This window comes from Leucopleurus acutus (assembly GCF_964270905.1).
Source record: "Leucopleurus acutus genome assembly, chromosome: 9".
NCBI lineage: Eukaryota > Metazoa > Chordata > Mammalia > Artiodactyla > Delphinidae > Leucopleurus > Leucopleurus acutus.
Window position 1 is genome coordinate 101,924,788 of NC_139144.1, and position 72,089 is coordinate 101,996,876.

The 72,089-nt window shown below is 42.8% G+C and overlaps 2 protein-coding genes and 1 long non-coding RNA gene across 3 annotated transcripts in view; 1 reads left to right on the forward strand and 2 right to left on the reverse strand.

Annotated features, from left to right (window-relative positions):
* Window positions 1-994: 994 nt before the first annotated feature.
* Window positions 995-18,568, reverse strand: ZNF786 (zinc finger protein 786). The gene is made up of 4 exons (XM_082846149.1): window positions 18,480-18,568; window positions 9,314-9,440; window positions 4,992-5,144; window positions 995-3,581 (listed from the first exon to the last, which is right to left on the reverse strand). Exons 1-4 carry the CDS (start codon window positions 18,495-18,497, stop codon window positions 1,759-1,761), a joined length of 2,121 nt encoding a protein of 706 aa, XP_082702275.1. The 5' UTR covers window positions 18,498-18,568; the 3' UTR covers window positions 995-1,758.
* A 9,896-nt stretch (window positions 18,569-28,464) lies between these two features.
* Window positions 28,465-33,523, reverse strand: LOC309966067. Its single transcript, XR_014326426.1, has 3 exons — window positions 33,418-33,523; window positions 30,112-30,222; window positions 28,465-28,842 (listed from the first exon to the last, which is right to left on the reverse strand). It is a non-coding gene; the product is annotated as an uncharacterized lncRNA (long non-coding RNA).
* Window positions 33,524-52,738: 19,215 nt separating this feature from the next.
* The window catches only part of ZNF398 (zinc finger protein 398), a gene marked incomplete at its 3' end in the record, with an annotated part of 21,523 nt that continues 2,172 nt past the window's right edge, over window positions 52,739-72,089 (forward strand). Inside the window, exons 1-5 of the mRNA XM_082846866.1 lie at window positions 52,739-52,821; window positions 56,001-56,396; window positions 62,758-62,884; window positions 63,433-63,546; window positions 71,605-71,718. Of these exons, the coding sequence (XP_082702992.1) occupies window positions 52,798-52,821; window positions 56,001-56,396; window positions 62,758-62,884; window positions 63,433-63,546; window positions 71,605-71,718 (775 nt within the window). The 5' untranslated portion in view covers window positions 52,739-52,797. The remainder of the gene's footprint in view (window positions 52,822-56,000; window positions 56,397-62,757; window positions 62,885-63,432; window positions 63,547-71,604; window positions 71,719-72,089) is intronic.

The window sequence follows — 72,089 nt, forward strand, 5'->3', positions numbered from 1 at the left end:
AGTCACCTCTGTTAGTGTCCTATCACATGAGAGAAAGGGTGCTCTAAAACCAATTAAAGATTTATTCTGACTTAAAGTTCTGTTTTGTCACCTAAAACTGAGGGCGTTCATCCCCTGATATTCTGTCTTAGACTAAGGACTACCTGGTTGGAGCCAGGACTATTCTTCAGTAATATTTTCCAGAATGAGTCCTGTAGAACTCTACTGATGTCCACAAGATCATAGTGGGGGGTTTTTTTTGGGAAAAAAAAAGACAGAAAGGAATCCCAAGGTCAAATATATTCAGAATATGCTATACATTATGTCTTCCTCTTGAGAGTCATAGACTCTGTGTGTGTGTAGGGGGGAACTGTTTAACTTATTTACTTGGAGCTAGTGTTCCAGAGAAAATCATCTTGAACTATTGCTTTATAGTAATGTCTATTACAGTTTACTGACATCTCATTTTCTATCATCCCTAGAATTTCAGGTCAGCCATTCTTTTAAATGAAACATAAACCCTCTGAAAGTCAGGAATTCTCTGGATGGAGTACAACTCTGTCCCTGGGGTATAAACATTGTGTGCTCACACAGCCTTCACCTAGTGTAACAAATGGGGTATTTTCCTCGACTTCTATCTGTATTATGTTTACTTTGAACGTTTCCTTGAAAACTCTCTACATGAAACTGTTGTTGCCTGTCAGGCTCCCTAATAAAGCTGTTTAGCTTTGTTATTTTGTCTTAACTCAGACTTTAGTCATCTGCCTAGAAAGTCACTCTTGGGAATCTCACTCACTCTCTCAGCTGCAAACAGCACCTGTGTTCTGGAACTCCCAAATCTACCTCCTGTCCCAATCTCTTATCTAAACTCTAGCTACCCCCTCTCCGTGGGGTGGGATAAATCAGAAGTTTGGGATACTATATATAAAATAGATAATCAACAAGGACCTACTGTATAGCACAAGGAACTATACTCAGTATTTTATAATAACCTGTATGGGAAAAGAATCTGAAAATAAAATAGGTATATATGTATGTATAACTGAATCACTTTGCTGTACACCTGAAACTAATGCATTGTAAATCAACTATACTTCAATTTAAAAAAACAAAACTCTAGTCCCATACAACTTAGCACCTTTGGTTTTATTTTCTTCAACCCACATTAATCAAATTTTGCTTGAATTATCAGCTTTTCCTTAAGGGTAACAATGCATAATCACTATGAAACCTGCTGTGAAACTTCAGCATTCACATAGACAAACCATGAGTCGGAGAACTCATTTTGTTGCTATTAGCTTCAAATAAGTCAAAACCAAATCCTATCATATCAGGCCTACAATAAAAGTCGCTGGGTTAAACCCCCTGCTTATCATCATACTATGAAAAAAAGAAGAGTTGACATTTAACAGTCACCCCATCCTTTTAGCTTTGAGAACAGTACTGGAGGGATTTCTCCTGCTGTCTAAATTCAAGATGGGATTTCAGAGTTAGCTTATTAGCACATTGGGGAAAATGACCCATTAAGATGGTGGGAAGAACAAACCTATCTACTGTTTCTATCCACTGTTTTCTATCAATGGATAGAAAACACAGCTGGTGATGTTTTAAATGAGAATCTTTGTGGTTTCTCACATGCCTAACCTGTATTACATTCTTGCTCAAAAAAGGGCCCCTGTTCCTTCCATCTGTCTTACCAGATTTTGGGTTTGGCTGCGCTGGCTGTGGACTCCCTGGCAATACCGACTCTGCTGACCGCTTTGGGCGCCCTCCTCGGCCTCAACTCCAGTCGGCCTCAATCATCGCAAACAGTTGGCTGAGCCTCTGCTTAACGTCAGGCTCACTGGGGGCACGACAGGACTTCGTGTGCACTCTGATGTGTTCGGCGAGTTTCGACTTATAAATGAAGCCCTTGCCGCAGTCTGCACAGGCGAACGGCCTGTCGGGACTGTGGATGCGCTGGTGCCGAAGCATGTGGCCCCTTTCCCGGAAGTTTTTATTGCACTCGGGGCAGCGGAAAGGCCTCTCACCGGTGTGCAGGCCCTGGTGGCTGAGCAGCTGCGCCTTCAAGCGGAAGCTCTTGTCGCACTGGGGACACTGAAAGGGCTTCTCGCCTGTGTGCGTCCTGATGTGCTCCACGAGCTTGGACTGCTTGGCGAAGCCTTTGCCACACTCGCAGGAGAAGGGCATCCGGCCGCCGTGCAGCAGCCGGTGCGCCTTCATGTCGGCCTTCACGCGGTAGCTCTTGCCGCAGTCGGGGCACGGGAAGGGCCTCTCGCCCGTGTGCAGGCGCTGGTGGCTCCGCAGCTGCCCCTTGAGACGGAAACGGCGGGGGCAGTCGGGGCAGCCGAAGGGCCGCTCGCCGCTGTGCACGCGGAAGTGCTCGGCCAGCTTGGACGGCCGCGTGAAGCCCTTGCCGCACTCCGCGCACTGGAAGGGCCGCTCGCGGCTGTGCGTGCGCTCGTGCGCCTTCAGGATGCCCTTCAGGCGGAAGCTCTTGCCGCACTCAGGGCAGCCGAAGGGCCGCTCTCCGCTGTGAACCCGCAGGTGCTCGCGCAGCTTGCACGGGTGGGCGAAGTCGCGGCCGCACTCGCCGCAGGAGAGCGGCCTCTCGCCGCCGTGCCTCCTCAGCCGGAAGCCCAGGCCGCACTCCGGGCACGCGAAAGGCTGCTCGTCTGACTGCAGCCGCCGGTGGAGCCGCAGCCACCCGTGCTGGCGGGAGGCCCGGCCGCACTCGGCGCACCGGAAGGGCCGCTCTGCGCTGTGCACGTGGGTGTGGTCTGGAAGCCCGCACTGCGGGGAGGAGCGCCGGCCGCACGGGCCGCAGGAGGCCGGCCTCTCCGCGCCGGGGCCTGGCTCGAGAGCCTCCGGGCGCTCCTCGCCAGCCGGGCTCAGGCCCGGCTTTTCTCCCGAGCGCGGGAGCTCAGCCTGCTCGGAGGCGGCCCCGGCACCCTCTCTCCGGGAGCCTGGCCTCTCCGCGCCGGGAGGGCCCCGGGGGCCTCGCTCGTCGCAGCCAGGGCACTGGGAAGGCCTCGGCCCCGCGCGCAGGTGGTGGGCGTACACTTCACACTCGCTGCCCAGCAGCTGGCTCTCATCAGGGTGGATTGACAGGGGTCTAAGCAAACACGACTTCCGGCGGAAGCCCCGCCCACATTCTGGACAGCGGAAGTGCCTCTGTCCCCGAGGGATGCTCAGCGGCTGTTGTGCCTCGGTTTGTTTGCGGAATTGATTCCAGGCCCTGTGTGGCAGGTCCTTCGAGTGGCTCCCCTGGTGCTGCTCTGAGAGGTTTTTCCAAAAGCCTTCCCCACAGACAGGGCAGGGGTGCTGGAGGCCCTCCCCAGAGGTTTCCTGGAAGCCTGGGGGACCGAGGGTCCTGGGACTTACGACTGTGTCTCTTTGGGTGGGTTCCCTGGAGCTGTGGACTACTGGAACTAGAGCCCGAGTATCATGTCTTTGTGGATTCAGGAGGGCGACGACTTGGTCAGGCCTGAAGGAAACATCTTCACTTTTTCCTAACAAGGGTTCAGAGGAACGCTGGCTCTGAAGAGGATCTACTTGGAAATGGCAGTGGGCTTCTCCTGGTTTCACAGCTTGCTGGCTTCCTGAAATTGAAAAGAAAACTTCAGTCAGCATCCCATCCTGTGACATGACCAAGGCTTATGTGGCCGTAGCAGTGACCTGAGGTGGCCTGGAAGCCCGGCTTCCACTGAACTAAACCGGCAGCTCCTTTCAGTGGGGTCAGTTTCATGACCAGGAGTTTGGTGCGAGTCTGCTGAAACTAAACTGAACAGACCTATCTTAGAATAATATTGAAAAGAGAACATGTAAGTCACAAATGTAGGGCCTAAGCTTTGGAATCAGACTGGGTTCGAATCCCATTTGTCCACTGTGCAAGCTTTGTCAAACTCATCTCTGGCTTCAGTTCCTTCTCCTGTAGAAATGGAAACAATACATAAGATTGTTGTGAGAACTGTATGAGTTAACGTGGGTAAAGGGCTTAGCGTGGGCCTGGCACACTGCATGTTCCCTGTAAATGTTCACCATTATTATGACCTCAGGGCCACCAGACTTGTCCCATTTGGATGCGCAGACATTCCTGGAGTCAAAAAATAATGACAGGGACTTCCCTGGCAGTCCAGTGGTTAAGACTTCACCTTCCAGTGCAGGGGGTGCAGGTTCAATCCCTGGTCAGGGAGCTAAGATCTCACATGCCTCCTCGCCAAAAAACCAAAACATAAAACAGAAGCAGTATTGTAACAAATTCAATAAAGACTTAAAAAAAGATAAAATAATGACGGCAGTGTTACTGACAGGCCCTGGCTAACACTATGATTCCATATACTCCAGGAGCTGTCCTAAGACCAGATGTTCCTCCCTCCTCGTCTCTATTCCTACCAACCTTGTAAAAAGGCTTCTTGGAAGAATTGCTAACAGACAGTAAAAAGTGAAATAATTTGTGAAGAAAAACTCTTTTACTCTCCTGAAAGCAGCAGCTAAAAATTAAATAAACTACTGACAACATTTCTTGGAATGATGCTCCCATTTGACTTTCTCTTTCCATACTTTAATACTGACCCTTAAGAATCCAAAAATCTCAGACTCTCCCATCATGACAAGAAACAAAAGAGGAGTCTCTATTCCTCCCCCCACTACTAAGAATACCTCATATTTGCTGAACTCTTACTGTGCTGCCAGGTATCATTGTGACAGTTTACATACATTAACCCATTTAATCCTATAATGTAGGTACTTTTATTATCTTCACTTTATAGGTCAGGAAACTGAAATACTATGAGGTTGAATAACTTGCCCAAGGTCACCTGGAAAAGGCAAGATCCAGACTCAGGATCCAGAACCCACAATCCTAACAACTATGCTTTACTGCCTTTCTCTAGAATATACCAGGTGTTAAGCCTCAGTCCAGTCAAACAGGAAGTCAAGGTCAGAGAATTGGAGCTAAGAAACCTGAATGGGATGTCTTAAGGACAGGGCCCTGATTCCTTAATACTCACCCACAAACAGCTGTCCCTCAATAACTGGATCCAAATGCAAATCAGCAGAGGTGCAAATTATGTTTCCTGATTTCTGTGATTCTCCCCAGATCCTGAAGAGTTCTCTCCCCTGTTCAAGCCAGGATATTAGTTCTGGTTTGGGAAGTCCATCATCTGTACAGAAAAGTCAAACAGGGTAGTTCGGTTTCCTTGAGCACTAAATTTAAAGCACAATGAGCTGTTTTCAAATTCTCAAATTTACTCCTGGGAAAATGTATGAGAAGAGATTTTTAAAAATAGATTATAGGTTTACACAAAGAAAAGCAGAACTGCCCACACATTATAACAGTGGGTTCCTAATCTACCTGGACCTGTTAGATGACTCTGTGTTTGATTTTGTCTTGGTCCCAATATATCTAGCAATGCTGCATTTTGTCACAGGTTTCTTAAAACTCACCAGTATTGTGCTTTGAGAATTGTGGGACAACCCCTGAGACAACCGGAGATATCTTGGGAATAGGGGGTATATGAAAATAAGAACTGGAGCTTCAGCTAAAATATTCTGAGAAGTACTTCCAGTGACAGTGCTAATCGCAACCTAAAATACAGTTGAGTTCTGCTAGAATAGAAGGGGGTTGCAATGAATGAAATGAACGAATTAAAATATTACAAGATACCCATTTCCCTGTAAAAACTGTTTACGCTGTGTACTTTCAAGTAAAACTTTCTTTCAGTAATATATATATTTAAAAGAACCAAAAGTATGCTTCATGGATTGCTAAAGGGAGATTAGTAGATGGTCCAAATCAGAGAAAGAGGATAAGCTGGGCAATGCTGAGGGATTTTAGGGATAAAATGTCAGAGTGACATATACATTAGCCCTCTGAAATCTGACTTCAACCCCAAAAGAATTCCAAGGCTGCTCTCATGAAAAAAGGAATCACTGTATTTTATTTAAATCCATACACCTAAAACAAATATCATATAATATCGCTTATATGTGGAATCTAGAAAAAAGGTACAGATGAACTTACTTGCAAAGCAGAAATAGAGACACAGATGTAGAGAACAAACATGTGGATACCAAGGGGGGAAGGGGAGGTGAGATGAACTGGGAGATTTGGATTGACATATATACACTACTATATATAAAATAGATAACTAATGAGAACCTACTGTATAACACAGGGAACTCTACTCAGTGCTCTGTGGTGACCTAAATGGGAAGGAAATCTAAAAAAGAGGGGATATATGTATACGTATAACTGATTCACTTTGCTGTACAGAAGAAACTAACACAACATTGCAAAGCAACTATACTCCAATAAAAATTAATTAAAAAAATAAATCCATACACGTATTCTCAGTCTTCATCTGGGTTGAACTCTCAGCATCTTTTAAAATAAAACAATTTTTCAAAAAAAATTAAGAAAGCAAGTCCATTTACAAGAACATCAAAAAGAGTAAAATACTTAGGAAAAAATTTAATAAAAGAAACATAAGACTTACAGAATACAAATCATAAAATGTTGTTCAAAGTAATTTTAAAAGTCCTAAAAAAAAAAAGTACTAAATAAATGAAATGATATCCCATGTTCATGAATTGGAAGACTTAGTACTGTTAAGATGACCATATTCTCCAAGCCCCATCTGCCTTTTTTTTTTTTTTGGCAGAAATTGACAAACTGATCCTAAAGCAATGGTAATTAAAACAGTGTGGTACTGGCATAAGACTAGACATATATAGATCCATGAAACAGACTTGAGGATCCAGAAATAAACGCTGACATTTACTGTTAATTGGTTTTCCAAAAGGGTGCCAAGATAATTCAATGGGGGAAAGAATAGTCGTTTCAACAAATGGTGTAGGGACAACTGGATATCCATATGCAAAAGAGGCTGGATCCCTATATCACACAGTGTGAAAAAATTAACTCAAAATGGATCAAAGAAGGAAAATAAAGGATCAAAGACCTAAATATATGCACTAAAGCTATAAAACTCTTAGAAGAAAACATAGGAGTGGATCTTTGTGACACTGAATTAGGCAATGGCTTCTTAGATATGACACCAAAAGCTCAAGCAACAAAAGAAAAAATAAATGGGAATTCATCAAAACTTAAAACTTTTGTCCTTCAAAGGACTCCATCAAAAAGGGAACAGGGGGCTTCGCTGGTGGCGCAGTGGTTGAGAGTCCGCCTGCAGATGCAGGGGACATGGGTTCGTGCCCTGGTCCAGGAGGATCCCACATGCCGCGGAGCGGCTGGGCCCGTGAGCCGTGGCCGCTGAGCCTGTGCGTTCGGAGCCTGTGCTCCGCAACGGGAGAGGCCACAGCAGTGAGAGGCCCGTGTACCACAACAACAACAACAACAAAAAAGGGAACAGGTAACCCAAGAAACAGAGAAAATATCTGCAAATCATATATCTGATAAGGGTTCAGTATTCAGAACAAATAGAGAACACTTATAACCCAACAATAAAAAGACAAATAGCCCACTATAAAAATGGGCAAAGTATTTGAATAGACATTTCTTCAAAGAAGATACACAAATGAAAAGATGCTCAACATGATTAACCATTAAGGAAATGCAAACCAAACCCACATTGATACACCACTTCACATCCATTTGATCTTTTGTTGTTTCTTCATTGCTGCGCGTGGGCTTTCTCTAGTTGTGTCGAGCAGGGGCTACTCTTCACTGTGGTGTGTGGGCTTCTCATTGCAGTGGCTTCTCTTGTTGTGGAGCACGGGCTCTAGGAGCATGGGCTTCAGTAGTTGTGGCACGTGGGCTCAGTAGTTGTGGCTCGTGGGCTCTAGAGTGCAGGCTCAGTAGTTGTGAAGCACGGGCTTAGTTGCTCCACGACATATGGGATCTTCCCAGACCAGGGATCAAACCCATGGCCCCTGCACTGGCAGGCGGAATCTTAACCACTGCGCCACCATAGAAGTCCACATCCATTTGATCTTGATGCTTGGAACATTCTTTTTGGGTGGCACAGGGTTCATGTCACAAGATTATTTTTCTTTCCTCTATTGATTCAATTACTTTAATTGGTTCTTCACTAACAATGAAAATAATGTAATATCTTGTATTAATGTTTCAGAAACACTGTATAGAAACTGGAAATCTTAATTATGTCAGACGCTGGCAAGAGAAGTGGAGGGAATATAGGAGAACTAATTACCTTCGTAGACTGAAAGATAAAGAGATATAATGTAAAGTTCATGAAACATGATCTAGAAGTTTATTATTTAAATTATAAAGGTGGCCAACAGAGGCATTAAAAAACTATCAGGGGCTTACCTGGCAGTCCAGTGGTTAAGACTCCACACTGCCAATGCAGGAGGCATGGGTTTGATCCCTGGTTGGGGAACTGGGATCTCACAAGTCACGCAGTGTGGCCAAAAGATAAAACAACAAATATATGTGTGTGTGTGTGTGTATGTGTGTGTGTGTGTGTATGGAACAAATTGGAAAGAAATATTTGTAACATAGATAATAAAATTTTTTTTTAAAGTTAAAAAAATTTTTAAAAAACTATCAAAATTTCGGAAGAAGGGGGAAAAAGGAGATAGAAGAGGGATAGTATAAGTAAGTGAAACCCTCATTTTTCACAGTAAGGAGTTAAACTCAATAACCAAGAAATACAGGTGTAAGCACAATAGACTGTAGTAAACTGCAGTAAAAACTAAAACAGAAATGATTAACATGGTTGCCTTTGGGGAATTAACTGAGTGAGGGGTGAGGCAAGAGACTTATCATTCATTTGATGCTTCTCCAAACAGATTGACTTTTTAAAAAACATATTTAATAGTAAAATACAAAGACTAAGTAAGCAAAAAGACTAAAAAGAACACCATTACCGTAACCATGCAGAAACAACTGCGGGTAAACACCTATGTATAGCCTTCCAAAATCTCATTGCAGGGAAAAATAACATTAGCTTTTTTGAGGTATATGGACACCACTGTAAAAGTTGACAGGTAGGAACATCCTAGGTTAAAGATATACAGGGTACTTTATGGATATAGGCAAGGTATGTATCCATGTTGAAAAATCATGGCAACCTGTAAGTATATAGTGATTAAAAGCCCTGACATATATTTAGTCATCTCTGACCACCTTACGTTACATGCTGTCACAAATATTCTCATGTAGCAACATCTACCCTTGAGTAAGGATTAGCAATGCTTACAGATATTAACAAAAGACTCTGCATAAAAATGCCTTTCTGAGTTAATTTCTGAGAAATCTGGCTACCTGACAAACAGGAGTATAGAGTGACTGAAACCCCTAACAGGACCCAGTTCCATGCCTCAGCCACAGTTAAACACTTCTTACCTAGAGAAACAAGAATCTCATAATTGGTTCTCATTACTTGCTTGTAAAGCTCCTTCTGCCATGGCTCTAGATCCCGCCATTCTTGCTCGGAGAAATAAACGGCCACATCCTCAAAAGTCAGAGGTAACTGAAATTATAGGCATAATACACATGCAGTCATAATGGCTTCAAAACTCCAGTTCCTTTTCATCAATTTAAGAGTCTCGCAGTGGACAGTGTTTTTGTCCGTTAGGCAGCTTCTTCCTTGGGAACTGCTCCTTCCCTGACTCCCATCATGTGGTTCTGTTGGTGACCATGACCACCCCCTTCCACTTGTTTCTCTATGCCTGTTCCAACTACACATGCCTATGTATAGCATGGACCTTTCTTTTTCTTCTTCTTCTTTTTTTAAACAAAAATGGGAACAAATCACTGTGTAACTTCTTTCACTTAACTTGTCATCTTTCCAGGTCAATTTACATAGGCAAAATCGGTTTTTTGTTAATTGCGTTATATTCCATGGGTACACATACTCCACTGATGACACATATATTGTTTCCATTTCCTTTATAAATTACCAACAATGCTCTGATATGCTTCCTTATATATTAGTGGTTTTACTTCTGCAGGAGAAGGCTAAATAAAAAGGAGGCCTACTAAATCAAAGGATAGAAACATCTTCAGTTTACGAGATACCACTAGATTGCCTTCCAAAAAGAATCCAGCACTTTTACCCTTGCTAATAAGAGACATTTCTTTACACCTTTGCCAGCACAGGATGTTCTGAAACCTTATTTGTTTGTTTGTTTATTGGCCAACATGATAGGTAAAATATTCTATTTCATTGTTTTATTTATTTATTTTTAGGCTTCTCTGTGAGCCATGCGGGATCTTAGTTCCCCCACCAGGGATTGAACCTGTGCCCCCTGCATTGGGAACGCGGAGTCTTAATCACTGGACCACCAGGGAAGTCCCCTGTACTTCATTATTTTAATTTGCATTCATTTGTGAGGCTTAGCAACATTTTCATATTTGGCAGGGAGGGGGGGTTCCACTTATCTTTGTGCATGCCTGTTCACATCCTTTGCTCGACGTTTTAGTGGGCTCCTATAATTTGAATTAACTTTCTTACATTAGGGTTAATAATCCTTTGACTAGTTAACAAAGATTTTCTTCTAGTTTATCATTTGTATTTTGACTTTCTCTTCTGCCAAAGAGAACATTTTGACCCTTTTATTTAGTTAAAACCTGAGTCTTTTCCATATTGTTTCCAGCTTTTACTTTCATTTTTTGTATTTGTCACAATCAAAAAATTATACAAATATTCTACTGAATTTTTTTCACAATTAGATTTGCAGCTTAATTCTACAGATGATATTGGTATCTTTATTTATGTACATATGGACAGCCAATCACAGAACACTAATAAATGCACCACTCTTTCTCCTTAGATTGAAATCCTGACCTTCACCTTTGCATATATTAGATTTTCACATGTATGTGAATCTATATATTGTTATACTAACTATACATATCTGATTACAGTACCTATGCAATGTTATAAGTGCCCCCCCACACTGATTCTTTGTCAAGCTACTGCTGTTACTTTCTGGAACATTTATTCTTCCTTACAAATTCTAAAATAATTTTGTCCAGTTTAAAAAAAAAGTACATTGGGATGCAATTTTAATTAAATTTATATGTGTATTTAGGAAAGATTGAGCTCATCTAGGAACATGTTCTACCACTCATTTGATCTTGCTTCCTATCCTTTAATAAACTTAATGATTTTCTTCATAAATGTTCTGAATCTTTTTTATGAACTTTATTTCTGGTATTGTGTAGTTTTCCCAACAATTATAAATGGGACCACCTCTGCCACTTCAAATCATTACTACTAGTATTTTTATTTTTATTTATTTGTTTATTTTTTTTTTTGCGGTACGCGGGCCTCTCACTGTTGTGGCCTCTCCCGTTGCAGAGCACAGGCTCCGGACGCGCAGGCTCAGCGGCCATGGCTCACGGGCCCAGCCGCTCCGCGGCATGTGGGATCTTCCCGGACCGGGGCACGAACCCGCGTCCCCTGCAATGGCAGGCGGACTCCCAACCACTGCGCCACCAGGAAAGCCCTACTAGTATTTTTAAAAAACTGATTTTTGTAAACTTATTTTATATCCAATTAATGTACCATATTTGTTTATCAATTCTAATAGTATTAAGGTTTTGGTGGAAACAATCATAGTTCTCAGATAATTTCCCCATCTCTTTTCAAAGTATGTGCACTGCTTTTATCTCATACTGTTGTACTTACTAGAACCTCTTTTGTGGCTTCAGGGTTTAGTACCTTGATTTGGAAGACTTTCCCTATTCTAAACTTATAAAAGATATTCTGGTATATTATAACAATAAGGCACATAATTCTTTTTCCAAAGAGATACTAAATTGTCACAAAACTTACTGACGATTCTTTTACCATTGTGTTGGGATCGCTTTTTCATAAACTAGTTTTCCATTTATACTTGGTTATATTTTTGTTCCACTGGTGGTTTTGTCTATTCTTGCTCCAATACTGGACTGTTTAATTCTTATAGTTTTATCAAATGATTTGCTATTTAAGAGGATACGGCCATCTACCACCACCTTGATCATTTTTTTAAAGGAAACTGTCTTGACCTTCCTTGTCTATTTTCTCTTCTAAATAAACAGGAGAAATACTTTGTCAAATTTATATAGATTCTATTGGGATTCTGATAGGAATATACTAAGTATATGAATTAATTTTGAGAGAAGTGGGTCTCTAAATTATGGGATCTTCCCATCCAGAAACATATATTTATCTAGATTTTTTTTATTTTCTTTAGTAAAATTTATTGTTTTCTTCATATAGATCTTATATAATTCTTGACAGATTCATTCCTAGGGATTTTAGAGTTCTGGTTGCTACTATGAGAACTGAACTGAATAGGAATATACAAAGCACACACATGCATACCCTTCAAGCACCAGCTGCCTCAGATTACCCTGTGGTGAGCCCTACCTATTCACACCTGGTGTTACAACTTTCCATCTAATTTCAGATAATGTCCCTTCCACTACTTCACAATAACTCAAAAGCTCCATCCCTTCTTACACCCACTTCCACAGGCAAATTTCAGATTGTTTTTAAGGTAATTATTTCTTAATCATTTAACATGCATAAAACTGTGCTGTTTTTATTGTTTCTATCTTTTAACTTGTCACTGACAAACTTTTTGAGTGTTGTGTACCTAACCCCATTTCTCCCATAAGCTCTGTGGTTTTTACTGCATGATTTTGCATTGCACTGTGATTTTTAGAAATGCATATGATGTATGATGGCAGAATTCATTACTTTTAAAATGTTTTCCAAAAATGCTCAAAAAGCCTTCACTGTTTATTTCTTTAATCTTCAGAAATGTGAAAGATCCAAAAAATTACAGAGTACATTATAGCAAGCATCTGAGTATTTACCACTGATTTAACAAATTTAACATTTTCTCTTCAGATTTCCTTCTCAAGAAATTGAATTTGACAGATAAAACTCAAAGCTCGGTCCCCACTTCAATCTTATTCTTACACTCAGTCCTATTCACCTCCCTTCTGAGACACAACCATGTTGATGCATGTGGTAAGTTTTCAGCTCATGTTTTTAATTTTTTTAATATACATATGTATCTATAAATAATATATAGTATTGCTTTGTCTTTTATACACAAATGCTTTATTATACTGCAACTTGCATTTTTCATGCAACATTTTGAGATCTGTCCATCTTGATATACATAGAACTGATTTATTTTAATTTTGTATAGTGTTCCATTGTCTGAATGTCACAATTTTTAATTCATGCTTTTATCCATTGACCATTTGCTTTTAGTTCTATGAACTGCCTGTTCATATCCTTTGCCTGTATTTTTACTGGGTTATTTGTCCTTTCATTTCTAAGATTTCTTTATATAATTTGTGTATTAACTGTTGACTACATTAGTTTACAAATACTTTCTCCTAGTGTATCTCTTAGCTTTTATTTTTACTTAAGCTGTCTTATATTTATATTGTATATAAATTTTCAATTGTAATGCAATATATCAATCTTTTCTTAGTTCATTTTGCCCTTTGTGGTTTAAGAAATTTTCTTCTACACTAAGATTATGAAGATATCCTACATTTCCTTCCAAAAGACTGAAGTTTTACTTTTCATGTTTAGATTTTTAATTTATCTGGAACGTAATTTTTTATGGTATACAGCAATGATCCACCTTAATGTTTTTTTCCAAATGGAAAAGTCAGTTGTCCCAACACCACTTCTGAAGTTCTCCGAATTAGATTCCTAGGGCTGCTGTCACAAAGTACCACAAACTTGGCGGCTTAAAACATTAAATATTTATTCTCTCATAGTTCTGGTAGTTAGAAATCTGAAATCAAAGTGTCAGCAGAGCTATGCTCTCTCTGAAGCCTTTAGGGGAGAATCTGTTCCATGCCTTTCCCTTTGCTTCTGGTGGTGGTTGTTGATACTTGGCATTTCTCAGCTTGCAGCTGCATAGTTGCATCTCTGCCTCCACTGTCACAGGGCCTTCTCCCTTTGTGTGTCTGGGTCTCTGTGACTCTGCTCCTCTTCTTATAAAGACACCACTCATGATGGATTAAGAATCTGTCCTACTCCAGTATGATCTCATCATAACGAATTTCATCTGCAGCAACCCTACTCCTATTTAGGTCACAATCTGAGGTTCGGGGAAGTACATGTATTGGGGGAGACACTATTCAACTCAGTACTCTGCTCTGGGGTCCTCTTTGGGTTTCTTCTGCTCCATGTGTCTACCCCTGCACAAAACAGTACTGTATTAATTCTATGGATTTACTGTAAATTTTATTATCTGCTAGGGCAAGTCCCCCTATTATTCTTCTTTTTGGCATCATATTTTGACCTTTATTTTTCCAAACGAAATTTAGAATCCGCTTATATAATTTACAAAAATCTTACTGCCATTTTGATGAAGTTGCAGTAAATTTATATATTAACTTGGAAGGAAAGTATCATCTTTATTATATTTAGTCTTCCCATTTATGGGCATGATTTACCTCCTGTTTACAGGCATATCTCATCTTACTGTGCTTTGTGCTTTGTAAAAAATGCAGGTACTGCATTTGTTACAAACGGAAGGTCTGTGGCAACCCTGTGTCGAACGAGCCTATTGGTGCCATTTTTCCAACAGCATTTGCTCACTTCATGTCTGTGTGTCACTCTTTAGTAATTCTCACAATATTTCAAACTTTTTCATTATTATTGTATTTGTTATGGTGATTTGTGATCAGTGATCTTTCATGTTACCTTTTTTTTTTTTTTGACTGTGTTGGGTCTTCATTGCTGTGCACGGGCTTTCTCTAGTTGTGGCGAGCGGGGGCTACTCTTCGTTGCGGTGCACAGGCTTCTCATTGCCGTGGCTTCTCTTGTTGCGGAGCACGGGCTCTAGGTGTGCGGGCTTCAGTAGCTGCGGCACGTGGGCTCAGTGCTTGTGGCTCGCGGGCTCTAGAGCGCAGGATCAGTAGTTGTGGCGCACAGGCTTAGCTGCTCCACGGCATGTGGTATCTTCCCAGACCAGGGTTCAAATCCATGTCCCCTGCATTGCCATGCGGATTCTTAACCACTGCACTACCAGGGAAGCCCTGATGTTACCATTTTAATTGTGTTTGGGTGCCATGAGCCGTGCCCATATAAGATGGCAAACTTAATCAATCCATGTATGTATTCTGGGACTTCCCTGGTGGCGCAGTGGTTAAGAGTCCACCTGCCAATGCAGGGGACATGGGTTCAAGCCCTGGTCCGGGAAGATCCCACATGCTGTGGAGCAACTAAGCCCGTATGCCACAACTACTGAGCCTGTGCTCTAGAGCCTGTGAGCCACAACTACTGAGCCCGCGTGCTGCAACTATTGAAGCCCACGCACCTAGAGCCCGTGCTCCGCAACAAGAGAAGCCACCTAATGAGAAGCCCGCACACTGCAACCAAGAGTAGCCCCTGCTCACTGCAACTAGAGAAAGCCCACTCGCTGCAACTAGAGAAAGCCCGTGCGCAGCAACAAAGACCCAACACAGCCAAAAATAAATACATTTATCCAAAAAAAAGTTATTAAAAAAAATGTGTGTGTTCTGACTGCCCCACGGACTGGCCCATCTCTCTCCCTCTCCTCGGGCCTCTTTATTCCCTGAGATAGAACAATACTGAAATTAGGCCGCTTAATAACCCTACATTATTAAGTGTTCAAGTGAAAGGAAGAGTCACACATCTCTCACTTTAAATCAAAAGCTAGAAATGATTAAGCTTAGTGAGGAAGGCACATGGAAAGCTGAGACAGGCTGAAAAGCGAGGCGTCTTGTGTCAGTTAGCCAAGTTGTGAATGCAAAGGAAAAGTTCTTGAAGGAAATTAAAGTGCTACTCGGTGAACACACAAATGGTAAGAAAGCAAAACAGCCTTACTGCTGATACAAAGCAAGTTTTAGTGGTCTAGAGAGAAGATTAAACCAGCCACAACATCGCCTTAAGCCAAAGCCTAATGCAGAGCAAGGTCCTAACTCTTTTCAATGCTATGAAGCCTGAGACGTGTGAGGAAGCTGCAGAAGAAAAGTGTGAAGCCAGCAGAGCACAGTTTATGAGGCCAAAGGAAAGAAGCCGTCTCCTAAACATAAATGTGCAAGGTGCATCAGCAAGTGATGGTGTAGAAGCTGCAGCAAGTTCTCCAGACCTAGCTAAGATAATTAATGAAGGTGGCTATACTGAACAACAGATTTTCAATATAGACAAAACAGCCTAATATTGGAGAAAGATATCTTCTAGGACTTTCATAGCTAGAGAGGAAAATCAATGCCTGGCTTCAAAGTTTCAAAGGACAAGCTGAGTCTCTGTTGGGAGCTAAATGCAGCTGGTGACTATAAGTTGAAACCCCTGTTCATTTACCATTCCAAAAATCATAGGGCCCTTAACAATTATGCTAAATCAACTCTGCCTGTGCTCTAGAAATGGAACATCAAAGCCTGGGTGACAGCACAGCTGTTTACAACATGATTTACCAAATATTTTAAGCCCACTATTGAGACCTACTGCTCAGGAAAAAAGATTCCTTTCAAAATATTACTGCTCATTGACAATGCACTTGGTCACCCAAGAGCTCTGAAGGAGATATATAAGATTAATGTTATTTTCATGCCTGCTAACACAATATCCATTTTGCAGCCTATGGATCAAGGAGTAATTTCGACTTTTAAGTCTTATTATTTAAGAAATACCTTTCATAAGACTATAGTTGCTATACATAGTGATTCCTCTGATGGATCTGGGCAAAGTAAATTGCAAATCTTTTGGAAAGGATTTATCCTTCTAGATGCCACGAAGCACATTCATGATTCATGGGAAGAAGCTGAAATATCAATGTTAACAGGAGTTTGGAAGTTGATTCCAACCTTCATGGATGACTTTGAGGGGTTCAAGACTTCAGTGGAGGAAGTAACTGCAGATGTGGTGGAAACAGCAAGAGAACTAGAATTCGAAGTGGAGCCTTGAGGGTGTGACTGAAGTGCTGTAACCCCATGATAAAACTTTAACAGATGAGGAGTCGCTTCTTATGGATGAGCAAAGACAGTGGTTTATCCAGATGGAATCTACTCCTGCTGATGCCATTTAGATTGTTGAAATGACAACAAAGGATTTAGAATATTACATAAACTTGGTTGATAAAGCAGTGGCAGGGCTCAAGAGGACTGACTCCAAATTTGAAAGAAGTGCTACTGTGGGTAAAATGCTATTAAACAGCATTGCATGCTACAGAGAAATGACTCCTGAAGAGTCAACTGATGCAGCAAACTGCACTGTTGTCTTATTTTAAGAAATTGCCACATGCCAACCTTCAGTAACCACCACGCTGATCAGTCAGCAACCATCAACAAGGAGCCAAGACCCTCCACCAAGCAGAAAGATTACAACTTGCTCCAGGCTCAGACAATGATTAGCAATTTTAGCCAGAGTATTTTTAATTAAGGTTTGTACATTGTTTTTTAAGACTTAATGCTACTGCACACTTAACACACTACAGTACAGTATAAACATAACTTTTATATGCACTGAGAAACCAAAAAAATCGTGACTTCCTTTACTGTGATACTTGCTTTATTGCAGCAGTCTGAAACCAAACCCAAAATATCCCCAAGGTATGCCTGTTATTAATAATTTTTGCTATAAAGGTGTTACAGGGGCTTCCCTGGTGGCGCAGTGGTTGAGAGTCCGCCTGACGATGCAGGGGACACGGCTTCGTGCCCCGGTCCGGGAAGATCCCACATGCCGCGGAGCGACTGGGCCCGTGAGCTATGGCCGCTGAGCCTGCGCGTCTGGAGCCTGTGCTCCGCAACGGGAGAGGCCACAACAGTGAGAGGCCCGCGTACCGCAAAAAAAAAAAAAAAAAAAAAAGGTGTTACATATCTTTTATATATTTAGTCCTAGGAATTATGGTTTTTGTTGAGATTGTTAACGGTATCTTAAAAGTAATGATCTCATGAATTCATTTAGTAATCTGAAAAAATGCTCAATATGTAAGCTTATAGAGAAAAACATAAAACCTCAATTTCAACAAAACACTAAATAATCAAATAATGTGTACCCTACTTAGGTTTTTATATCTTCTTCCTTCCAACGTGTCCTCCTTCCTTCTTACACTCAACACAAACTTCAACACGATAGCGTTAAATTCTGCCATTTAAGTCCCTGCCAACCATCATTTCAACCATTCAGAATCTTAAATCTTTTCAAACACTTGTTCTAAATTCAGTAACTATAATGTAAAACTGGCTGAACTAGTTAACACGCATTGCCGGCCCCAGACCAACTTCGATCCTATCTCTCATCCGCCCGTCTCACGCACAGGCGCCCCCGGCCCAGACTCCGCCAGTTCCACGATCGGCTTTGTTTAGGGCTTTGGACACGGACGAGCCCAAGGGGCGGCGTTCACTGGCTTAGTCCAGGGTCCAGACCCCACAGCAGGCGCTAAGCGCGACCCTCAGACCCCGCCCCACCCGTCCGCCTCCGCCCCGGGAGGACCCCAGGATGCCGGCCCGCCGAGCCGGAACCCGAGGACCCGCCCAGATCCCCGAGCCGGGCGTCCGCGCGGGGAGCCCCTCTTACCGGAGCCGGCTCGGCCATGGGCCCTCGCGGTCCCACCTGGCCCCGGACCGGGTTACAGCCAAGCCAGGAGTCCCGGCTGCCCGCGGCACCTTCCCTGCGGCAGCGGCGACTGCGGCCTCCCACCCCGCCGCTCCTCGCCGACCTGCAGGCCCAGCGCAGGCGCGGTGCACGCTGGGACTCGCGGCCGCTCTGCCCCACAGCGGCCCCCTACGGCCTGGAGGAGCGAGCGCTGTCTGCAGTGGCAGCCCGCGCCGTGCAGACCGGTGTCAGTCGCAAGCCGCAGCCGTCCGGGGGTGACCGATCCTCGCACTCTCTTGGGGGACCCAGAGGAGGGAGACGGAGATGCAGACGGAAAGAGGGGGAAATGCAGCGTCAACTGCAAATGGATGGATAGTATACTCACTATTAGCTGAGATAGAAACAATGAGAGGGAGTACAGGGGTTTGATTCCTCCCCAAAGCCAACCCCAGTCAAGGATTAGGTTCAAGGGGTCATCTGTGAGGTGATCTCAGGAACCAAGTCAGGGAGGTGAGAAATCAAGGGGCATTAAGCATTAACGAGCAGGTCCCCTCGTCGGCAACTGGGAGTCCATTCTGCTGGGGACTCAGAGGGTGCAGATCATCCCTCAGAATGGTCCTGCCAAGGGTGAGGAGGCTGGGTATTCATCCTCAGGAAGTCAGGCAGAGTCATGACATCGCTGGCCCCATGGACTTACATTAGGAACATGACTCATAGTCTATAAAATTCAAGAAATGGTCTATAACCTAAATATGAAATGGATCTTTTTTTTTTTTTTTTTTTGCGGTACGCGTGCCTCTCACTGCTGTGGCCTCTCCCGTTGCGGAGCACAGGCTCTGGACGCGCAGGCTCAGCGGCCATGGCTCACGGGCCCAGCCGCTCCGCGGCACGTCGGATCCTCCCGGACCGGGGCACAGAACCGTGTCCCCTGCATCGGCAGGCGGACTCTTAACCACTGCGCCACCAGGTAAGCCCTGAAATGGATCTTAAATTTACTCTGCCTTTCACTCTTAAGCAGCCAGTATGGTTGAACTGCTTAGATATATGTAATTGCTATCCCTAACTTAAAGGTTTTCTTAAGGAACAATACTGTATATATACAATTTAGCAACAATAAAGCAAATTTTAAATGAAGTGAAAGTTGTCCATAATTCTGGTATTCTAATGTAAATGCTCGATTTTGCTTCATATAGACTTCCAGTCTCTGTCCACAGACATGTTCTTTTTATATGGTTCTGAGACACACATAATTTTTTGTCTTTTTATCTTTCACTTACCATACCAAGGTTTTCCATATTTCTCATAATCTCATAATTATACTTTTAAATGGCTGCAATTTAAGGTAGTGTATTAATCTGCTAGGGCTGCCATACCAAAGTACCATGGACTGTTTAACCGCGGGTTAAACAACAGAAATTAATTTTCTCACAGTTCTGGAGGCCAGAATTCCAAGATCAAGGTGTCAGCAGTGTTTGTTTCCTCTGAGGACTCTCTCCTCGGCTTGCAGATGGCTGCGCTTCTCCCTGTGTCCTCCCATGGTTGTCCCTCAGTCTGGGTGTTCTCGGTCCCAATCTCCTCTTATAAGGACACCTGTCACATTGGATTAGGGCTGACCCATAACACCTTAATTACCTTTTTAAAGGCCCTATCTCTAAACATAGTCACATTCTGAGGTACTGGGGGGTCAGGACTTCAACAAATGAATTTGGGGGGGCTTCCCTGGTGGTCCAGTGGCTAAGACTGCACTCCCAATGCAGGGGGCCTCAGGCTTGATTCCTGGTCAAGGAACTAGATCCCACGTGCCACAACCACAAAGATTCCTCATACCACAACTAAAAGATCCCACATGCTGAAGCAAAGATCTCGCGTGCTGCAACTAAGACCTGGTGCAGTCAAATAAATAAATTTTTTTAAAGAATTTTTGGAAACACAATTAAGCCCATAACAGGTAGGGTAGTGTGAAGTATTTAGTGGCAGTTTAAAAATTTTGTGGCCATAAATAATATTGCTTGAATATTTTTATACACACAGTCTTAAGATACAAAAAGTACAAAGTGCAAAGGATAGACCAATACATTAAATTAGATTAAAATTTAAAACTTTGCTGAAAGGGAAAACCCTGCAACCTAGCATACTCTACCCAGCAAGATTATCCTTTAGAATTGAAAGAAAGTCAAAGAACTTCTCAGACAAGCAAAAACTGAGTTCATCAGCACTAAACCTACCCTAAAAGAAATGTTAAAGGGTCCTCTTTAAGTGGAAAAGAAGAGTCTATAACAAGAAGCAATAATCTAGAGGAAAGGAAAAATCCCACCAGTAAAGACAAATATATAGTATAGGCTGAGGATCAACCACTTAAGCTAGTATGAAGATTAAAAGACAAAAAATTGTAAAATTGACTATAACTACAATAATCAGTAAAGGGATAAACATGAAGTAGTAGAAGATGACATCAAAAACACAAGATGTGGGGGAGGCGAGGAAAAGTGGAGATCTTTTAGAATGTGTTTGAACTTAAATGACTACCTGGTTAAAACAAAAAGATGTTATTATAGGTAAACATATATGACTCCTGTGTAACCACAAATCGAAAACCTACAATAGTTACACAAAAAAGGAGAGAGAATGGGACACAAGCATACCACTAAAGAAAATCATCAAACCACAAGGGAAGAAACTAAACAGAGAACGGAAGAACAGAGAACTACAAAAGCAACTGTAAAACAAGTAACAAATGGCAATAAGTACATACTTATCAATAATTACTTTAAATGTCAATGGACTAAATGCGCCAATCAAAAGACATCGGGTAGCTGATTGGACAAAAATAACAAGACCCATCTATATGCTGCTTACAAGAGACTAACCTCAAAGCTAAAGAAACACGCAGACTGAAAGTGAGGAGATGGAAAAAGATATTTCAAGCAAATGGAAATGACAAGAAAGCAGGGGTAGCAATACCAATATCAGAAAAAATATACTTTCAAACCAAGTCTGTAACAAAAGACAAAGAAGGGTATTACATGATGATAAAGGGATCAATACAAGAAGAGGATATGACACTTGTTAACATATATGCACCCAATACAGGAGCACCTAAATATATAAAGCAAATATTAACAGACATAGAGGGAGAAATTGACAGTAATACAATAATAGTAAGGGATTTTAACACCCCACTTGCATCAATGGACAGAAGATCTGGAGATGCTCAACATTGCTAATTATGAGAGACAGGCAAATCAAAACCACAATGAGATATCACCTCACACCTGTCAGAATGGCTATCATCCAAAAGTCTACAAATAGCAAATGTTGGTGAGGATGTGGAAAAAAGGAAAACCTTTTACGCTGTTGGTAGGAATGGAAATCGGTGCAGCCACTGTGGAAAACAGTATGTAGATTCCTCAAAAAAAACTAAAAATAGAACTACCATATAATCCAGCAGTTCCACTATTGGGTATATATCAGAAGAAAATGAAAACACTAATTGGAGAAGATACATGAACCCCAATGTTCACAGCAGCACTATTTACAACAGCCAAGATACGGAAGCAGTGTTAAGTGTCCATCAACAGAAAAATGGATAAAGAAGAAGTGACACACACCCACACCCCCCCCACACACACACTGTAATGTTACTCAGCCATAAAAAAGAATGAAAATCTGCCATTTGCAGCAGTGTGGATGGACCTAGCGGGTATTATGCTTAGTGAAATAAGTCAGGCAGAGAAAGACGAATACTCTCTATATTATCACTCATATGTGGAATCTAAAAAGTAAAATAAATGAATGATATAACAAAACAGAAAAGGACTCACAGATATAGGGAACAAACTAGTGGTTACCAGTGTGAAGAGAGGAGAGGGGAGGGGCACGATAAGGGAAAGGGATTAAGAGGTACAAACTACTACGTATAAAATAAATAAGCAACAAGCATATATTGTACAGGACAGGGAAATATAGCCATTAACTTGTAATAACTTTAAATGGAGTATAACCTATAAAAATATTGAATCACTACGCTGTACACCTGAAACTAATATTGTAAATGAACTGTACTTCAATTTAAAAACAAGATTTAAAACTTCAGATCAAAAGACATGATAGAGTAACCAAAACTAGGTCACAGATTGGGAAAAAATATTTACAACACGGAATAGCATCTAAATAAACATAAATAACTGCTAAAAATCATAGACTGCCCTAGAGGAAAATGTGCAAAATTATGAATTCACAGAAAGAAAAAAAAAAACCGAATAGGTGCTAAACACACGACAATGTTCCATCTCATTGTTAGTCAGGCAAATGCAATATCTGTTTATGAAAATGCATATACCCTATTATCCAGCAATTCTTATCTCAGAGCTATTTTTGCATATCAAAGAGCCATATCCTAGAATCTCTAAAGCAGCACCGTTTTAAAAGTAAAAACAGGAAAATAATTTAAATGTCCAATCACCCAGAGGATGGATATCTTGTGGGACTCAGTTCGTGTAGGTGTGAGATGTGTGCAGTTAACTATTCCTGTCCAGCTGTTTTGCAGTGGCCTCTCCTGGGATCCTCAAAGCCACAATCAAGTACTGTCAGCGGTTCAGTGCTTCTCCACCACGGTGTTGTTGGGTATATCACAGATCCACGCATTAAGCCAGAGAATGTCTTGGTTTGGATGGAGAAAATGTAAAACCAAGATCAAATCCATGCCCACCAGGGGGCATGGCAGGGGAAGCAGGGAAGGTTTCAGTTGAATGTGGGGAGTGCTATTAGAGAGAGGTATTTAGAGGATGCTATGAAGAGATGAGCACGTGCCCAAAATGTTCCTGGTGTTGAGAGTGAATGGTGGATATGAAGGAGTTCAGAAGAAGAGACAGGAAAGGCATTCCAGAGGAAGCAGTCATGAGGATATGATGCATTGGGGAAAGATTAAAGTCATCTGGTATGAGTGAAATTCATACTGAATAGGTAACAAGATTAGGCTGAAAAGGCAGGTCCAGTTCAGCTCAGAGGTTCTTTTATGTCATGTTAATGAGTTTGCATTTATTTTTAAATTTTTATTTATTTTTTGGCTGCACTGCGAGGCACGCAGGATCCAAGTTCCCTGAACAGGGATGGAACCCATGTCCCGCCCCTGCAGTGGAAGCGCAGAGTCCCAACCACCGGAAGTCCCTAATTTATTTTTAATTTTTAAAAAATTTTATTGAAATACAGTTGATTTACAATGTTGTGTTAGTTTCACATGTACAGCAAAGTGATTCAGATATATATATCTGAATATAAATATATAATATTCTTTTCCATTATAGATTATTATAACATACTTAGCGTACTTCCCTGTGCTATACAGTAGGTCCTTGTTGGCTATCTATTTTATATTTTAATCCCAAACTCCTAATTTATCCTCCCGCTTTGGTAAGCATAAGTTTGTTTTCTATGTCCGTGAGTCTATTTCTGTTTTTTAAATTTGTTTTCTATGTCTGTGAGTCTATTTCTGTTTTTTAAATAAGTTCATTTGTATCATTTTTTAGATTCCACATGTAAGCAATAACATATGTTGTCATTCTCTGTCTGACTTACTTCATATGATAATCTCTAGGTCCATCAATGTTGCTGCAAATGGCATTACTTCATTCTTTTTTATGGCTGAGTAATAGTCCATTGTGTATATATACCACATCTTCTTTATCCATTCATCTGTCGATGTACACTTAGGTGGCTTCCATGTCTTGGCTATTGTAAGTAGTGCTGCTATAAAACTGGAGTGCATGTATCTTTTCAAATGAGATCTTTCTGGATATATGCCCAGGAGTGGGATCGCTGGATCACATAACTCTTTTTAGTTCTTTAAGGAACTTCCATACCGTTCTCCGTAGTGGCTACACCAATTTACATTCCCACCAACAGTGTAGGTGGGTTTCTTTTTCTCCACACCCTCTCCAGCATTTATTCGCAGACTTTTTAATCATGGCCATTCTGACTGGTGTGAGGTGGTACCTCATTGTAGTTTTGATGTGCATTTCTCTAATGATTAGCAATGCTGAGCATCTTTTCATGTGCCATCCTCATGTCTTCTTTGGAGAAATGAGTTTTCACTTATAACAAAATTGGAAACTTCTTAAAAATATCTTTTGAAAATAACATTAGAGTTGCATTTTAGAAAAACCAATTTGTCACAAGAGTGATAATGTATTACTGGAAAAAGCCAGAGGCAGGGAAATCTGTTAGGAAAAACACTTGAAAAAAAAGTTTTTCAGGCTTCCCTAGTGGCGCAGTGGTTGAGAGTCCGCCTGCCGATGCAGGGGACACGGGTTCGTGCCCCGGTCCGGGAAGATCCCACATGCCACGGAGCGGCTGGGCCCGTGAGCCATGGCCGCTGAGCCTGCGCGTCCGGAGCCTGTGCTCCACAACGGGAGAGGCCACAACAGTGAGAGGCCCGCGTACCGCAAGAAAAAAAAAGTTTTTCAAAAGTGAGCTTATATGGTGTCAGCAGAGATAGAGAAGGGCTTTTATTTGGGAGAAATTTAGTAGACTGGGTGTAGGAAAATCTAGGATCATTATCAAGTTTACAGCTCTGGAGATTAGTTATAATTTTGAGGTGAGAAAAACGGGAGTGTAAAGAAAAGAGGTATAGAGTGAGGGCTGGTACTGATCAGGAGTCTTATTCTGGGCAATCTGTGTTTGAGATGTCTGTGGAAGAGAGAAACAATCAGGAGGAATCTGGAAATATGAACATGGATTTATAGATTTAAAAGTCATCATCACCTCACAGAGAACAGAGAAAATTGCTGCACAAGGTGTGGCTCAGGAGAGCCAGACAGGCGAATGGACAGGAACAGCTGGCTGTTGGATTTGGTGGGGGGCATGCTTCTTCCCCATTCTTGGCATTTCTCTCCATTTAGAGGAGGCTCCACCAGCACATCATTCCTAGTCTCTGCCTCCTCATTCACTTTGTTCAGGTCTAGGGCTATACCATCAGGTTCTCCAAAATTAATTCATTACGGTTAAATGAGGTCACAGGGTTGGGGTACTAATCCAATAGGACTGGTGTCCGTATTAAAGGAAGAACTACCAGAGATACCCCACCCCTACCCAGAAAAAAGCCACGTGAGGACACAGGGGGAAAGTGACATCTGCAAGCCAGGAAAACAGGCCCTCACCAGACACCAACCTTGCTGGCACCTTGATCTTGGACTTCCAGCCTCTAGAACTGTAAGAAAATAAATTTCTGTGGTTCAAGCCACCCAGTCTGTGGCATTTTCCTATGGCAGCCCCAGCAGACTAAAACACCCATAATGTAAGGAACTTCTGTCACAAGAAACTTTATTACAAAAAAGGGGAAAAAGGCTAAAGGAGGAGCTCTAACCTGACTCTCACATCAGGATGACCAGCACCTTCCACAAAAAGCTTGCTTTCCTCCAGTCTCTAGACGCTGTGCCTGGATTATCTGGAACCTTCGTCAAGGAGCCCTCACGGCCGCCTGCTCCGTGCTGGCCAGTGTGGCTGAAGCATGTTGGCTGAATTTTTCGTCCTGCCTCAGCCAGCGCCAACAGAGCCAATGGCCCCACCGCAGAGCTGTCACTGCTTTCTGAGTGGAGTGACCTCGAGACTGAAGGGCTGCTCCCCGGCATGCATGGCAATGTGGGTGTTAAGCGCCCCCAGGTAGGTGAAGCCCCTTCCACACTCAGCACAAGAAAAAGGCCTCTCCCCGCGGTGACGGTGCAGATGGGTCTCCAGACTTCCCTTCTGGAGGAAGCTCTTGCCGCACTCGGGACACCCGAAGGGCTTCTCGCCGCTGTGGACGCGTACGTGCTCCGCGAGCCTGTACCGCTGAGCGAAGCTTCGGCCACACGTCGCACAGGAGAAGGGCTTCTGGCCGCTGTGCTGGAGCAGGTGGCTCTTCAGGTTCCCTCTGAGCCGGAAGCCCCTGTCGCACTCGGGGCACCGGAAGGGCTTCTCCCCGCTGTGGACCGTCGCGTGCTCGGCGAGCTGGGACGGCTGACCGTAGGCCTTGCCGCACTCGCCGCACGGGAAGGGCCACTCGCCCGCGTGCTGCCGCCGGTGCATATTCAGGGAGGCCTTCCAGGAGAAGCTCCGGCTGCACTCGGGGCACCGGAAGGGCTCGGCCCCGCCGTGGAGTCGCCGATGCTCGGCGAGGTGCGCGCGGCGGTGGAAGCCCCGGCCGCACTGGGCGCAGGAGAAGGGCTTCTCCTCAGTGTGGACCTGGAGGTGCCGCGTGAGCCCCGAGCGCCGCGGGAAGGTCCTCCCGCACCGCTCGCAGGGGAACGCCGTCTGCCTGGCGTGGACGCGGCAGTGGCGCGCGAGCTTTGAGGGCCGGGTGAACCCCCGGCCGCACTGCCCGCAAGAGAAGGGCTTCTCCTGGCTGTGCAGACGCTGGTGCGCCTTCATGGCGTTCCTCCAGCAGAAGCTCCGGCCGCACTCTGGGCACCGGAAGGGCTTCCTCCCGTTGTGCCGACAGAGATGGGCCCGCAGGCTGCTCTCGAGGCGGAAGCTTCTCTGGCACTCCGGACACCGGAAGGGCTTCTCCCCCGTGTGAACTCGGACGTGTTCGGTGAGCTTGCTCCGGTGGGCGAACTTCCGGTCACAGTCGTCACAGGAGAATGGCTTCTCCCCGCGGTGTGCCCAGCGGTGGGCCCTTGCGGCCGCCTCCCGCGAGGGGCCTCTGCCGACCTGCGGACCCTGGAAGGGTGTCCTCCCGCTGTGCACCCGCAGGTGCTCGGCCGGCTCGTCCTGCTGGGTGAACCCCCGGCCACACTCCCGGCAGGAAAACCGCCTCTCCCCTCTGGGCGAACGCACATGCTTGTTCAGGGCGGCTTTGGACCGGAAGGCCCTGCCACACTCGGGGCACTGGAAGGGCCACGGGCCCGGGCGAGCCACCTGGTGCAGGGCCAGGCTGCACCTGAGACAGCTGCTCTGCTCGCACGCGCCGCGCCGGAAAGGCTGCTTACACGGGACCGCCCGAAGCCACCTGAGCTCCGCCTTCCCCCTGGACTTGTTTTTGTGCTTCGAGTATTGACAGGACTGGCGCTCGCGGTGGTTCCTTTTGTGCTTCACAAAGGCTCTCTTTATCTGGAAGACCTTCCTACAGACAAAGCAGGAATAAAGTCTCAGGCCTGGTGGAATTTCCAGGTGATCTGGGGTTCCCATTGGCTTATGCCGTGGATCATTATTGTCCTGATTAGATGCTGTGATGTCGAGGCTTTTATTATTTAGAATCTCTGTTTCTTGGAGACTTGGGTGTTGTAAGGCGGCTCTTTGATCTGATAAAATCTTTCTTTCCTCCTTGGATAAGGGAGCACAGAAGCCCTGCTCTTGGAGACCATTTAAATGGCATTCCTCCTCTTTTGCCCTCGAGAGTTCCCTGGTCACCTGGAGAGACAAAAAGGCCCTCCCTCATCAGTGATGGGTCTCCGGGGTCAAGGACTGTCTTCACATCACTGACAACGTGGGAAAGGGACTCCCGTTGTCCCCATGACTTTGTGAATCTGCCTGCCACAGGTGAATTATATTGAAGTTTAACTTGGATGTGCAAATCCTTTCATCATTTGTTAACAAAAGGCTTAGTGTGAAAAAACTGGCAGGCAAACACATTTTGTGAGCCTATGAGGACCCTCAGAGGCTAAGCAGAACTTGGAAGAAAATAAAAATGAGTTACTCTGAGAATCTGACCAGTTCATTATAATATTTCTTTAAATCTGTGAAATAAATAGCACAATATTTAAGTAGGAAGGCTTCGGGTCATATTCTTGCACCCTTCCACCACAGATTTCCGGAAAAGTTTTCTGAAGAAGTGCTAATAGGAAGTATCTTTCTTAGGAATGTCAAATGGCAATTTACTGAATTCACAAAGAACACTGTGGAAATTATTCCCTTTCCCAAGGAACTTCGAATTATAAGAAAGTCACTGCTGTTCCCAAAGTAAAAGCCATGATGACAGGGTACAGAGGGAGCTGAGCTGCTACCTTATTCTCACCCACCACACCTGGAGAGGACAATTCCCGACCATTATCTGAGCTGCTATATTCCAGAACATCTTTTTCTCCCTCATGCTGTTGCAGTGGGTCACATAGCTCTCCTTTTTTAAATCTCTTAACCTGGGAGCAAACCTCACCTATCAGGCTTGCCCCAGAGCAGGACTCTGATTCTGCTCTGAGGTCATCTCAACAACACAGATGTTTCCAACTAGATGATGTCATTTACTAAGTTAGCACCCACAGCTTTTGCCTGGACCATGAGAAGAGCATACTTGCCTGTCTCCTTGAATCCTATTTCTCATCACTTACTGTTTATCCCAGGCAGGGGAGTAGTTGTGTTACTGGGTGAGTACCACCTGGTACAAAGGAAACATTTGTTTTTAGGAACAGCCACCAACGTCGTTCATTCTTTGGTACTCAAAAACCTTTCCAGGCCCTTTCTAAAGGATGAAATTAAACTCCCACCATGGCATTTTTGGTCTCTGATACCGATTATGTGCCACCACTGCCACCCCCCATCTTCCACTATGTCCCACAAATAACATTCAGCTATACTCAGCGCCTTCCATTTTCTAAATATAACAGGCTTGTTCCCACCTCTAAGCCTCAGCTCATGTATGACCCCTGTTGAATCTTCTTTGCCTTACCAAATATGCCCATTCTATGCTATTTAAATCCTAATTCCTTTAGAAGTCCTCCTGGGATATTGCTGTCTCTTCTCTGCTTTCTCCTCTAAATCCCTATAGCGCTTTATTATCATTGCCACTTACTATTTATAAGTGTATACAGTCTTATTTTATAGTTGACTAATCCAATAGTTCAATATAATTGACTAACCTAACTGCCATGTCAGTAGGTCAGTAAGACAGACAATAACTCTTAGAGTGGGAAAACACATATATATATATCTCTCTCCCAACCCCTGGCCTAAATAATATGTGACATAGTCCTATGAACATGGTAGGGACAATACTGATTAGATGAGTGAATTAATAGACAGTAGCAGTGAAATGAAGCCCCTGGGAATTCTTTTATCCTCCGATGGAGCTAGTCACACACTTCCTGGGTTTAAATTCCCTCTTTTTCAGGAGAGTCCTTGATACCCAGAGACTTAGTAGATCTCCATTTAGTAAAGCATTAACATACTCTAAAAAATGACACATTCTCTTAAATACTTAAAGTATTAATATATTTAAAATGTTTTCCTTATGATACAAGGAACTAAAAAGTAATCCTTCAAAAGGAATAAAAAATCCCAAGTTCTAAAAATCTGTACAATAAAAAAATATACTGTACAAAATTGGAAGGCTTCTCATTTCTCTGTACACAAATGGACATGATGATGTGATGGGGAAGATGGTTTTTCCTCAGGACTGGACAAATGGATCCTTTACTGTTCTCTTAAAGGCAGTTCCATTTTCTGTTGTTGTTTTTTTTTAATGAAATATATACAACTTCCTTCTTTATAAAAGTAAGACATATTTGCTACCAACTTGAGTGAAAAAAAATAACATTCTCCATCAAAATAATATTTCTTATTCACTACGTCCTGCTGACTCTGCAGAAAGATTAGCAAACAAGGCTAGGAGAATAAATGAGTCAGGCTCTCAAATCCATCTACTCACCAGAAAGGCTAAGTGTCATTTGTGTTTTCTCTAAGTGTCCTTGGTCTCTGATTAACAGCATTCTTCCTTGTTCCATCCAGGTGATCAAATCTGGCTTTGAAGAAATACAGCCTGCAGAGAGAGTCCACACAGACTCAGTCTGGGTTTCCTGAGTACTTGACTAAAAACAATTTTAGTTTTTAATTTTTAATTTTAACTTTAGTTTCATGGCTGACCTTGATTCCTGGAGACATGAGATCAATGTTAGGTTAAAAAGAAAATGGAAACTCTTGATTACATGAATAACTGTTAAATGTTCCCGACAATATTTCACAAAATTAAAGGAAACAGGGAGGTTGGGGATGATGAGGATCCAGGCAGAAAGTATTCAAAAGGGATCATTATGAGAACAATGTGAGTAAAATAAAAAGCAGTCGGGGACGGCGGGGAGGTGGGGGTGGGGGGTGGGGGGGTGGGGGGGGTGGCGGGGGGGGGTGTCAAGGAGGGAAACCAGGTGACTAAACTTTTCTGATTAGACTCTGCACATCTAAGGAACCAATTACTGAGGTGCCCACATTCTTTCTAATATTTTATTTATTTATTTGGTTGTGCCACGTCTTAGTTGCAGAAGGCGGACTCCTTAGTCGCAGCTTGCGGACTCCTTAGTTGTAGCTCGCCAGTTCCTTAGTTGTGGCATTCGAACTCTTAATTGCAGCATGCATGTGGGATCTAGTTCCCTGACCAGGGACCAACCCCGGGCCCCCTGCATTGGAAGGAGGATTCTTTACCACTGTGCCACCAGGGAAGTCCCGCCCACATTCTTTCTTGATCAACATAATGAAGGAACCAGGAGGCTGTTAAATGACAGTGATTATGAAGAAGTGGAGAGTAATGTGTCTAATGACATCAGCCTGAAGGGAGGAGGGGTTGTTACAAAGTAGTGGAGGGATTTTAAAGATGCATCAGATACCCTGCAGTGGTGTCACCTACGGCTCAGCCCTTGGATCAGTGTTTCTCGAAGTGACCTAGTTACCACCAGCATTAGCAGCACCTGAAGTACTTGTTAAGAACGTAGATGCCTGGGCCTGAGCCGGGACCTGCTAAGTCCTAATCTCTGGAGTTAGGATCTGGACATCCTGTAAAGAAAATCATTTGCAAATAATACTGTTTGCTTTTTAAAATTTGGGAAAATCACACTGGATTCTCCAAGCCCAAGGATTGTGATAACTCAAAACTCAACACTGGATCAGCACAGGGCTGTAGTTTCTCCTACCCTACTGGCCTCAGTCTCCTTAGCTTGACCCTAACTGTTGGGGTATCCTGGGGACAGCTGGGGGTGTCCTGTCCTATTGACAAATTCTCCCTAGATGATCCCAACTGGCCCTGTGGTTTAAATGTCATTTATACAATGACCCCAAATGTGTGAATCCAGTCCTGATTTCACTGGAATTCCAGTCTCGCATACTCAATTATCTACTTTATATTTCCATATAAATGTTTAATAAGCATCTCAAACTTAATGTGGCCAAAACCTGCTCTCTCCCAAGCCTTCCTCATGTCAGTGAATAAAACCACTGCCATCGGGGCTTCCCTGGTGGCGCAGTGGTTGGGAATCAGCATTGCTAATGCCAGGGACATGGGTTCAAGCCCTGGTCCGGGAAGATCCCACATGCTGCGGAGCAACTGAGCCTGTGGGCCACAACTACCGAGCCTGCGCTCTAGAGCCCATGCTCTGCAACAAGAGAAGCCACTGCAATGAGAAGCCTGCGCACCGCAACCAAGAGTAGCCCCGACTCGCCGCAACTAGAGAAAGCCTGTGCGCGGCAACAAAGACCCAACGCAGCCAAAAATAAATTAAATAAAATAAATTTTAAAAAAACAAAAGGCATTGCTCTTTATAACAAAACAAAACAAAAAAACACTGCCATCAAGATACTCAAGCCAAAAATCTAGAAGTTGGTTCTTCTTTCACCGGACTCCACTGCAAGCCACTGGCAAAATCTGGGATGCTACCTCCAAAACATATCTGGAGACTGCCTCCTGCTCTCTATCTTCATTACTACATACCTGGTTCAGCTGCCACAAAGATTCACCAGTACTGCCAAGGCTCCTGGTTGGTCTCTCTCCTTTATTTCTACGCACTACAATTTATTTTCCACATAGCAACCCAAGTAATCATTAAAAAAAAAAAGATATCATATTACTTCTCTATTTAAATCCCCCTATGGGAATTCCCTGGTGGCCCAGTGGTTAGGACTCTGTGCTTTCACTGCCGAGGGCGCAGGTTCAATCCCTGGTGAGGGAACTAAAAGCCCACAAGCTGTGTGGTGCGGCAGAAAAAAAAAAAATCCCCCCATCATCTTCCCTTTATCTTTAGAATAAAATCCAACCCTGCGCCTCAGCCTAGAGGCCCTTCACAATTCGGCATAGCTGCGCTTTCTGTCCTCTTCTCCCATCACTCTTGTGCTAACCCTCTGTGCACATGCCACAATAGCCTCACTGTGGTTCCCACCATGTACTGAGCTCATTCACTCCAACCTTTGGGCCTTTGCACTAGTTCTTTCTCTGCTTAGAATTTTCTTCCCCATGATTTCACATGGTTGACTCCCTCTTGTCATTCATATCTCAGACAGAATAAATTATAAACCCCCAAAGACAGAAAGAATTCTTCAGGTATACTGAGATCAATCTATTAAATTGATAAGAGGAGAACTATTCTTTATGACACAAGACTGAGTTAGAGCAAGATGAGTAAGGAGTGAGGTACAATCTCCCCAAATTTCTCTTCCAATCTACTTCCTGAGTACTTCCCTGGAGATATCTAAGTATCCCATCCCCCTGCTCTCTTCTCTCTCCCTTTACCAGGGAAACTTTCTTCCCTGTCGTATCCATGTTCTGCAATGTGTTGGGTCCTCAGTTTATTCTAATATAATAACTATGGCCCCTTCATGAGCGCCTTAGTTCTTATAAGGATGCATCTCATTCAGGCAACATAAGCAGGCACTAAAGTATCAGTTAAAGGAATAAAACAACACACTTAAAAAAGAAAGCGGCAATTAGATTATTTTGTAATTCTAACTGTGGGAGAAAAGGGGGAGGGTTGGAGTGGGAGATAGAGAATGCAGAGTGTTAACAAGGCTGAGGGGCACAGATATCACCGGATAAAAAGGGACAAAATTCCCAGGCCATTACCAGAAGTTAAAGAGACATTCTGAATGTGGATTGGGTACAGTATCATATTCAACCAGCCAACAGCCAATAAAGGGAAGAAAGCCTACTAGTATCAGGTTGGGTCCCAAAAAGCGATTCCTTAGAAACGCATCTTACCCAGGGAATCAAGGCTCTCATAATTGGTCTTCATTTCCTGCTGATACATGTCCTTCTGCCACTTCTCCAGGATTTCCCACTCTCGCTCCAGAAAGTATAAGGCCACATCATCAAATGCCACGGGAAACTGAAATCATAAACAGTACATACATATATTTTCATTTCAAGGCTACTGTGTTTTTCAACATCCGTGTCTTTAAGAGACAGGAAGGAACGGTATTAAAGTAGTTATCTCTGGATGGTGCCACGAACATAATAAAGGGGTCACAGAGGTCTGTTGGAACTAAGTAAAGTGAATGGATGAATAGCAGGCCTTTGAGCACATGTACCGTCTAAAGGAGGATACTTCACACAGCAGCAAACAATTACTGCAATGTAAGACTGGGCCAGTGTCGCCAGATATGTCAATGCGGTACGCGGGCCTCTCAGTGTTGCGGCCTCTCCCGTTGCGGAGCACAGGCTCTGGACGCGCAGGCTCAGCGGCCGTGGCTCACGGGCCCAGCCGCTCCGCGGCATGTGGGATCTTCCCGGACCAGGGCACGAACCCACGTCCCCTGCATCGGCAGGCGGACTCTCAACCACTGCACCACCAGGGAAGCCCCAGATATGTCAATTTTTAAAGTAACTTTTTAATTTTGAAAAGATTATAGATTCAAAGGTAGTACAGACGGGTTCCCTGTACCCTTCAGTTTACCCCAATGGTCACACGGTACATTATTATAGTACACTGTCAAAACCATGAAACTGACATTGGTAGTGTGTGTATAATTCTACGTGATTTCATCACATGTGCTGACTCATATAACCACCCTGCAATCATGAACAAAACTATTCCATGACCAGAGATCTCCTTTGGGCTACCCCTTCCTAATCACACCCACTAATCTATTATCCGTCTCTGTAACTTTGTCATTTCAAGACTGTTACAAAAATGAAGTCAGAGAATTCACTGGCAGTCCAGTGGTTAGGACTCCATGCATCCACTGCAGGGGGCACGGGTTCGATTCCTGGTCAGGGAACTGGGATACTGCATGCCATGTAACGTGGCCAAAAAAAAACAGTCATAGTATGCAACTTTTTGAAATTGACATTTTTCAGCCATCATAATGCTCTTGAGATCCATCCAAGCTGTGTTTATTGCTTATCAATATTTCATTTCTATTGCTGAGCAGTAGTCAATGGTATGGGTATACCACAGTTTGCTTAACCACTTACCTATTGAGGGACAATGTAGTTGTTTCTAGTTTGGGGCTATTACCAAAAATCTGCTATAAATAATCATGTACAAGTTTTTGGTGGGGATACATTTCATTTTTCTGGGATAAATGCCAAGGTCTACAACTGCAGGGTCATATGGGAAGTATATGTTGTTTTCTAAGAAACCATTTTCCAGAGTGGCTGAACCCTTTTACATTCCTACCAGCAATGCATGAGAGATCATTTCTCAGCATCCTCACCAGCATTTGGTAATGTTGCTTTGTTTTTTTTTTTTGCCTGCACCGCGCAGCATGTGGGGTCTTAGTTCCCTGTCCAGGGATCGAACCCGCACCCCCTGCCTTGGAAGGGTGGAGTCTTAGCCACTGGACTGCCAGGGAATTCCCAATGTTGCTATTTTTTATTTTCATCATTCTAATAGTTGTGCAGTGATCTCATTGGGATTCGAGTTTGCACTTCTCTAATGAATAATGATGATGAGCATCTTTTCATGTGCTTATTTCTCATCCACATATCCTCTTTGGTGAACTGTCTCTTCATGTCTTTTGCCCATTTTCTAATTGGACTGTTTTTTTTGTTGTTGTTGAATTTTGAGAGTTCTTTATATATTCTAGATATAAGTCCTTTGTCAGATACGTGGTTTGCAAATATGCCCTCCTCCATCCGTAGCTTGTCTTTTTACCCTCTTACCAGAATTTTTCCCAGAGCAAAAGTTTTTAATTTTGATGACATCCAACTCATCATTTTTTTCTTTTATAGATTGTGCTTTTTGTGCCACATCTATGAACTTTTCACCAAGCCCTAGGTCCCAAAGGTTTTCTCCAATGTCATCTTAGAGCTTAACATTTTACATTTGGATGTGACAGTCCATATATATATATATATATATATATATATATATATTTATTTATTTTGGTTGTGCTGCATCTTAGTTGTGGCAAACAGCCTCCTTTAGATGTGGCTCAAAGTCTCCTTCATTGCGGCTTGAGGGCTCCTTAGTTGCGGCACGTGGGCTCCTTCATTGTGGCATGCAAACTCTTAGTTGCGGCATGCATGTGGGATCTAGTTCCCCGACCAGGAATCGAACCCGGGCCCCCCTGCATTGGGAGTCTTAACCACTGCCACCAGGGAAGTCCCTGGATGTGACAGTTTTATGTGAACTCTCCTGATTTTTACATTTTGGCAACTAAAATTCACAATTTTAACAAGGAATAGTTAAAAACAAACAAACACCCAAAACACACAGCTGCGAGCCACAATTTGTTCATGGACGTTTAATCTACAACCTCTGGTATGGACTGACTAACCAGGACCGCTCTTCCTGGAGGTTCGAAGGACAGATGCACTGTGACAATAGAGAAGGAAGAGAAGATATATAATTTAGCTTGTGAAGATTCCATTTCACTCCTTTCAAATTCTGTACTACAAATGTAGATGAGAGCCTACCAAGGCAAGTGCTGGGCAACTCACAAGACAGCTCAGGCTCTTCGCAAGTATATGAAAAATGTTGGTGCCAAATGCTACAAAGTAAACTCTCCCAATAAAGGAATCTAGGAAACTCCACAACCAGGGCCACTTGACACTTTCTGAAGAGAAAAGTTGCAGAGATAAAATTCCATCATCAAAACCATTACAGGCGCCCAAAGCTGAAGTATCAGCTAGTATAACAAACAAGTTAAAACTTGGTGTTGCATTTAAGGTGGGACTTTCAAAGAAATTCCTCTACTGTTTACTTGCAACTCACCCACGTGCTTTCCACCTACAAAAGACTTTTCTGTGAGCATTCTCACAATTAGCACTGAACTGCTCCAGTGAAAAGGAATACCAACCAGAAAAATGCTGATTTCTCCCTGCCTACCCCCAATAACACAACAGCCAAGAAGCTGACATCACTTGAGCTTTCTCTGTGGACTCAAACTTATAGTCAAAGAAGAACTATTACAAACCACCAAGTTTCACAGAACAGAGAGAGATATTCCAGGACGTTGAAGAGAGGCGGCCTGAAGAAATCTGAACAGAAGTGGTACCTGCCAAGGAATGCTGGGAGGGGTGAGAAGCAGAAGGAAAGAAAATGCATTACATTAGTGAGATTATTAGATAGGAAATCTCAGTGGAGATACAAGGAGAACTTGCATACTTAGGCAGGTTATACTTAATTGAATGTAGAGTTTCCTGGATTAGGCTTGGGATATGTCTTTCAAAGTCTAAAACCAGTCAAATTTTCCATTAAATCACTAGAGTATTCGTGGTAAATCTGAATTAGGATAACCACCCAAACTGGTTAAGTTTTCCGTCTTTTCCTAGAGGCAGCAGTCTCCAGTCTTCTTCCAACTTTTCCTCACTTGCTGATGAAGATGTGCTTCTCTGAAACTCCATGTCAGCAGAGCTCGGAACGTGAGCCCAAGAAAAACCGGGACGTTCAGAGACCCCCGCACAGGACGGGAACAGCAGGGGAACTGAACGGACCACAGGCGAGACCCTGGGTTTCTTCACGGGACCCCTTCCTCCCAGATCAACCTCACAACAACTCGAGCACCTAGACCGCGCCTTCTCCGGCCCGGGGTCGGAGCGCAGTCCGGCTTACAGACAATCCCCGGCCGGGGCTCCCACCGCCTCACTCTCTGAACCGGGAGCCCACTCCAGATCGCGACGGGGCCCGCATCGTCCACGGCCCCTCTTACCGGAGCCGGCTCGGCCATGTCCCCTCGCGGTCCCGCCCGACCCCGGCCCCCAGCCACCCGGGAATCCAGGCGACGCCACGACACCTCCCCTACGGCGGTCCCGCGCTCCGCCCAGACCAGCCGGCCCGGTCCGGGCGCGGTGCACGCTGGGACAGGCGGCCGCTCCGCCCCCACAGCGGCCCCTGCAGCTAGGAGGCGCGAACGCCGGCCGCAGGAGTGGGCCTCGAGCACATTTTCATGTGCCTAATTCTCACCCACAGACCCTCTTCGGTGAAATATCTCTTCACGTCAAATAGTCTTATTTTAACTTTGTTCTGATTTACCTTTCTTTAATTACTACTGACGCTATAGACTTTTTTAAATTGAAAATTTTATTGAAATAATTGTAGTTTTATATGCAGTTATAAGAAATAATGCAGAGAGGTCCCATGTTTCACTTCTATTAATTTGTGTATGTGGGTATTTAGTTCCATGAGGCTTTAGGCTTTTCTATGCATTAATTTGTTTTTCCTCCTTTGTAACGCTTTCTTCATTCCCTATTTGATCCTAGAAAATGATCTTACATATTTATATAAATTCCATATCACATCACGGTCACATCATATAATCCAGTGATGTTTCTCATACATTTCTTATTCAGTAGCTCGACTTATAAGATTTTTCAAATGTATATTTTCAAATTCACTTATTTTTGTCTTTGATGCAATCTGATACTTAAGTATTTAGAATTTCTCTGTATATACAGTGAGTAGTAAATACCAATTTATTTTCTTTGATAAACCATTTAACTATGTAAAACTATCCAGGTTATGGTGTTAGATATGGATCTAAAGTAGTTCTTATTATTCTAATATCCATCTGTACTACTTGGACAGCCTTTGCTCTATCACAGTGAAATTTGCTTTATTCCCTTAACTAGTAGTGTTCCTGAGACTTCAAAGCCACTGAAACCCCTTCCTCTTTATGTGTGTCTGGAGGGCTCACAAACTTCCTTAGTGACTCTTGTAGTGTCTCCACTGATGTCCCTCTGCTGCTGCCAATGAGCATGTCACTGTTGTTGTGGTAGCCAGTGATGATTTCTCCTAAAGCTGCTGCTGGGGCCTCAAAGTTGGGGGTATGGATTTTCCTCAAATGATTACAGTTTTCAGTCTAATTAAGTTTCTGGGCTTACAATGTCTTTTACTGGGACATTCAAATGATATTCCCAGGAGACCAGAAAGGTGAGCACCTGAAGGACACCCCTACCTATTACACACTTGGTGTGTAAATGGCTGCCCAGTCTCTGGATGTCTCTTACACAGAAGGAAAGAAATCACAAATAGGCATGAATACAGCTATTTTTGTAAAATTCTGCTTAGCTTCCTAAACCATCTGTACAGGTCAGCCCTTCTGTTCTCCATGAATGAGGAAGGTGTTTCCCTACACGGCCTCACAACTATCCTGTCCCAAGTTTTAGGCCACCCCAAACCAACTTTGCACATCTCCATTTTCCCCAGAGTTCTTTCTGGCTGACTTCAGGGAGTCCTATTACACAAGGAAGCCACCTATGGTGGAAAGAGCTTGAGTTTAATGTGAGAAAGACCTGGCTTTGGATATAGGCTATACTGTCCGCCATCTTTGTGACACCAAGCAAGTCACTTGACATTTGGAACCTTAGTTTCCATATCTGAAGTGTCGCTGTAATAATTAAGTGGGAAGCAACTTAAATGTTCATTGACAGAGGAATGAATAAAGAAAATGTGTACATACATAAAATCGAATATTACTCAGCCATAAAAAAGAATGAAATAATGCTGTTTGCAGCAACATGGATGGACCTCAAGATTACCATACTACGTAAAGTAAGTCAGAGAAAGACAAATATATGATATCACTCATATGTGGAATCTAATTTTAAAAATGATATAAATGAACTTATTTACAAAACAGAAACAGACTCACAGATTTCAAAAACAAACTTATGGTTACCAAAGGGGAAATGTTGGTGGGGGAGGGGTGGATAGGAATAAATTATGAGTTTGGGATTAACATACACACACTACTATATATAAAATAGGTAACCAACAAGGAAGTACTGTATAGCACAGGGAATTTTACTCAATATTCTGTAATAACTTATATGGGAAAAGAATCTGAAAAAGAATGAATATATGTATATGTATAACTGAATCACTTTGCTGTACACCTGAAACTAACACAACATTGTAAATCAACTATACTTCAATAAAATTAAAAATAAAATACATGTAAGCAAAAAATAAAAACTAAGTGAGAGAACATAGATAAAGCAGTTTTATCACAGTACCTGGCATTCATTCCTCCTGGCCTCGCCCCTCTCCCACCTCCCTCGGCCTCAGATTGTCTGGTATGCAGAGAGGCACATCCTTCACCCTACCTGGAAGTCTCCTTGGCTTTCTTCTCTCGAGTCTTATTTTCTCTCCTAGCCTGAATCTCCCAGTCCTGTGTTATTTCCCTGCTAAGAATTCAGCATAAAATCCAGCATATTAGGCAAAAATCAGATATAGTCAAAATTACCCCAAACATCTTCCAATTTGCTCCTAACTGTTGTACACATGGTTTCATACAACTCTGTACAGCAGTTCTTTTTTTTTTTTTTTTGCAGTACGCGGGCCTCTCACTGTTGTGGCCTCTCCCGTTGTGGAGCACAGGCTCCGGACGCGCAGGCTCAGCGGCCATGGCTCATGGGCCCAGCAGCTCCGCAGCATGTGGGATCCTCCCGGACCGGGTCGCGAACCCATGTTCGCTGCTTTGGCAGGCGGACTCTCAACCACTGCGCCACCAGGGAAGCCCATGTACAGCAGTTCTTATACACACAAATGTTTCAGAACCAGTAACTTAGACCAGAGGCAGGAAGAAAATGAAAGTCCAGTTATAGATGTCTGCACATTCAAACCATCCTGCCTCTGAGATAATCATCGAATCTCTGGAAGTGGAGAAGCAACGAGTGGGGAAATGGAAAGTGTTGCTGCATGACTGTTGGGACTCCTCTAGTCCTCTTTAATATTAAACCTCTATAAGCTTTCCACAGTCAGTAGACTTGAGTGCCATCATTCCACTAAGCACATACTGGAGGCACACAAGATGTGAAGTATCTGCCACATGGGGGCGCTATGAGAACTAAAAGCTACAATGTGCTTATTCCAGCAGCGCTTGGTGTATAGTAAGCGCTCAACATAAGTCAGCTGTTGTTATTACCTTCTTTAAAAGGAGCAGATAAAAGATCTAAAAATCCCAGAACCAGATGGAAAACTCCCTTTCTCATTTCACTGAGAAGCATCATATACACTTAAATGAAAATATATGAACCAGTTCTTTTAAAATATCTGGTTAGAGAAACCCAAGATTCTGAAAAATTACACACACACATACACACACACACACACACACACACACACACGGAGGAAGAACATTACCTATAATATTCTGTTTTATTTTTACTTTTTTCTTTTCTGGGGCTAAGCCAGGATCTGTTTAAATTACTGGGATTCACTGTTCACTGTTCTTTTTCTGGCATGGTGCTGGAAGTGAGGAGGAAGGTGCCTGTCAACCCCCAAAGAGAAACCATATCCTAACCTGCAGCTTAGATTGTAAAGTTGCATTTGTCAAGTTTGAACTCTGATTTGAATCACTTTTTACAAGCAAACGCTGATGTTTCCTCCTCAATAAGCAGGAGAAAAATTCTTGTTTTTTAAGCAGGAATGAATGGGGGAGGCTGTATTGAATCTAGGAATTCTGGGAGAATGTGGCAGTCTGGTCCCCAGCTGCATATTAACAGATGCCTGGCATAGAATTTTGTTTAGGAATCATATTAGCCACTCCCACCTGCCGTATGAGGCAAAATGCATCACCTAACAGATTACCCTGTCCCTTCTTTTTTTTTAAAAATTTACTTATTTTATTTTATTTATTTTATTTTTGGCTGCATTGGGTCTTCGTTGCTGCACGCGGGCTTTTTTCTGGTTGCAGCGAGCAGGGGCTACTGTTCTCTGAGGTGCGCAGGCTTCTCATTGCATTGGCTTCTCTTGTTGCGGAGCGTGGGCTCTAGGGGTGCAGGCTCCAGTAGTTGTAGCACGCGGGCTCAGTAGTTGTGGTTCACAGGCTCTAGAGCGCAGGCTCAGTAGTTGTGGCACATGGGCTTAGTTGCTCCATGGCACGTGGGATCTTCCCGGACCAGGGCTCGAACCCATGTGCCCTGCATTGGCAGGCGGATTTTTAACCACTGTGCCACCAGGGAAGTCCACCCTTTCCATTCTAAAGATCTGGCCCTCCTAGTCTTACATTGAGGAAACGTTTCCATGAGCTGTAGTGAACTGAGGAAAAAATATATGTCCGAGGCTCTCTACCCCCGTAACAGCTGGAGAAAGTGTAACAATGACACAGATGGGGAGTTCCTGAAATAAATCCCCAGGAGGCATCTATAAATTTATAAAATGTGGATTCAGGGGAACTAGCCATGGGGAAGGCTTGGGACCCTGTTGCTTACTCATTGTCTTGTCAAAATTAAATGTTCTGTGGTTGCAGTTATACTGTGTTTTGGTGATGGTGACCATTTCTATCTCTTCGGGAATGAAACCTGGAGAAATCCAGTGTCATAGTCTCACTTTGGAAATGATAGAGCGAGCTCCCCTGGGACTTGCAGCACCCCAGACATACGTCAAGAGTTTCCTCTGATGCATCTCAAGGTAGTCTCTGCAGTGTCCATGCTGAGGAATCCCACAAGTGTGCCAAGTTAGTGAGTGCTTTGTGCTGTGAAAGTGTCAACCTGCTGTATAGCACAGGGAATGCTACTTCACTTTGCTGTACAGTAGAAACTAACACAACATTGTAAAACAACTATACCCCAATTAAAAAAAAAAGAGAGAGATCAATGTAGATGTCCTTCTTCATAGGGACAGGAATTTGCTTTGTTCCCTGCTGTATTGCCAGGGTACAAAATCTGATACAGAGTAGATAAACACATCTTTGTTGTATGAAAGAATATTAAAATCAAAATATGTTGCCACTTTAAGCAAGACTAGAAAGAATAAGTAAAACTCTTCTCTTTAAATGACTTGGGATCTGGATCACTTTCCATAATGAGTTTTACCAAAAGCTTTAATCTGAGAGCATTGCAATTGTCTGAAAATTTGCTTGAGAACAATATAAGAAGGAAAGTTTTTTGAGTGTCAGAAAACTCTGTATATCCCACACAAACAAAAATATAATTTTTTATCATAAAAAAGAAGGTCTCGGGCTTCCCTGGTGGCGCAGTGGTTGAGAGTCCGCCTGCCGATGCAGGGGACACGGGTTCGTGCCCCGGTCTGGGGAGATCCCACATGCTGTGGAGCGGCTGGGCCCGTGAGTCATGGCCGCTGAGCCTGCACGTCCGGAGCCTGTGCTCTGCAATGGGAGAGGCCACAACAGTGAGAGGCCCGTGTACCGCAAAAAAAAAAAGAAGGTCTCTGTAAAGAAATGCAAAAGTATAAAGAAAATAAAGTCATACCACCTATGTAAAAAAAAAAAAGTGTCAATGAACCAGAAGTCCCCCAGAGATGATAGCAAAATGCACCGAAAGTGAGGTTGAAGTTTTGAGTTATTATTATTTTTTTTAATATTTATTTAGGCTGCTCCAGGTCTTAGTTGCAGTATTTGGACTCTCAGTTGTGGCATGCATGTGGGATCTAGTTCCCCGACCAGGGATTGAACCCTGGCCCCCTGTACTGGGGGCGCAGAGTCTTACCCACTGGACCACCAGGGAAGTCTCTGAGTTATTGTTTCTTTCATGAAGACTTCTTCCAAAAATGTGAGGGATTAAAAAGAAAGAAAGAAAGAAAAAACTCAAGAGGGGGGAGGGCCTTCCTAAGCAAGGTACCAAACCCCAAAATCATAAAAGACTGAAAATGTCAATTACATAAAACTAAAAAATTTCTGTTTTGCAAGATGCCAAATGGCAGATGTCAAACTAGGGAAAGTATATATAACACATAAAAAAATTGCTGTGTTATATAAAGAGTTTGTGCAACTCAACAAGAAAACATCAACAACTCAACAGAAAAATATTTTAAATGTGAACAGTTCACAGAAAAGGAAATTCCCAAGGCTTTTAAGCTTAAGATGTTCAACTTTACTCATAATAAGAGAAATACAAAGTTAAATTAAATGAGATTCCACTTTTTACTTAGGTTGGCAAAGATCAAAGAAGTTCATAATACATTGGGCTACAAATACGGAAGAAAAAAGCACTCTCATACATCTTGGTGAGAATTTGTGAACATGACCTCTATGAAGGACAATTTATTGATAGATGTCAACATTTTATCTTATTTTCTAATTATTTTTGGCTGCACCGCACAGCAGTTGGGCTCTTAGTTCCCCAACCAGGGATCGAACCAGCACCCCTTGCATTGGAAGTGCAGAGTCTTAACCACTGGACCACAGGGAAGTCCCTACTCCAACATTTTAAATGTACACACCTTTTAATCCAGCAATTCCACTTCTAGGAATTTTTCCAACAGATGGTTTTGTACCTATGCACAGAGAATTATGTTCCAGGATATCTGTTACTATATTGCTTATAAAAGCAATATTATCTATTTAGACTAGAAATAATCTAAGTGTGCCTCAATAGGGGATTGGTGTCAAGTAAGGAACTGCACAGGGTTTTACCCTATTTGCAAGTTCCCAAGTTAGCCTGCCATAGTTTCCATGGATGCTGGACAAGACAGGAGATTCCTGGGTCAGAGACAAAGGACTCTGTTACTCACAGAGCAGGGGGCAGTGTGAGCTTCGTGTTCCGGTCAATTCACTCCTGGGGGTGACACAATATGGCCCAGGTGGCTAAGGCACACACAATGGACCTGTGCCAAGGAACAGCAAGCCTAGGAGCCCCCAGCTGGGGCTGCCAGATTTAACAAGTAGAAACACAGATGTCCAGTTAAATATGAGTTTCAAATAAACAAAAAATAATTTTTTTAAATTTATTTTTGGCTGTGTTGGGTCTTCGTTGCTGCATGGGGGCTTTCTCTAGTTGCAGCGAGCAGGGGCTACTCTTCATTGCAGTGCGCGGGCTTCTCATTGCAGGGGCTTCGCTTGTTGCAGAGCACAGTCTCTAGGCACGCGGGCTCAGTAGTTGTGGCTCATGGGCTCTAGAGCTCCGGCTTTGTAGTGGTGGCACATGGGTTTAGTTGCTCCGTAGCATGTGGGATCTTCCCAGACCAGGGCTCGAACCAGTGTCCCCTGCATTGGCAGGTGGATTCTTAACCACTGCGCCACCAGGGAAGTCCCCCTAAATAATTTTTAATATAAATGTTTCACAGGGCACAGTGACACTAAAAATTACATGTGGTTTATTTGAAATTCAAATTTAATTGGGCATCTTATAGTTAATCTAGCAATCCTATGTTAATCTTGTAAGGGGGATGTTAGTCGACTTGTCCAACCTCTGACCTGGAGGAAGACAATATCTTTACTATCTTTGTCAAGAAAAAAATCTGCCTTCTCCCCCAGGGGGAGACATGGTCTCTGTCCTCCCAGGTTGTTTGCATACACATTCCCTTGAAACGAAACAGTTTTATCCAGTCCAGGATAAAAACTGTTACAAGACATGTAGAAACACCATGGAGAATTGCCCACCAAAAATTCACATAAACTATGGAGTAAAAAACCTGTATGTCATATGGTTGACGCAGGGATTAAACCTGATGGTTGTGTAAACAAATAATAATCACTAGTTCATTTTCAGTTTCCTTACCTAATTGCTGTTTTAAATTTTTTGCAAGCTTCTTTTATGATTTCATTTAGCTTCCCAACCTAACTTTCTGCATCTGCACTCTGCTCCCCACTTTACCACATTTTAAGATCCAACAGCACTGCCCCTCATGTACTTTTCTGACTCTGGGACTTTGCATGGCTCTTCACTCTGATTGGAATGACCATCTCCCATTCCCGGGACAGCTGATAACTTCTATTTTCCTTCAAGACTCAGCTATCATGTCAACTTCTCCAGGAAACCTTCCCTGAAACTCCCAGGACACAGAAAAAGTTTCTTTCCTATATGCTACTTACTATAGCTGCTTTTATTTCATGTTTATATCTGTTGTGGGTTGGACTATATCCCCCCACCCCCACAAAAGACATGTTGAAGTCCTAACCCCTGGTATCTGTGAACGTGACCTTATTTGAAAATAGGTTCTTTGCAGATGTGATTAAGATGTTAGTTAAGATGAGGTTGTATGGGGGCTTCCCGGGCTTCCCTGGTGGCACAGTGGTTGAGAGTCCGCCTGTCGATGCAGGGGACGCGGGTTCGTGCCCTGGTCAGGGAAGATCCCACATGCCGCGGAGCGGCTGGGCCCGTGAGCCGTGGCCCCTGAGCCTGCGCGTCTGGAGCCTGTGCTCTGCAACGGGAGGGGCCACAACAGTGAGAGGCCCGCATACCGCAAAAAACCCAAAAAATAAACAAACAAAAAGATGAGGTCGTATGGGAGTAGGGTGGGCCCTTAATCCAATATGACTGGTGTCCGTATAAGAAGAGGAGAAGAGAAGCAGAAACACAGAGGCACAGGGAGGACACTATGAGTTGATGGGGGCAGAGACTGGAGTGATAGTGATGCCTCTGCAAGTCAGGGAACACAAGGATTGCCAGCAAATCCCAGAAGCTAGGTAGAAGCAAAGAACGACTCTCCCCAGAGCCTCAGAGGGAACATGGCCCTGCCAACACCTTGATTTCAGAATTAGAGCCTCCAGAACTGTGGGAAACTAAATTTCTGTTGTTTTAAGCCACCCACCTTGTAGTACTTTGTTATGGCAGTCCTAGGAAATGAATACGACGTCACATAATTACACAATATGCATTGAGTTGAAATTATTTACTTTCTTGCCACCTCCCACTGCTAAGTAAAGCCACAGCCCCACGAGGAAAGTTTACCTTATTCCACTCTTTATCCCCTGTACAATATCTGGCACATGGAGGCACTCATAAATGATTGTAAAACGTGAAAGAAATGTTATAGTGTCAATGATCATTGTTGACTTTTCCAAAACCCAAAAGTTCTTAATCAGTTTACACTTGGCAGTGAAAAGACAATTTTGCATATCATTGAATGTTTCAAATTGTAATGTCTTCTCAGTGAAAAATCTATAACCATCCTCAGCCATCTCTGATTGGTGGGCTCTCTCTTCTTATCTCATTCAGGTAAAAATTTCACATTAATATTTGATTTAAAGGCAATATGGGGAGTTCCCTGGTGGTCCAGTGACTAAGACTCCATGCTCCCAATGCAGGGGGCCTGGGTTCGATCCCTGGTCAGGGAACTAGATCCCACAGGCCGCAACTAAGACCCTGCACAGTCAAATAAACAAATAAGTAAATATTAAAAAAAAATACGTGGGGAAGTACTGCAGTAGAGTAGTCAAGAACTTGGGCTGTGGATAAACAACAAGGCCCTACTGTATAGTACAGGGAACAGTATTCATTATACTTTTATAAACCATAATGGAAAAGAATATGGAAAAGAATATATAGATGTATAGCTGAGTCACTTTGCTGTACAGCAGACATTAAACACAACATTGTAAATCAACTATATTTCAATAAAATTAAAAGAAAAAAACAACTTGGACTGGGAAGTCAAAGGAACTTGTATTTGAATCCCTACTTGTCCACTTCTTAGTCCTGTGACCTTGGGCAAATTATTTGACTTTTAAGGCATGTTATCTCTATTATAGAATAGTTGAGAAGATTAGATCATATAATACATGTAAAGAGCATAGCATGGCCCCTGACATTTGGTACTCAATAAATGTTAGTTGTTATTGCTATAAAGAGATCATGAAAGGGAAAGACATTAATATAATTTTTCCCACAACTAGAAGAAAATGTAAAACTATTTTTGTAGTTTTGGAGTAACATGGCAAAACACAAATTTAGAAGGCATAAAGGGAAACACACTGACAGATTTGACTACATAAAAATAAACTTGGGGAATTTCCTGGTGGTCCAGTGGTTAGGACTCCATGCTGTCACTGCCGAGGGGCCAGGTTCAACCCCTGGTCAGGGAATTAAGATCCCACAAGCTGCGTGGCATGGCCAAAAAATAAAAAATAAAATAAAAAATTTAAAATAATAAATAAATAAAAGCTAAACTTTGGAACATTAAAAGACACAACAATAGCAACAAAAACAAAAGTGAGAGTTATGTATTGCTGGTGGGAATGTAAATTGGCATAACTTCTCTGGATAGCCACATATCTCAAGAGTCTAAAATAATCATGCCCTTGCCCAGTAATCTCTCACTCCTGGCAACTGCATCTAAGAAAACAATCAAAAAAGCTTATAAAAATTATGGATAAGCAGAATCATCTTAAATTTATGTTGTAGTAAAAATTAGAACCTACATGTATAAATAAATTATTAAACACCTGTACAGTGAAGTAATATGTAAACATTTCATTTATGTTTTAGAAGAATATTTAATGCTAGGGAAAATATTCAAGTGTATTAAGTAATAAAGCAGCTTGCAAAACAGTACTTACGGTTCCAACTATGTTAAATAAACAAACAAATATACATAGAAGAAAGAGGCCTGGAAGGATAGACATCAAAATGCTGAGTGATTATCTCTGAATAGTGCAGCTATAGGTGGCTTTTGTCTTCTTTATAATCGCTGTATACTTCAAATATTCTGCAAAGCACAGAAAAAGAATAATAAACGTGAATGGAGAAAGACAAAAAGAAAAGGTAAAGGCGTCAGCCTCAGAATTCTGGTGGCCACTGGTAGTAAAAATAGAAAATATTTTCAACCTATTTACATCATATAAATATATTTAAATAAAAAATAACATCCATACTTCCAATCGAGATGGATAATAGACTTGGAAATTTCCATCTACAATCACAGTAATCTGGTCACTGCACAACTGCCAGGCCTTTCACATATGCCCAGATGAGAACTACATGCACATGTACTGGGGGTGCACTATTTTCTATTTGGCTTCAAGTTCAGAGTTTGGCCAAATTCTGCTGTTCAGCTGTGGTGTTCAGCCTTGGCCACTGCAAAGTGGAATAGTTGAATGCTTACTCAATGCCATTTCTGGCATCCTTAAACTTGTACATGAGTAAGACTGTGCTGTTGGGTAGATTTCCATCATATCCCATCAGTGCATCAATCTTCAGTAACATAAACATGGCATGTCATGGACCTAGAGACTGTCCTACAGAGTGAAGTAAGTCAGAAGGAGAAAAACAAATATTGTATACTATCGCTTATATGTGGAATCTAGAAAAATGGTACAGATGAACTTATTTGCAAAGCAGAAATAGAGTCACAGATGTAGAGAAAAAACTTACAGATACCAAGGGGGGAAGGGGGAGATGGGACCAACTGAGAGATTGGGATTGACATATATACACTACTATGTATAAAATAGATAACTAATGAGAACCTACTGTATAACACAGGGAACTCTACTCATTGCTCTGTGGTGACCTAAATGGGAAGGAAACCTAAAAAAAGTGGATATATGTATAGGTATACAGATTAGGTATAGGTATAGGTATACTGATTCACTTTGCTGTACAGCAGAAACTAATACAACATTGTAAAGCAACTATACTACAATAAAACGTAATTTAAAAAGAACATGGCATATCAGTCGTTGCTAGTATATGAATATTTGCTCTCAAATTTAAATATTTGAAATTCTAGATGTAACTAGAAGTGCAAAATCCGATGATGTGCTTTATATGTTGAAATGCTAACAATTGAGGTATATATGAATGTATTTTTAATATTGCAAAAGTAAAATGCTACAATAATTATTGCGGATTATGAAAGGTGCTGATTTTATGTAATAAATGAGAACTTTCAGATAGTTAAATATTAACAGTTAATGTGAATATTGAGAGAATGTCATCCAGATAACTTAAAAAAAACAATATATCCTTTTTGAACCTACAGATGTTCATAGAAATATAAATATGACCACAGGGCAAAACTAACAAAGATTAGATTGTATCACAATTCTAATTACTGTAGAATTATTTGGTGCAATTGCATTCATAACACTAAGTAATCTTTAGAAACTAATGTTTAATTAAATTCCATTTGGTCTGTTAATCCTAAAAAAGAAAAAGCCCTATTGGTAATTTTTCACATATTAGGAGGGTAAAATTAAATGCAGAATGTCAACATGGCTATCTCAAAATTTCACAAGGACAAAAAAAGTCATGTACAAGACATATATGATTAATCATCTTTGATTGAGACATGATTAAAAATATAGAGAGAGCCTGGAAAAAAAGGAGAAAGGAGATAAAATGAGACACCCAAAATACATTTCTTCTCTCTAAACAACGGACTTTACAAGAATGCTTTTAATTAGACAATGCCTTGTGGTTTGGGATCTGTGAAGGGTAATATTTTTTAAAGCTTGTAGAAATAATTACTGTAGACTTATAACCATTTTAAGCTGTTGAAGAGAAAGGATTTTTTTAGATTTGCCCAAGCTATGAATTCTAAATATTGATTTATTTTAGAAAACATTCCTAAAAACTTTTTCCTGATTTATATTTTGTTGTACACAAAAAGGTTATTGAAATTATGAAATATGCTACCACAGTACGTATATGGTATGTGTGACATTTGGACATGAAGAATCAACCTTAATTTTTTTAGGTTTGACAACATAGAGGATTAATGATTAATTCAACTGTTTCCTCTTTCCTTACTTGATGAACGATTCCCGGGTCTCACACACATAGTGAATTTGACTTTGAGAAACATTTATGGAATGTAAAATCTGTAAAGAGAAATGCACAAAATTATTGACTACGGAGCAAATATGGTAAAGGCTATGGGTACAAGCATATAATTTGTTTACTCCCTTCAGTTCTATGTTTAGAAATTGGTTATAGCTTAAAAAGATGTAATAGAAAATGAGTGGCTTCAAGCAGAAAGATTGTAGACTACTTCCACAATTTTTCTTCAACCAATAACAAATTTTGTTAAACAAGAACCTTTGAAATTGTCTTGTCATGTACATATGCAAAATTTTTAAACAAGATAGAACAACAGCTATGACATCCGTCAAAGGCTTATAGAATAAAGAAGGCCTTAATTCTGTATTTTCCAGAGAACGTTACCAACGTAGCAAGACTTACTAATAACCAATGGTGATTTGCATGGAAAGCAGTTTGTTTGCTGGAACTTGCTGAATAAATTGATGTCCCTTGAGAATGCAAGTATTTCCTACATCATTGCTGCTGAAAAAAGATTTCCTTTTGATTCTACTCTAAGGAAGATGCTGAAATTGACGTGCATACAAGGAAAGCCAAGATACAGATGGAAACTTCAATTATTTTCTTAACTTGAAAACCAGTTAAATTGCTCCATTGTCCCATTTCTAGATCCAAAGTTTAAGAACAAATTTTTCTCCAGTGAGTATGTATAGTGACAAGAACAGGCTAAAATATTAGAAATTAGGGACTTCCCTGGTAGCACAGTGGTTAAGAATCCGCCTGCCAATACAGGCGACACGGGTTCGCGCTCTGGTCCGGGAAGGTCCCACATGCCGCGGAGCAACTAAGCCTGTGCGCCACAGTTACTGGAGCCCCGTGCTCCGCAGCAAGAGAAGCCACCACAATGAGAAGCCCACGTACTGCAAGGAAGAGTAGCCCCCTCTCTCAGCAACTAGAGAAAGCCCATGCACAGCAACGAAGACCCAATGCAGCCAAAAATTAAAAATAAAATAAAAAGATATTTAAAAAAGGAATTAGAAATTAAAAATATGAGGATGGCCATCTTAAATCTGCTTCTGAAAATATGTATTTTCTTGAAACAGTGCACAAAACTTCAGTCAGCAAAATTGCTTCGATGAAATGCTATCACCATCCCCCCAAATTTTCAAGGCTAAGAATTAAAAAAGAGAAAATCTTTACCTTAATAAGCTCCTATTAGAAGAAAGAATATTTAATGGTAATGTTACCATATTATACTGGCAGAACTAGACCTATGCCCCAAGAAGCTCAGTTGAAAGTATCTTATTTAGTAATACAATTGTTTCTATTTAATGGTCATAGGAGTGTCCAGCAGTTGCTGTTCTTGCCTTATAAGTTCAAACTTTAAATTTTTTGAAGTTTTAATTACTACATTTTTAATAATAAAATTACAAAAATGAATTTCCTTTCCAAGAAAATTCAGATTTCCCCCCTCTTTTCTAGAAGTTCATTCGATTATGGTGATATTCTGATTCAGAGAATAGCAAATTTTTTAACATCTTTATTGGAGTATAATTGCTTTACAATGACAATTTTTTACCATCATTCACCATTTGACCAAAATATATATTAATTTGAGGTAGACCTCAAATTACATACTGCAGGTGTAGCTACAGTCTAAAAATAGCTTAGTAGGCTCAAGAGCAGGCCCAACAGGACGGTTCTCATACTTTTGTGATTTATAGCTTCTTTAACTGTTATGGGCATTGACGATTCATTTGCTGAAATACAGGTTTGGGAGGACTTTGGGTCACGTTCAGCCTGTTTGAAAGGAGGGCCTTGCTGGAAACTCAGGGTTATGTGGTTGTCTTACTGTAACATACGCTCTGTCAGCCTTAGATACACAACCTCCGTAGATAGCACTTGGTTCTTTGCTGTCCGTTAGCACAGACCCAGCAAACCTCAACTTCAATAATCCGAGATATAAGGACGACTGTAGTTTTGGTCCTAACACCGGCCACGTGGGATGTGAACCGCTTCCCCTTGGGAGCCACATTTGCAATTTCTGCAAGTGATGAACCTCGTCTTCATCACATATCTGTGCCTCATGGTCTCTGATTCTAACCCACTGTCTCCCTACGCCCTGTCCGGCACCTGGACCTCGCACTCCGCCCATTTCCACCTTCCTGCATCGGGCTGCCCTCCCCCTGGCGCCTCCCTTCAGACGGGGCCGGCTGATTGGGCCTCCAGAAAGAAAAACGCTTCCCAGAATGAGTCCTGGTTTGTGGCTGGGGCCTAAGCACCAATCTGTTGAGCACTCTCGGGGTTTGTGAGAAAACAAGACCCACCTAGTTCCGTAGAACAAACCGTTCGCGAGCGGAGCCGAGCGAAGCCTGGCCAGCCGGTGGGGCGCAAGTGGCCGCCGGGGCCGGCAGGGGGCGCGCTGCCGCGGCGGGCGGGCGGGCGGCGCGTCTAGGCCCGAGCGGTCCCTGGGGTGCGCTCGGTGCCCACAAAGCGCCAGCTGAGGGGTCGCTGCGGGCTGAGCGCGGCTGAGCCTGCCCGCCACCCGAGTTCCACCGGCCGGCCGCCCCGCGCCTCTGCCGCGTCCCCGCGCCCCGAGCAGCCGGGCCCGACGGCAGTGCGAGAGCCGGGTCGGGAAGGCAGGGCCGGGCGGGTGCCGCCTACGGAGAGGCCGGGGGTCGGCCTGCGTCGGGCAGCGCGGAGGCGGCGGCAGCGGCGGCGACTCCGGCCCGGGCCGGACAGCGCAGGACCATGGCCGAGGCAGCCCCGGCTCCGGTAAGGGCGGCCTGCGCGCCGAGCTCAGTGAGCCCGGGAGGGTCGGGGCGCCTCGGGCTCTGCGGTCGGACCCGAGGGAAAGGAGGAGGGCGGGGAGCCCGGCCTGTCAGGCTCGGGGCCCCGAAGCGGGGCGCAGCCCGGACGGCCGAGCACAGACACCCACCGGGGTGCCGCCGGCAGGGGAGGGGCCTGGGGGGGACCCCGACGCCGAGCGCGGGTCTGGGACAGCTCGCCCTCCCCCATCGTTGGGTCCCTGCGCCTGGGTGTGAGGCCCCGGCTCGCCCATCCCGTTTGGAGGTTTCCAGCGGAGAGAGCCTCTTACGCCAATGGAAGAGGAATGAGTGAAGCGATCCTCGCCTGGTGCCAGCCCCGCTCCTGCCTGCCGGACGCGGGGCAGTGGAGTTGGCTTGGTTTGGGGTTTTCATCAGCCATTCTCCAGCCCTGGGAGCCGACCCCACAGTCACCCTCGCTGCCGCCTCCGTGAGCCTCGCGCAGCCACAGATGCCGTGGTGACGGCAACACTTAGGTGTGTTGAAGGACCGCCGGAGGACAGGGATCCCCAGTGCCCAGCCTGTGACGATGCCGGACACGCAGGAGGCCCTCTGTCGGGATTGCAGAGTGAACTAGCGGTGCAGGTTCGGAGGGCGGGATTACCTTCTGCGTGTTTTATTCGTTACGCGGATGTTTACTGCAGGCCTGCCGCGTGCCAAGCCCGCTCCGGCAGTTGCTAAGCCTGCAGAGCTGACCGAGACAGTCGCTGCACACAAGAGCCGCGCAGAACCAGCAGGGACTAGTCAAGTAACAGGACCGGAAACGATGCTTGGATTTGCTAGCTAAGAAGCCTCTGCTCACCCCAAAGAGAGTCATTGTAGTGGATCAGGAGCCAGACTGGCCTACAGAGTAGTGACCCGAAAGTGAGAGGGGGGAAGAAGAGGATAAAGGGAGCAGCAGCAGTGGGGGTGGGGGATCGAGCAGAGGGAATGTCATCTGTGCCCTCAGACCTATTTTTCCCTTTTGGATCTTGTTTTTCAATATGGTAGAGATGATCATGTGTCTGTATGCCAGCCCTGTCCAATAGAAACATAATAGAAGCTACGTATATAACCTTAAACTTTCTAGCAGTCACATTTTATTTTATTTATTTATTTATCTATCTATCTATTTATTTATTTATTTATGCCCAGTGGCCTGCTGAGCCCTCGGCAGTGAAAGGGGGGAGTCCTAACCACTGGATGCTGGGGAATTCCCAGTAGTCACATTTTAGAAGTAAAGAGAAATAGATGAAATGAACTTTAATGATATGTTCTATTTAACCCAAGGCTTACAAAATATTTCAGTGTGTGATTAGTGTTAAGAAATTATCGATGAGGTTTTACATTTTCTCCCCACACTCAGTCTTCAAAATCTGGTGTGTATTTTTTACTCACGGCACATCTCAATGGAAATAAATGCATCTCAACTGTTCAGTAGCCACATGTGGCTACCATATTGAACAGTGCAGGTCTGTCCCATGGAGAAGACCCGGGAGAGATTGAAACATTGACCATAAACAAGAGGAAAGATTCGTGTACCTAAAAATGTGGAAGGAGGTGGCATTCAGAGCATTAAGTGGAGAGATTCATTTTAAGTAGGATGCACCTTTTTCCTGAGGGAAGGAAAGAAGAAAGCATGGACTAAGCTACTGATGAGTTTGAAGTGGGAAGGAGGGTGAAGAAAAAGAAGAGAAAGAGGAGAACGTTGAGAGAGTTGAGGTCTAATGATTCTAACCCTCTTCTCAAAGTAGGAGGCCACGTCATCTCCTGAGAGTGAGGGGCCCGCAGCGGACAGGAGTCTTCCCGCTCAGCCTGCGCTCCCTGAAGCAGCAACAGCAACATCACCTTGTTTTCAATGCAAACTCCCAGTTTTCCTACCCGACCTACTGAAGCAGTGTCTTGCATTTTAGCAGGGCCTCCAGATGATGCTTAGGCTCATTAGTTTGAGAAGCGCTGTACTAAAAGCTGGAGAGGGCCAGGGGCTTGTGGTGGCCACGCTGTGGAATGGGAAGCGGAGTGTGGGGCACAGGGCAGTGCTGAGTCCCTGCTGAGCTTAGAGACCGTGGGTGTGTGGTGACACCAGTTTACCTGGTTGTGTGACTTCATTTCGTAGGGCTTACCAGCCTGCTTCCAGGAACAGAGAATGAGAACAATTGAACTGATTCAAAGCCGGAGGTTAGCCGAGCAGGTGAGGCAGAAAGGCAGACGAGTGAAGGGGTTGAAGTTAGCTGAAATGATCACCTAAGGAAGAAAGCAAAGCCCGGAGCAGGCCGGTAAACCAGGAGCAAATGGAACAGTCAAGGGTTCAGTGGGATCGCAGAGCAGGTGAAAGGAGAAAAAGGTGGTGGGAGAGCTGCAGACACCGGAGGTTACGGCCAAAGAGCCGGTTATCAAACTCGTAGAGTCAGAAGGCTTTGCAGAGGTCATCCTCCTCCAACCTCCCGTTTCTTGTAGGAGTTTCATTTTCTATACACTCTTTGTTCCAAGGTATGTTCAGTGAGGAGGCAGCCTGTTATGTTCTTGGAAAGACCTAGTTCAAATAGGCCAGAGTTTACGTTCCTGAAAATTTCATGTTGGTTCTAGTTCTGCCCTCTGGAGTAACACAGTATAGGAGTAAACAAGTCTGTCCTGCCTTCTGTTTTATAACCCTCAAATATTTGAAAATAGCTGTCATGCTTTCTCCACACTCGACATTCTCAGCTTTTTCAGCTGCTACTGAATGATATGGTTGTGGCTTGTCAGCAGGGTGATGGATGGGGCCGGAGCCTAAGTCAATAAATAAGGGGTTTATCAGAAGGGCACCGAGCTCACTGAAACCTGGAAAGATCCTGATGCACTTAGAGCTTTTCCAGAGCCAGAGGATGCAGCAGCAACCTGGCCTCTGGGTGACTGGCTCTGTGCCAGGCTGCTTCTTGATCCAGTTTCACCTGTTCACTGTCTTACCTACTCCATCCCTCAGCCACCAAAGCAATTCTCTTGGCTTTTGATGTCAATGAGCTCCATAAAGATGAGGCTTATGCAGGCACTACTAATACTATATTTAGATTAATCTCCGCTGGCCACTCAAGCAGCGCTTATCTCATTTTAGTTCGGATCAGGGCTCCTTCTAACACTCAATGTCTCATCTCCTCTTTCCACTGCACACAGACTTCTGAATGGGACTCCGAATGCCTTACATCCCTGCAGGCGCTTCCTCTTCCCACACCCCCAGCAGCAAATGAAGCACACCTGCAGACTGCGGCCATCTCCTTGTGGACAGTAGTGGCGGCCGTGCAGGCTATCGAGAGAAAGGTGGAGGTCCACAGCCGGCGACTCCTGCACCTGGAAGGACGGACAGGGACAGCCGAAAAGAAGCTGGCCAGCTGCGAAAAGACAGTGGCTGATCTCGGGAACCAGCTGGAGGGCAAGTGGGCGGTGCTGGGGACCCTGCTGCAGGAGTACGGGCTGCTGCAGAGGCGGCTGGAGAACTTGGAGAACCTGCTGAGGAACAGGAACTTCTGGATCCTGCGGCTGCCCCCCGGTATTAAAGGAGATATCCCAAAGGTAACACCTCCACTTCTGCGTGCACAGTGCTACCACTAGACCTTAGACTATTAGCAAGGGGTAGTCTTGGTCAATCAGTTTGGCTGAAGGAACCAAGAAGTTGTTTTGTGTTTTATCTATTTTGGAAGCATTCCACGTTCAATTTAGTGATCATGTGAAGTGTCAGACTTCATATTGGAAAACTCTTCCCAATCCAAAGTTGGCTATCCGGCAGATGGATTGTTTTCTCTTTCGCTTTCTCCCGCCCATTACCCCCCAAGTCACTTTTTTCTTTATTAACCTGTCTGCTACAGTCTTGGTTGGAAACAAAAGTAAATATTATTTAACTCAGTCAATTTGAATTTGTTGGCAATTCTGGTAAAAAAAAAGAGGAGGACAGAGGAAGGGATGTGGAGTTAAGTGGTTAATGTAAGGTTTGGGGCTGTCTGTGGGTCTAGGATCCACATGGATCCTGTCCTTCCGCATCCTTTACAGAGTGCGCCACAGTGCTAGGGCCCGGCCTTTCTGAAGGGAATAGTCCCTAAAACAACAGGAAATAAACATCATTCTTGAGCTATGGAAGACAGCCTTGAGGCAGCTAGTTTCCAAACATGCCCGTTTATTTATTCATTCATTCAACAAATACTTCTTGAACACTTAGTATTTGCTTGATATCTACTTCCTGAAGGCACAGCAGTGAACAATTCTTGTAAACGCCCCTGGAGCTTAAATTTTAGGGGGAAAGATAATATAAACAAACAAAATAAATCCATTTAAGTACTTTGATAAAAATAAAAGTGCTATCTGGTGATTTATTTTTTAGATTGGATGTCACAGAAGTTCTCATAAAGTAGCTAATTTTTAGGCTGAGACTAAATGACAGGAAGGAACCTACTGGGAGAAGATCTGAGGAAGAGCTTCCCAGGTGTAAAGAATACCTGGTGCAATGTCCCAAAGGCACAAACAACCTTGAAACACTGAGTGGAAGGAAAAAGACCAGTTGGCTGGTGTGCAGTGAGTAAGTGGAGCACGGCTAGAGAAGCAGGGGGCAGCTCATTCAGGGCAGTGTTTTTCAGCCCTAGCTGTACAGGAATCACCTGGGGGGGGCTTTTAAATTTTTGATGGGCATCACATCTAGAGGTTCTGATGTAACAGGTTCAGGATGGGGCCTAATCATTAATCTTAAAACTCCATAGATAATTCTAATATGCAACTACGGTTGTGAACCACTGACATAGGGCATTGGAGACCGAGGTAAGGAATGTGGACTTTATCTTGGGTGTAATGGGAAGACTGGGGGATTTTTTAGATGAGGAGTTATATCTGGTCTGTATTTTGAAAGAATCTCTTTGGCCGCTCTGGGCCGAATGGGTCATGGGGGTAAGAACAGAAGCAGGGAGAAAACAATAAGGCAACTGTAATAATAGGAGGGCCGAGAGTGGCTTGAGTGAGGGTGGCAGTAGTGGAGATGGAGACAAGTGGACAGCTTCAGGCTGTTTCGGTGGTAAAATTGACGGTAGGACTTACTAGTGGGAATTAGGGAATGAGGAATTAAGAACAAGAGCTATAAATTAACTGTGATAATTTACTGAGCACTTACTGTTGTAAGTGCTTTAGTTACTTTAATAAGACTCCTAACTTGCCCAAGCTCATACAGTCAGTAAGTATAAATGCTGGAGTTGTACTGTGACCCAGTTGGCTCCAGAGCGTATGCTCTTAACCACGGGCTCTTAGGCTTTTGACTTGAAGGACTGGATGGATGGTATTGGCACTTACAGAGGTGGGGATGCTTCAGGGTGGGAAGGAATTCGTTCTCCTTTGGCAGCATTGGTTTGAGATGGCTGGGATACGTTCAGGAGAGACGATAAGTGATCTTCGAAGCCCAAAGGCGAGAAATATTTGGAAATTACTGACATACAGATTGTATTGTTAAGTCATGAGGCCGGAGGTGATTACTTCGGGAGAGAATGTGGAGAAGCAGCAGAAAGAGTCCAAGGACCAAGCGCCATAAGTGGGAGTGGTGGCCAGTGAGTGTGTGGGTCACAGGGTCAAGGGACAGTGGTCGTGTGGGTTAACGTGTTACTGAGCGGGCTAGAAGGATGAGGATGGTGAATACAACTTGGCAACACAGCCTCGCTGGGGACCTTGCAAGAGTTGTTTTAGTGCAGGGGCGGGGATAGAAGACTGGGTGGAGCAGGCTGAAGGGCGAACGGGAAGAGAGGCGATGGAGGCTCCTTTAAGGCTGGCGGGGGCGGGGAGCAGAGGTGAGCAGGCGGCGGAGGGCTCAGAGTCAGCTTCTTAGAGAGAACCTTCCCCACAGTGTGTTTTGTTTGTGTATCTGGAGCACCTCCAGAAGGGTTTTTGGGTAATTTAAACATAATATTTGTCATAAAGTTACTTACTGTCTTACCTGGATGAGTGGATAACATTTAAACTGTCCATCTTTTTTTTTTTGCGGTACGCGGGCCTCTCACTGTTGTGGCCTCTCCCGTTGCGGAGCGCAGGCTCCGGACGCGCAGGCTCAGCGGCCATGGCTCACGGGCCCAGCCGCTCCGCGGCATGTGGGATCTTCCTGGACTGGGGCACGAACCCGTGTCCCCCGCATCGGCAGGCGGACTCTCAACCACTGCGCCACCAGGGAAGCCCTAAAGCCCTAAACTGTCCATCTTAAACTCCAAAGTCAGATATAAAATAATGTGATTTCTCTCAAAGATTTTTTTCATGAAATTGAAACATATCGAAGATTTACTAGATTGAAACATGGGCCACACAGGTAGAAATTTTGTGTCCTTGATTTGTTGAAAATGCTCTTATTCTGCCCTTACTTTTGAGTGCCAAACTCAAAATAATTTTCCCTCAGAATTTTTTTTCTTAATTTTATAAATTGTGGTAAAATATATATGACATAAAATTTACCATTTTGTGGGGGAGGGAAAAAAAGAAAAAATATTTACCATTTTAAGTGTACAGTTCAGTGGCATTAAGTACATTCACATTGTTATGCAGCTGTCACCACCAACCATCTTCAGAACTTCTTCATTTTGCAAAACTTTAATGCTGCACCTATAGAACCCCTCCGTTCCCCCCTCCCCCAGCCCCTGGCAACCCCGCTTCTGCTTTCTGTCTCTGTGAATCTGTCTGCTCTAGGTCCTCATCTAGGTAGGGTCATGCAGTATGACATCTGTCCCCGTACGACTGGCTTATTTCACTGAGCATGACCTCTCCCAGGTTCATCCATGTTGGAGCAGATGTCAGAATTTCCTTCTTAAGGCTGAATAATATTCCATTTCTCTCACAATTTTAAAGGCATTGGTCCTTTGTCCCATAACATCAAATGCCAATGATGAAAAGTTTAATAACAAATCAATTCTCATTCGTTTGTAAGAAATCTTTTTTTTTTTTTCCTCTCTGGAAGATTTTATCTTCTATTTGTACTTGGTTTCTAAAATTTGTTGAGGATGTGTCTGGGTGTAGGTCTTTTAAACTTTATGTTGGGCACTCGGTGTGACCTTTCAGTCAGAAGGCTGATATGTTTTCCACTCTGGAAAATTTTCTTCTGTGATTCTATTTTTATAATTTTTCTTTTCCCCCTTTCACATTTTTTTCTGTTCTCTTTCTGGAATTACTGTTTGACAGATGATGGATTATTGTCTTTGTGTCTTTAACTTTTCCTTCATATTTTTCACCTTTTAAACTAGAGTTCTCTGACGTTTCCTTCCAGCCTTCCTTTTATTTTAACAAGTATATATTTAATTTTCCAGAATATTTATTTTCTCCTTTTTTAAAGCAGCCTGAATTTTTTTTAATGGATGCAGTATCTACTTGAATGTCTCTGAGAATATGTATTGGAGCTTTTTTTTTTTTTAATTCTCTAGGATTGTTTGTAGCGTGTGCTCATCTTGATGCTGTTAGTTTTACTTTTTCAATATCGAGTAATCCTTGGTGGTTTGGAGGTTAATTAAGAGTTAATTTGAGGAAGCTGGCATGTTTTCTCTGCCACCATGTAAGTCTGTTTAACCAAAGGATCTTTCCTTTGCAGGAGAGGCTCTCTCCATAGGTGCCCGATATAGGTGGGCTTCACTTTAAGGTGCTGTGCAAGGAGCAAACAGGCAGTGCGGGGGGGGGGGGGCACCCAGAGGCCAGGAGTAAGGTGGTACTCTAAGTTGTCAGCACCGCACTGGGACCGGGTGCTGTCTCCAGGCAGGTTTTTTTGTTTTTTAAAAATATTTAATGGCTGCGTTGGGTCTTCTTTGCTGCACACAGGCTTTCTCTAGTTGTGGCAAGCGGGGGCTACTCTTCGTTGTGGTGCGCAGGCTTCTCATTGTGGTGGCTTCTCGTTGCGGAGCACGGGTTCTAGGAGTGCGGGCTTCAGTAGTTGTGGCTCGAGGGCTCTAGCGTGCAGGCTCAGTACTTGTGGCACACGGGCTTAGTTGATCCGCGGCATGTGGGATCTTCCCGGACCAGGGCTCGAACCCGTGTCCCCTGCATTGGCAGGTGGATTCCTAACCACTGTGCCACCACGGAAGCCCTCCAGGCGGGTTTTTTAATTTCTTTAGAGTTGAGGTCTGGGTTTCAGCTTTGGGGTAAATGCTGCTTTCCCAGGGCTGATGAGGACAAGGCAGGGGGCCCCACTATTCCAGAGGTCGACCTCCAGACTGCAGTTTATAACCAGTAACCCCTACTCAGCATCTCTGCCAGCTTTGAGCTTGGAATTCTCTGGATTCCTTACTGCAGTCCTTTCCTGTGTGTTGTCAGAGATGCAGCTTCCTCGTACCTTAGACCCCAGCACAGGCGCATCCTCTAGGTCTCAGTGAGAAACTCATCAGAAATTCTGATCTAGTGACGGCCTCTCCTTCTCATTCTTGGTACTGGTATTGAGTCCCTCCTGCTCTTATTTACTGTCATTTCAATGGAACTCTGGGTGGAAAGGGAAGTACATGTGTGTTTAGTTCACAATCTTGAACCAGAAGCCCATCTCAATCCTTTATTTTTGTCATTATTTTATCACATGTGTTTCTGTTGTAAGCTATCACAAATCTTTTGTGTAGTGAGATTAGATAAAAAATTAACTATTGAGCATCTACGTTTGCCTCAGTTGGTTTTAGATGCTGAGCAGGATGTAAAATGAGTAATTTATGGTTCTAGCTCCTAAGGAACAAAATTTATGGTTGGGGAAGAAAAGATGGCACAAATGAAGCAATTAGAGAGAAATTAATTGCCTCAGAATTGTACAGACCTTTGTATTTTAAAGGATATGTTAAGTTTATGAAGATGAGTATCTTTTTATTGAATTTTTTAATTTGGGGAAAAAAGTATATGTGTATATATTAGTTACACGGAGTCTTTCTTGCTCTTGGTTATTTCTTTTCCCGTAGCATCCTGTTTTTATTTTATGGGTTTAATATCTCTCGATTCTTTATGGGATTACTAATTAAGGTTTTTAAAAAAATTCTGTTGCCTAGGTATTTCTATTTTTTCCACAGTTATTTTTTCCCTCCTTTTATTTTAGTCTTTCTTGACCATGTGGCAGGATTTCTCTAAATGGTCACTGATACTTAGAAATAAGCTCATATTTAAGAATAAAACTGTTGAAAGCTGTCAGGCAGGAAAAGGAAGAGCTAGCCATTATGACGATGGCAGAAGGAGAAGAGCTTCACACTAGGCGGTAGTGCCCATACTTGGTGCCTGAATTCCCCAGGCAACTCTTGTATTTCTTTCCAGAGAAACATCCATTTGCCTGTGGATAAGCTCCTAGCTTTAGACAGAATTGTGCTGGAAGGTGGGAGGATTCTGTCCTGTATATGACCATTTCCTTCATGAAACCTTGACTCCAACTAGGCAGAATCTATAACTGTTCTCTGAATGCACTCTCCAGTGTTCCATGCTTAAATGCTTTTCCCATTCACATTAGGCCTGTTTATAACCTACCTGTCTTTTAGGACTGGCCAAAGTTCCATCTTTTCTAGACTCATCCCAACCCCATTATAGCTCTGTTTCCAAAATTTCTTGTCCATGTCATTAATTTGAGTATAGTCATATGCTCCTTTTAGGCAGAAACGATATATTTATAATCTTGGTGCTTAGGATAAGCCTTGTACTTGACGGATATTCACAATATGTAGAGTTCTGTGAATTAAATCCTGCTTTGCATTTGTACCTACCTCTATGAGTGACTGTTTACACTCTCCTAGAACTCATAGCCCTAAAGTTTATCACAGTGAAAACACTGTCAACTCTTGGAGGTTAGATCTGTGTCTTAAATATTGCCTGTATCCTTTCAGCATCTCACATAGGTTTTTTTGTAACTAGTAGGCATTTAGTAGAGATTTATTGAATGGTTAAATTGCAGTGAGAGAAACTAACCCCAGTGTTGTAATTTCAGGTGCCTGTGACATTTGATGACATCTCCATCTACTTTTCCACTCCAGAGTGGGAAAAATTAGAAGAATGGCAAAAGGAACTTTACAAGAATATCATGAAGGGCAACTACGAGTCGCTCATTTCCATGGGTGAGGCTAAGTTGGCATCTTTTGAATGAGGTGACAGCAGCTCCATGAAGTCTCAGAATGGTTCCTTTTCCTCCAGTGTCCTCATTTTCACTCTGTCCTCACACACTTCTGGTTCCAAGCGAAAGATTTCCAGTTCACCCTTGCTAAATAGGAAATCATGATCTCTCCTTCTGCCAAATCATGGGACAGAGAATGAAGTTCAAGGTTATGGGTTATGGGTGTGCCAGCTGCAGTGGTTTCCATAGTATCCTTCACTTTGAAAGGGCCTTGCCTCTCCTCCTTGAGGCACACTCACTCTTACTCCATGGAAGTAGCAGGCGGTGCCCAGGTAGCACATGTGCCTTTCCCACACCTCACCTCTCCTCTTACCTGTTTCCTAATAGATAGCGTCCATAGTTGGAGGTGAATGGATGGGGGGAGGTGATCTAGACTCTAAAAGAAATTCCCTGGGCCTGCACCTCACAGCCTTCAGTTCAGCTTTTATGGCCATCAGTTGTCATCCTCATTTATCACTTTGTCATACCCTCTTTCCCATTTTCCTCTCCTAGATTATGCCATGAATCAACCTGATGTCTTATCTCAGATTCAGCCAGAAGGGGACCATAATACAGAGGACCAGGCAGGGCCAGAGGAAAGTGAGATTCCCACAGATCCCACTGAAGGTGAGTGAGAGAAGAGCGTATCCACTCCTGTCTCCCTTTCCTGGTCAGAGATGATGGCTCAGAACTAAGGTAAGCAGGGCTTGGGCCTTCTAGAGCCTCTCAGTCCTAAAGCAAGTAGACTGCGAATGGGTCATCAGGCATTTAAATAGAGCTTAGAGATAGCCTTGTCCAAGGCCTTCGCTCATCAGTACCACACACCTAAGGGCTATTGAGGGAATGTGTGCCCAGCTGTTCAGAAGTGCTAAGGGGCTGGGAGTCTGCCTGGTCCCTCGGGGATGCACTTAACTGGCAGACCCTGATGGCATCCACCTGGGCAAAGTGGATTTTGCCCAATTTGGGAGCCAGCTATCATTAGTTAACTCTCCCTAGTTTTTTCGGTTGGCAGCTCCTTGATATTGTGTGGGGAAGACTGCTAGTCAAAGTCCAGTTGTATTATTTCTCTCAAGTCCCACCTCTGTTATCAGAAAAATCTCATGCAATTTTTGTTCTTTGATAGATAGAAAGCTCACAGAAAATTCATCCTCCAGACGTGTCTATTAGATGAACTTCTCTGACAACCCACCCCTGCCCCATACACTGTTATTTTTTCTAACATTTTATTATGAAAATTTTCAAACAGTCAGAAAAGTTGAAATAATTTTACAATGACCTAGATTCTATCACCTAGATTCTATCACTAACATTTTACTGTACTTCCCTATTACATATATATCCATCCCTGCATCCCTGTATCCCTGCATCAATACATCTTATTTTTCATGTATTTCAAAATCAGTACAGATATCAATACATTTCCCCCTAATTAGTTCAGCATGAATATCATTTACCTAGAGTTCAATATTTGTTTATATTTTTTCTTTTTTTTAAATAAATTTATTTATTTATTTTTATTTTTGGCTGTGTTGGGTCTTCGTTTCTGTGCGAGGGCTTTCTCTAGTTGTGGCAAGCGGGGGCCACTCTTCATCGCGGTGCGCGGGCCTCTCACTGTTGCGGCCTCTCTTGTTGCGGAGCACGGGATCCAGACGCGCAGGCTCAGTAGTTGTGGCTCACGGGCTTAGTTGCTCCATGGTATGTGGGATCTTCCCGGACCAGGGCTCGAACCCGTGTCCCCTGCATTGGCAGGCAGATTCTCAACCACTGTGCCACCAGGGAAGCCCTATATTTTTTCTTTTGATGTAAATTTTTCTTTTTAATTTTATTTATTTATTTATGGCTGCGTTGGGTCTTCGTTACTGTGCGTGGGCTTCCTCTAGTTGCGGCGAGTGGGGGCTACTCTACATCGTGGTGCGTGGGCTTCTCATTGCGGTGGCTTATCTTGTTGTGGAGCACGGGCTCTAGGTACGCGGGGTTCAGTAGTTGTGGCACACGGGCTCTAGAGCGCAGGCTCAGTAGTTGTGGCCCGCGGGCTCAGTAGTTGTGGCACACGGGCTTAGTTGCTTTGCGGCATGTGGGATCTTCCTGGACCAGGGCTCGAAACCGTGTCCCGTGCATTGGCAGGCAGATTTTTAACCACTGTGCCACCAGGGAAGTCCCATTCTCTGAGTTTTGAGGAATATATATATCTGCTACCCACTATTTTTAAGAATGTGTAGGTGCTTGTATTTAGGCAGTGTAACAGGTTGAATTTTATTAATCTCTATATCATGGATATAAATAATGAGTCTAAAATCATATCACAAGTAAAGGTGGGTTATTTGATTGCAGAAAAATTCATTGGAAATGGCTCCTTGGTCACCTTTGTTAGGTACGACATAGTCCTCAGTGAGAAAGAATGAGTGTATCATTTTATTGTTTGGGGATGAATGGAAAAGGTATAAATAATTTGGTTTTGAGATTATATATGAAAGTTTGATTTAGCTTTCATCTTTATTTTTACCTTGGTTTTTAAGACTCTGTTTGTGGGGGACTTCCTTGGTGGTCCAGTGGTTGAGACTTTGCCTTCCAGTGCAGGGGTGTGGGTTCGATCCCTGGTTGAGGAGCTGAGATCCCACATGCCTTGGGGCCAAAAAACCAAAACATAAAACAGAAGCAATATTGTAACAATTTCAATAAAGACTTTAAAAGTGGTCCACATCAAAAAAAAATCTTAAAAAAAAAGACTCTATTTGTGGGTAGTCACCCTTTATACTTTAATACATTTTTACTTAGAGTTAACAGTGTAAGCATTGCATTTATTTAGTACTCTGGTTTTATTATTTAGAGTTTTAGCTTGCATTGGTGATTACCAACCTAGATATTTACTAGAACTTGAGGATAGAAGTCATATAATTTGGACTGATCAATGTATAGCCTTTAAAAAATTCATATGTTTCTAACCTTTAGAACCCTTAATATTTTCCTCCTTTTAGGTTTAATTATATTTTAATGCCTTTTTATTCATTTAATTCAGTTGTTTTCTTTTGGTTGCTCAAATTGTCAACAAGTGAGAGGACTTTTAAACTATCTGCTGTGTCTCCTGTGTCCTTCTAGTACGGCCTCAGTACTCGTTTTCTTAAAAAAATATGTTCCAGGCTGTGTTGGGATTTCCAAGACTTCTCCTAGGCCCAGTAGTTTGCTGGGAGGACACACAGGACCCGGCATATAGTCACGCTCAGGGCTGAGATTTATTACAGTGAAAGGACACAAAGCAAAATCAGCAAAGGTTAAAGGCACTCAGGGCAAAGTCTGGAGGGAACCAGGGGCCAGCTTCCAGGGTCCCCTTTCCGTAGAGTCTCATAGGACACACTTAATTCCTCCAGCGATGAGTTGTGACAACACGTGCAGTGTGTTGTCTCTCCGAGAAGCTCTCTGGGGACTCAGCACCCAAGGCTGGTCACGTAGGCACCCTCTGTCTGGCATGTACCAAGATTCCAGACTCCCAGAAGGAAAGTGGATGTTCAACATAAACCACACTGTTTGTACAAACAGCTTAGGCCCAGTGAAGCACTCAACATATAGGAAAGTTTGATATCAGCATAGGGAGCTATTTGCCAGCCAAGCGACAACCTTGCAAGCAGGCCTCCTGAGGATAGGCAGTCTCAGGACTGCTGTGTTAACAGGAGCTTATTTTAGATTTTCCTTCCCCCAACACATTAAAAAAGTCCTGGTTCCTTTCGGCGGAGAATAGTATTAATTGTCTGGTCATCAAGGTGCATAACAGACTGTCCACACGGATGCCAGGTAGATACTAATGCTGGGCCACTTTAGTGACAGAACTAATAAAGTATTTTTTTCATAGATTATTCATCACTTTAACCATTTATATCATTTTTAACATCTTGTTATTATAAAAAAAAGATTCAAAACTTTTCATTTTTGAGCAAGCAGCTTCTCTCTTCTTTAACATCATCCTGTTTGTTTAATTTTTTTTTTTTTTGGCCGTGCTGCAGGGCATGCAGGATCTTAGTTCCCTGACCAGGGATCGATCCTGGGCCCCCAGCAGTGGAAGCTTGGAGTCCTAACCACTGGACCATCAGGGAACTCCCTATCTTTGTTTAATTTTAATACACCTTGTAATTTTTATTAGACCAGTGTGTTTACATTAAAATTTTGATGTACGTTTAGAAACAATTTTCTAAAATTATGTTTGGATTTATCCATATTTCTTATAAAATAACACCCATAATTTATTATTGTATTCCATTTTAGAGCTTTAGGAAGAACTATGCATTATAATTAAATAAAAAATATGCATAGGTAGACTAGATTTGGGGATAGCAATAGTGCCATGTGGCACCCCCTCCTTTTTATGTCCAGATATCTTAGAATTAATTTTATGCTCTGTCTCCATCGCCATCATCTGAATCTGATGAAGGAAAAGAGAAATTATTATTCCTCCTAGGGAACAGTCATTGCTGTCTAGTATCTTAGATAAAACTGCTTACAGTTAGTAGAAAATAGTAATGAATGGGAGAATACAGAAAGATCTAAACCTGAGATTTCTGAAATTCGTCTTTGACTCTGTTACTAGGGCCAGAATACAGACCAGCTCTGTGTGCGTGTGGCCATTATTTGGTTGCTGATAGTTTTAATATTGAACTCCAATATTTTAGAATTCTTTGGAGAAAAGCCTTAACTAAGAAGTTCAGATGGAATAATTACCAAAAGCTCATTATCTAGCCCTTCTTCTAGTTTGGAAGCCATGGACTAGAGCCCAGATTCTAGAATGACCTATAAGTAAAATAAATTCATTCTCAAACCTTGTAGTCCTGAGGAGACTTCTTTGATCATCATTGTTTTGGGTGCATCACCCTTATCTCCTTTATCACTGTTCACTCTAATCCAGCAAGGCCACCTTTTCCTAAACAAAATCAGCGACTAAAGCACATCCAAATATGATAGTCCTTTTATTTTATTTTAGCCTATTTGCAAACAAGAATTATCCTGGAAATAAAACTTAGAGGTTTTAACTTATTACACGAATACTCAATATATTCACCTGCTATGTTACAGTTCTATACCTATTTCACAAAAGGTGCAAAAAAGTTTTTATATCTTTACCAATGGTAGTTTCATGTGTCAAGTATTTTTTTTCATAATTTTATTTATTGATTGATTTTTGGCTGCATTGGGTCTTTGTTGCTGCGCTTGGGCTTTCTCTAGTTGCGGTGAGCGGGGGCTAGTGGTTGGCTGCTGACTAATATTGTAACAAAAGATTGGAAAGAATCCAAATGCCTATCGGTAGGAGACTTGAATAAACAATGGTACAGCTACAAAAAGGAATGAGAAAGCTCTCTGTATACGGCTACAGACAGATGTCTAAAAATGTAAAAAATGAAGGTACAGAGCAGTTTGTGTAGTATACCTCACGGAGAGGGAAAATACAAAGATGTACATATGTTTGCTTATATTTTTCCAAGAAACAATGCAAGATTAAAACAAAAAACAAAAAAAAAAACAAAAAAAAACCAAAAAAACAAAACAAACAAACAAAAAAAACAAAAACAAAACAAAAAAAACCAAAAAAAAACAACAAAAAAAACCAAAAACCAATGAGAATGGCTGCCTATACAGGGAGGGAGAGATTAGAGATGGAAGCTAGACCTCTCTGAATGTACCTTATTTTATAGTTTTGATTTTGGAACTTTGTAAATATTTTACATTAAAAAAAGTAAAAATCAAACACACACTGAAATAACTAAACTGTATACCACAAAAAAATCTTAAATTGAGTCCATATTTTTGTTAATAATATTAGTATTATTTTGAAATGTACATTCAGATAAAGCAAAGATTATGTAGTGTCGTTAGGAACCCAGATTCTCAGGATAAGAGGGAAAAGATACAAGCATAAAATCAAAGGATTTAATTAAAGCCCTGTAATCTTAAATATGAATCATAAATATTAACATAAACTCATGACACTTTCCTTTTTCTAAAAGGTATGTATTTTATAGCTTTGTCCATTGAAAAGACCTAGAAGCAGTGACAACCTATTAGCAGTTAGCATCCTTATCATCCAGATTGTTGTCTCTAAATCCCGTTTCTCAGAGACATTATTGATTGTGTGCTTGGAGCAGGAAATGTACAAGATGAACCTGCTCTAGTTTGTCATACTAGAAATAAAGGAAACTAGATGTTTGATGATGTGAAAAGATACAGAACTGATCTGAAGGGGCTCCCGCTGGCCAAAAAAGGGACAATTTGAGCGTTAAAAAGAATAATGACTTGAACTTATTTACAAAATGGAAATAGACTCACGGACAGACTTAAGGTTACCAAAGGGGTAGCGGGGGGAGAGGAAGAGGAGATAAATTAGGAGTTTGGGATTAACATATACACACTACTATATATAAAACAGATAAACAACAAGGATCTACTATATAGCACAGGGAACTATATTCAGTAATAACTATAATGGAAAACAATCTGAAAATATATACATATATATGTATAACTGAATCACTTTGCCGTACACCTGAAACGAACACAACATTGTAAATTAATTGTACTTCAATTTAAAAAATGGTTAAAAAAATAATGGCTGCAGTGGATTGAAACTCATCCAGTGTATAGCATTCTGTGAGTTCATAATGATAAACTAAAGAAAAAAGTCAAAACCACTTGAATCACATTTGGAGGCTCTAGAGCACTAACTCATTATTCAGAAAATTGACGAATGAAGCAATTAAGCATTTTAAAAGTCTCATATTTTTGATGAATAGACAGTTCATCCTTCGATGTCTGTTAAAAGATCCACTTCCTTACACTCAGTCTCTCACTGCCTGTTTATATATGTGTGAGTTTATAAAATCTTGGAGAAAAAAAGATAAGGTTGGATTATGGTTAATACACTTCAGCCTTGTAGCTCAAAGTAGGAAGTTGGAAAGACAGACTGCCACGTGTGCAAAAACCTGTATTTTTCCGTCTCTCTGCATAAGCTGACAGTCTTTTGGGCCTTAGTCTTGTCCAACCTCTTATTTCTCCTTTGGGGGTGACTTTAGATTTCAGTGGTCTCTAACAGATTTGAAAGGCATTGAGCAAAACACTGAGTTCTAAAAAAAACAAAACACTGACTTCTGTTCATTTGCTAGGAATAAAACCATAACCTTCCTACAAGGCTTTTTTCATAAATAATATAGAGAGCTTGAATTTATTCTCTGGACCCTGTCAGCGTGCCAGCTTGTCCTTTTAGGCCAAAAAAGGCTATATAGACCTCGGCTGGAATAGCAAGCACAGCTGTTTCTGTACTGACCAAATGAGGCATGTTATGTGCAAAGCCTTTAGAGGCTGTTCTTTTTTTCTTTCCAAAAGAATCCCCAAGGCCTGAGGGCCTTGCAAATACTATTCTCCCCACTCCCAGTGTTCAGGAAACAATAACCTATATCATTAATAAGTAGAAGTAATATGATCTCTTGGAAAGAACCCAGAATTGGGAACCTGAAAAATGTTTCTGAGCAGTCAGATCTGTGCTTAAACCTAACTTTGTAATTCTGGAAATGTATTTTTTTTTTAAAGGATCAATTTTATTTATTTATTTTTGGTTGTGTTGGGTCTTCGTTGCTGTGCACGGGCTTTCTCTAGTTGCGTCAAGCGGGGGCTACTCTTTGTTGCGGTGCGCAGGCTTCTCATCGTGATGGTTTTTCTTGTTGTGGAGCACGGGCTGTAGGTGCGTGGGCTTCAGTAGTTGTGGCATGCAGGCTCAGTGGTTGTGGCTCGTGGGCTCTAGAGCGCAGGCTCAGTAGTTGTGGCGCATGGGCTTAGTTGCTGCGTGGCATGTGGGATCTTCCCACATCAGGGATGGAACCCATGTCCCCTGCATTGGCAGGCGGATTCTTAACCACTGTGCCACCAGGGAAGTCCCTGTATTTGTTTTCAAATTAACATTGTTTTCAAGTTTTCGGTTCATCTTTTGTGTGTGTGTGTGTGTGTGTGTATTTTAAAGCAAATCTTTTTTTTTTTTTTTTTTTTTTTTTTGTGGTACGCGGGCCTCTCACTGCTGTGGCCTCTCCTGTTGCGGAGCACAGGCTCCGGACGCACAGGCCCAGCGGCCATGGCTTACAGGCCCAGCCGCGATCCTCCCGGACCGGGGCACGAACCCATGTCCCCTGCATCGGCAGGCAGACTCTCAACCACTGTGCTACCAGGGAAGTCCCTAAAGCAAATCTTTGATAATATAGCTTTTCACTGTAAATACTTCCTTACTGGCAGTTTACTTAACCCCTGAGGGCCCCCCCTACTTAAATGGAGAAAATATTCCCTGCTTCATTATTTCATAAAAAAGCTGTGAGAGAAAAAGGTGAAAATACTTTGAAAGTGTGCTAATGAAATGAAAGGTACTATTGAATCTAGATTATTTCAGAGTGTCATCTCTACTATAAAAATTTTGATTTGTTTTGAAATGGGCTCACCGAAAATAGTGAATCAAGGTGAGTCTATCATGTAAAGATTCATAAATTTGGTTTCATTTTGAACTGGTTCTCTAGATGTTATATGCATTTTTTAAAAGGCTAGTTTCATTTTGTTGTTATAGTTAATTAGAGATAAATATTTGGGCAAAATGTAATATTCAGCAAACCAACATGATTATTTCCACTTTCTGAGTCAAGCCCTGAAGGCCATTCTCTTCCCCACAAACAGAGCCTGGCATTTCAACATCGGATATTCTGTCTTGGATTAAACAAGAGGAAGAGACCCAGGTCGGCACCCCACAGGAGCCCAAGGAGAGTGACGTGTGCAAAAGCACCTATGCTGGTGAGTACTGAGGCGCCCAGACCCAGCTTATGCCAGGACCACTGAGAAGAAACGGCAGAGGAAGTCGGGTTGTGGATGCAAGGAAGTGGGTGAGGAATGAGGAAAAGGGGGAAAAAAGCATGTTCAAGTAAGTTAGGAATGAAACGGAAATCAAACCAAGATACATTTTAAGTGAGAAAACATACTCTTAAGTGTAAAGACAAATTAGAAGTGTCCGAGGAAGAAAAACAAGTGCATACAGATGCACCAGAAGTATGAGGATGGGGAAGGACACAACATTTGAAGAGCATGCAGAAAGGACAGAACAAAGCTAGGGGGTGGGAGAGACAAGCAGTGGAGACAGCAGTGTCTTGGGAGAGGCACAAATGGGA

Coding starts and splice junctions, on each gene's coding strand:
- ZNF786 (XM_082846149.1), bottom strand. Junction 5,145..9,313: donor TGAGATTCTTGTTTCTCTAG/GTAAGAAGTGTT, acceptor TTTTCTGTACAG/ATGATGGACTTCCCAAACCA. Junction 3,582..4,991: donor TGAGGGACAGCTGTTTGTGG/GTGAGTATTAAG, acceptor TTTCAATTTCAG/GAAGCCAGCAAGCTGTGAAA.